This window comes from Megalobrama amblycephala, linkage group LG5 (assembly GCF_018812025.1).
Source record: "Megalobrama amblycephala isolate DHTTF-2021 linkage group LG5, ASM1881202v1, whole genome shotgun sequence".
Classification (NCBI taxonomy): Eukaryota; Metazoa; Chordata; class Actinopteri; order Cypriniformes; family Xenocyprididae; genus Megalobrama; species Megalobrama amblycephala.
In genome coordinates, this window is record NC_063048.1 from 24,142,579 (window position 1) to 24,214,267 (window position 71,689).

At 37.6% G+C, this 71,689-nt stretch overlaps 5 protein-coding genes and 1 long non-coding RNA gene across 14 annotated transcripts in view; 4 read left to right on the forward strand and 2 right to left on the reverse strand.

Moving 5' to 3' along the window:
• Positions 1–3,877: 3,877 nt before the first annotated feature.
• Positions 3,878–9,057, reverse strand: LOC125268840. Of its 5 annotated transcripts, XR_007184979.1 has the most exons (5): positions 8,875–9,055; positions 8,414–8,738; positions 6,109–6,202; positions 5,231–6,026; positions 4,296–5,115 (listed from the first exon to the last, which is right to left on the reverse strand). It is a non-coding gene; the product is annotated as an uncharacterized LOC125268840 (long non-coding RNA). The 5 variants fall into 5 exon arrangements; XR_007184978.1 differs by having other exon boundaries at positions 3,878–5,115; positions 5,231–6,202; positions 8,875–9,057; XR_007184977.1 differs by lacking the exon at positions 8,414–8,738 and having other exon boundaries at positions 4,464–5,115; positions 8,875–9,052.
• Positions 9,058–11,563: 2,506 nt separating this feature from the next.
• Positions 11,564–41,508, forward strand: LOC125268834 (chitin biosynthesis protein CHS5-like). The gene is made up of 5 exons (XM_048191370.1): positions 11,564–11,632; positions 13,544–13,640; positions 17,018–17,120; positions 40,376–40,510; positions 40,717–41,508. The coding sequence occupies exons 1-5, from the start codon at positions 11,630–11,632 to the stop codon at positions 41,405–41,407; spliced, it is 1,029 nt and encodes a 342-aa protein (XP_048047327.1). The 5' UTR covers positions 11,564–11,629; the 3' UTR covers positions 41,408–41,508.
• On the forward strand, positions 17,612–27,333 carry LOC125268833. 2 transcript variants are annotated; one of them, XM_048191368.1, is made up of 15 exons: positions 17,612–18,338; positions 19,238–19,682; positions 19,972–20,067; positions 20,229–20,609; positions 21,258–21,359; positions 22,323–22,555; positions 23,171–23,349; positions 23,441–23,534; positions 23,635–23,979; positions 24,063–24,180; positions 24,303–24,394; positions 24,500–24,614; positions 25,125–25,397; positions 25,534–25,710; positions 25,795–27,333. In XM_048191368.1, the coding sequence occupies exons 2-15, from the start codon at positions 19,421–19,423 to the stop codon at positions 25,983–25,985; spliced, it is 2,658 nt and encodes an 885-aa protein (XP_048047325.1). In that variant the 5' UTR covers positions 17,612–18,338; positions 19,238–19,420; the 3' UTR covers positions 25,986–27,333. The 2 variants fall into 2 exon arrangements, with proteins under 2 accessions (XP_048047325.1, XP_048047326.1); XM_048191369.1 differs by lacking the exon at positions 17,612–18,338 and having other exon boundaries at positions 18,362–19,682; positions 25,795–26,003; positions 26,507–27,333.
• Positions 29,783–39,719, reverse strand: LOC125268836 (proteoglycan 4-like). Of its 3 annotated transcripts, none has more exons than XM_048191375.1 (11): positions 39,110–39,719; positions 38,346–38,404; positions 37,756–37,905; positions 35,698–35,869; positions 35,106–35,602; positions 34,321–34,388; positions 34,079–34,122; positions 31,118–32,903; positions 30,776–30,961; positions 30,507–30,685; positions 29,783–30,271 (listed from the first exon to the last, which is right to left on the reverse strand). In XM_048191375.1, the coding sequence occupies exons 1-5, from the start codon at positions 39,144–39,146 to the stop codon at positions 35,208–35,210; spliced, it is 813 nt and encodes a 270-aa protein (XP_048047332.1). In that variant the 5' UTR covers positions 39,147–39,719; the 3' UTR covers positions 29,783–30,271; positions 30,507–30,685; positions 30,776–30,961; positions 31,118–32,903; positions 34,079–34,122; positions 34,321–34,388; positions 35,106–35,207. The 3 variants fall into 3 exon arrangements, with proteins under 3 accessions (XP_048047332.1, XP_048047331.1, XP_048047333.1); XM_048191374.1 differs by having other exon boundaries at positions 31,075–32,903; XM_048191376.1 differs by lacking the exons at positions 29,783–30,271; positions 30,507–30,685; positions 30,776–30,961; positions 31,118–32,903 and adding an exon at positions 32,913–33,183.
• An 18,241-nt stretch (positions 41,509–59,749) lies between the features above and the next one.
• LOC125268835 (chitin biosynthesis protein CHS5-like) lies at positions 59,750–65,674 on the forward strand. 2 transcript variants are annotated; one of them, XM_048191371.1, is made up of 5 exons: positions 59,750–59,897; positions 60,274–60,370; positions 62,532–62,634; positions 64,728–64,835; positions 65,037–65,674. In XM_048191371.1, the coding sequence occupies exons 1-5, from the start codon at positions 59,895–59,897 to the stop codon at positions 65,569–65,571; spliced, it is 846 nt and encodes a 281-aa protein (XP_048047328.1). In that variant the 5' UTR covers positions 59,750–59,894; the 3' UTR covers positions 65,572–65,674. The 2 variants fall into 2 exon arrangements, with proteins under 2 accessions (XP_048047328.1, XP_048047330.1); XM_048191373.1 differs by having other exon boundaries at positions 65,040–65,674.
• A 3,621-nt stretch (positions 65,675–69,295) lies between these two features.
• Positions 69,296–71,689, forward strand: part of LOC125268839 (beta-microseminoprotein-like) — a 9,232-nt gene continuing 6,838 nt past the window's right edge. The window contains exon 1 of the transcript XR_007184974.1: positions 69,296–69,349. The gene's annotated coding sequence lies outside the window, so the exon portion shown is untranslated. The remainder of the gene's footprint in view (positions 69,350–71,689) is intronic.

Genomic DNA, 71,689 nt, shown 5'->3' on the forward strand with positions numbered 1-71,689 from the left:
CTAGCGCAGCTCTGGACTACAACGACTACAACGCTCACCAGCGCAGTAGTTTTGCAAATACAGTACAAGAAAGAGGAGGTGGGTAATTTGCAAATACACTACACTCGATGGAGGTGGGTAATTTTCGAAATTGTCTTATAAAGTCATAATATATACATTGTTTTTGAATTACCGTAAAGCATTTTGTCACTCTCGCGTGAACGTGAACATGACGCGAGATTGTTTCGGGTCGGTGCAGCTCAACTTGCAAGTGCTGTATTAATTTCTGGCGTAGACGTGCCAGAGGGGGTTAGTGCTCGCTTCAAATTCACCACTACAAGTCAATTAACCATCGTAAGGACTTAGAAAACTATCTATGAAGGTAAAAAAAAGTTACTTAGTTCTGCTTTAACAACGTTTAGCTCACGAGTTATTAATCCGGGAAGCTCGAATCTGTGAATATACTGCCAACTTTACTGAACTGCTTGACATAAGCACTGACTGCATTTCTTTATATTTGAGTCCAACAAATTCAAACTCTAAGAGCTGCGCATTATTTGTGTGCATTATTAACGTATGTTAGCTACTAACTGAAACACTACTGCCAGCTAGCGGGACATTAAAGAGGAAGTGTTTGTCCGAGCTCACAGAAAGGGAACGATTACAAATTTGCGAGGGAACGCAAAGTTTCTCGGGGGGACACAAAAGTTTTGTGAGGGAACGCAAAAGATTTAAAAAAATAAAAATAAAAAATTCCTCCCATCTCAATTTTTTTTCCACCAGCACTTAAAATTTACTTCCCTCCTAATTGTTTTTCCACCACCACGTCCCTTTAGGGGCTTCGTACCTAAACACCCCCCATCATTATCTTACTACACACATATGATCTATCTAACTATCTTCGTTGCCGGACAAACCCTAATTTGGTCTCGAGCAACACAAAGTCTCCCCATATTCCCCTGACCCTGAGCGCAAAAAGCCAGTCACGTTCACTTTGCCGCCCGTGCTTCTCTCACCTGTTGTCCCTTAAATGTCCTCCAGGTGAGTTCAATTATCCATGCATCCCGTCAGTCAAAGGAAAGGGAACGTGCTGCAGAAAAATTCAAATAGGCGGGGCCAAAGCCAAACAAAAAACAGAAATCCCCAGCATTCATCACAGTATTTTAGTAGTGAGTAGTGGGCTATTTTACAGTTTGGTCAGTGTGACATGTAAACTGTCCTCCAATCTATTTTCAAATTATTTCCAATCAAACTGTTTTTAACCAAATTATGCTAAAAGTAACATATTTAATTGTTTGTGGTGGAAACACCCACACATTTGACCATAACAAACTGATTTTTTACTCATTTCAGCTCTGTGTTTGCCAAGTTGCAGATATGTTTGGTGATGAGAGAATTCTAATATTATAATATAATTAAACGAGGCACACTGATTACAACAGGAAGTCCAAAGTTATCCCATTATCTCTATCCTCTGAATGAGAGAGCTAGATAGAGAGAGACTGACAAAGAGAGATAAAGAAGACAGAGCCACAACTACAGCCAAGCATGAAAATGTAATTTGTTGTACAAATAAAGGATGGTTATGGTCATTGTTACACATCTATTCAAAAGCTATGAATGCCTCTTTACCTTAGACCTACCTATTCTGAGTTTAGCTGGTATATAGTGAGCTAATGGCTTTTTCACATGATTTACATCTGGGCAACACAATCAGTCTCTCTGTCATCTTGTTTTGATTTTCACGCCAGCACCCACGTAATGATACGTCATGCAAATTGTAATGATTGACTGTGCCGCTTTCATCAGTTACTCACCCTCATGTTGTTCCAAATCTGTATTATTTTCAGTCTTTCGTGGAAGAAGAATGTGATGCTGCTCTTTTCAGTATAATTAATAATGACTTCTAGTTTTTTTTTTTCATTTTTGGAGCTTGACAACCTATGGTCACCATTCACTTTCGGTGTGTGGAAAAGAACAGTGTGAACATCCTGCCTAATGCTGCTGAAATGACCATAAATTTATGAATTATCATAAAAACGATCATTTTGATACCTGAGTTTCCAAGTTGGGATGGGCCGTAAATTTTAACCATTGCTGTAGTGATAGTTAAGTCTTTTCCGCAACATCTATATTGCTTTCTCTTGCAATACAGATCCAAGAGAATGGGACAATGGGACACTACATTTTATTCAAAATCTGTTGGATTTTATATTGACTAAGTATCTTCTACACTTTGCATAAAATTTCCTCAAGAAATAGGCAAGAATAAACCTGCTGTCCTCTGTGATTCCTTTTCTCATAAGGGTGAGTTAAAGGGGACCTATAATGTCCAGATACATATATCTGTTTGTCTCAAATTTATGTGTAAAATCTACATAAAATACTTTCATGAACAAATCATGATTCATCAGTACCTTTTTCATTCAAAAAAAGTATTCTAAACTTACAAAATAAATGTAGGGACAAATCACAATCTGGATAGCATTGTAAATGTGTTATAAGATTAAATTATATTCATAGATATATTTTGTTATATAAATCATCTGTATGAAAAAATGAAGTTCTTATTCTTTATTCAGCATTTTAATGGTTACAATTACCATGTGACTGAGACGTGAGACTGAGTTACATTCTCAGAATCCCTAATCTGATTAATGAGAACTTCAAATAAATGTGCACAGTTCTTCTAGTTTTATATTTACTTAGTAAACATTTAAATATATAAAGATACATATCATTTACAACAAATACTTCACTTATATTCAAATTCTTCTGCAAACAGACAGCACAACTATACAGACAAACACACCAGCATACAGTATATGCAAAAAACATTGGATGTCAACAGACCTTTGGTGGGAAAAAGGGGCAGATTCATTTGTTCTCATTTAACCACCAAAAAATGTGTCAGCCACATCTGTGATTTTTAATGTTTATTTAAAGCTATTAAAAAGAGTTTAAAGAATACTTGTTGGCGTTTCATTAAACATTTTGATTGGTCTTCTTATTGCTCACCATATCTCATCACAACATGGTACTTATCTTAAAGGGGGGCTTTATTGGGTCTCTTCCACAATATGCTCCAATGCTGTCTCGAGGTCTCTTCAGGAAGACTGGCCAGTGCTTTTTACCCCCTGCAATATGATATAAGAGTTATAAGATATAAGAGTTAGTTCACCCAAAAATGAAAATTCTGTCATTTATTTCTCACCCTCGTGCCGTTTTACACCCCTAAGACCTTCGTTGATCTTCGGAAGACAAATTAAGATATTTTTGTTGAAATCCGATGACTCAGTGAGGCCTCCATAGCCAGCAATGACATTTCCTCTCTCAAGATCCATTAATGTACTAAAAACATATATTAATCAGTTCATGTGAGTACAGTGGTTCAATATTAATATTATAAAGCGACGAGAATATTTTTGGTGGGCCAAAAAAAATAAATAAATAACGACTTACTTAGTGATGGCCAATTTCATAACACTGCTTTAGGAAGCTTTCAGGAGCGTTATGAATCTTTTGTGTCGAATCATGATTCAGATCGCGTGTCAAACCTCCAAACTGCTAAAATCACATGACTTTGGCGCTCCGAACCGCTGATTCGACACGCTGGCTGCGTCCGAAACCGCCTACTCAATGAGTAGGTACTTAATTTCAATAAGTAGGGCCTACTTACTTAACGAGCGCCAAAAGAGTAGGTACTTAACAGCCAAATCTCGTTGAGTATGCGAGATCCGAAAATAATCCGCCATGTTGACGTTATCATGTGACCTACGACGTTATCACAAGTGCAACAACTTAAAAGATATGAGTGACAGGTTTAATTCTTCTATCTGTTAATATCTTGATATTGATTAAACTGCTTATTTTGTGGTCTTGTTGAAGGAACAGCTGCCAGTAATTTTGTAATTGTAATACAACTAATATAGTTTGAGTTAATTTAAAGTTCTTATATTTTTATAATGTGAGTTTATTTTTTGTTACAAAAACCCAAATTCGTGTGAATATGTTATTAATTTCTTCATTTAATATGCAAAAATGTCCATCCACAAGCATAAATCTAAATTTTTCCCCTTTTTCTTGTTGAATTAGCTCTAGTTTCATCCCTCGGGCTTACAAATAATAAATAAAATAAATACTTTTATGCATTATGATGTATTCAAAATATTTAACCTTGTCATCATGCTTTATGTGTATAATTTCAAACGATGATGTATACAAACACATTTTTATGTTTTTTTTTTCATTATTATTGTTCATTGTTAAAGATACAACTGGTATTTTCCCTGATCTTGTATGTTATTATAGGTCCTGCAATAAAATAAAGATGAGTGACAAGTACACTAACACCTCACAGTACCAGTAACTCCACAACCCTACCTAGTGCGGTTTCCCTCAGTGTTAGCAATGTCTGCACAAAGAAGACATCAGCAGCTGCTCGAAGATCTCACCTTTGAAGAAGACTGTTGATTTTATACTCAAAAAAATGTAAGTAAAATCTACTTGAAATTAAGATTACCTCAGAATGAATTGCTTTGCTAGCACACCCCAACATTAACCATAAACCAAAACTTAATTATATTACTTTTCATATTACTTCTTTAGTAAAACAAGCAAAATGTAATGTTTTGTTATATGACAGCTGTGCATGAACACACACTAGACAAATACAGCTGATGTGAATACATCTCCATTTACAGTCAATGAAAGCATGAAGTAATACAATATATACATTTACTGATAATAGCATAATTAATAAGTAAAGAATTAATAAAAGTAATAATGACAATAATTAAATAAATGCATGTACAAGTCAACAACACACGAAACAAAGCTTTATTCAAATTTATTGATCTAACAATCACATATTTACAGTCCTGCTTCCATCTCAACACAGCTGTGCCAATTCTGCAGCTTTATTCTGATGAAGCAGCTGATGAACACATGATCCATCATGTCCCTCACCACTGCTCTTCTCAATGGGGACATCGTTGATCCTGTGGATGAGGAAGACCATAATGATGATGGACCCCTGAACCCCACAAGCTTGAAGCAAGAGTGGGAGAAGATGTGCGGGACAATCTGGCTCTGCTGTGTCTGCTGCAAACATTCATCTGCTCTCCATCAGCATGACTGAATAAACAGATTAAAACTTTTTACACTTCATTCATGTCAGCATTCAGTTTCTTGCCATACTTCATTTCATATTTTTACAATTACATGATGATTTCTTTTGTAGCTTCATTACTTTTGTGGTGTGGTGGCCTAAACCACTGAGCTGGTCAGCAGAAGGTTGCTGGTTTGATCTGTGCAGCATCTCCACCAGTGTGTGCTTGATCCAGACACTTTACTCCAGGTTGCTCCAACGGGATCATCCCTGTAATAAGAGCACTGTTAGTCACTTTGGATAACAGCATCTGCCAAATGTAAATTAGATATTTTTAAAATCCTTTTTTGTTAGTGTTTCGAGCACAAATGTTAATTCAAGCTGTTTATTTCTTAAAGTTTACTTTTTCAAGGTACTACTATAATATAAATTCATACATACATTTCATACATATTTCTATTTGGGGGCATAAAGGGTTAGTTCACCCAAACAAATAAATTCAGTCATTATTCACTTGCCTTCACGCTGTTCAATCCCTGTGTTCATTTTTTTGTTTTGTTTTCTTTTTTTTTCTGAACACAAAAGTTGATTTTGATCAAGTTTGTCCAGCTAGTTTCTACAATATCAGTCAATGGAGCCTGACTTCCAGAAGCTTCATGACATTATTTGATGATGCTTTTGAAGCTTCAGTGTATGAACTGAAACCAGCAGAACAAACTTGACCAAAATCACATCCTCACTGTTTGGTCTTTGTCTAGATGCTCTCGCTGGCTCTGGACTCACTGAGGATGAAGAAATCACATCAACATCAGGTCAGATGAGGCAGTAAGGGCAGGAGGAGTGATGGAGGGTCTCATCCATGACACTGAACCATTCCTAGGATCTGCTGTGTCTCTCCATCCTCAGTGCTCACACCAGTCTGAGGACATTTCACATCCTACAAACATAATACAAAAGCAGTCATTTTAGCAGCACAATGTCATCTGATTTCTGTATTAGAAGTAACAAAATGATCTTACTTTATATTTTTGTTTCAGGTTTTCCTTTTTTTTCTCTTTTTTTCACAAATGCCACTGTCATCTTTCCTTGTAGGTCCTGCTCCAACACAAAGCTCTGCAACAAATGCACAGATATCAAGAATCAGAAAAGTACTGTAATAACTCTGTTTGAAATTACAATAATTAAAATAAACTACAACTTAAGATTTAAATAGACTTTGTATTAATTTCTGTCCCTGTAACATCAGACAAGATTCAAGTTTCCTCTGAGATTTATGTGCTCAAATCTACAAATCCTTAATTTTGAGGTAGTTGAAGATTTGTTTTAACTCACTTTTTATCCAACACAAATGTTCCTTGTTTTATTAAAAGTACTAACGGACAAATAAAATAGATAACTTATGTCTGTCTAGTTAAGTGTACATTTGTTTATTTACATTACTTGCATTCATGTAATGTAAACAGTGTTGACAACAGTGAATTCTACATAATAGCACATACACACATCACTCATGGAACATAATCCATCATGCAAAAGTCATAATACTTTATATATTCTTAATATTTTCCTGTCAGATGTTAAATAAACATTTAGTAAGCATCTTTAAGATGTATCCTCTTCGGAGAATTAAGTTATGTGTGTTTACTAGAGCTCCGTGTTATCTATAATAAACATAGGTGTGATTGGCAAAGGACAAAAAAGCAGGAAAATATACGGTGCACTTACCATGGGGCTTTGTTATGGGGAGGGGCTTACGGAGGGGCGTGGCTTGCTTTTGTACTGTTTTTTTATGATAAAGTTATAAAAAATAACTGCTCAGTGCTGCAAAACAGACAACTTAATTCTATATAAACTATTAGGGGTGTGACGAGACAGGTATCTCACGAGACGAGACTCGAGATTGAGTTCACGAGACGAGACAAGATGGCGAAATACACGACTAGAAAAAATAGTCTGCAGGTGTATTTGAAATGTTTTAACGAATCATCTTGTAATGAATGTCATTTCAGTTCTACTTTCTGAGTATGAATTATCATATGCAGTAAAAGACAACAATACTCAAGTAGTAATGTAAAAGGTTTTGCCACTAACTCAACTGACTGACTTCTCTTCTGTATGATTTCAGTCTCTTCAGACCTTACTGTACATGATTTATGAGCTTCTACAACTTTTGACCTCCTAACTGAACTCCTTTCCACAAACTGATCATAGAAATAAAAACAGTATAAATAAAAATGTTAACACTTTACAATAAGGTCTCATTTATTAACATTAATGTACTACCAACATCAACTAACAATGAGCAATATATGTGCTACAGTATTTATTAATCTTTGTTTATGTTAGTTAATAAAAATAGTCATTCATTGTTAGTTCATGATAGTTCACAGTGCATTAACTAATGTTAACAAATGAAACCTTATTGTTTGTGCTTAATAAGATTAAGAGAAAACTGTTATTCATTTTTTATGGTAACACTTTACAGAGCTAAGAGATGGTTACAACTACACTGCCCAGCCTAAAATAGCTTGCATATTGAGAGATATTTGTATTCATAAGGGAGCCGCTTTCAAATGCGGGGTATTGAAATCGCGTTTGAATGAGCGCTCGCGTTTACTTTCACTTTCGTGATCGCGCGTAACTCTGTAAATATGGAGCGGCGGCGACCGTTATCCAACTGAATTAAATGTTTTTTATTTAAATACAAAGCAAAATGACTGTGGAGGCATAATGTAAACGTAGAGGTGGCATATTCTTTCCTAATCATCCTAACACTCTGTCATGGCAACATCACGAGACTACTTTTCGCCTCGACGAGAAATCTCGTCACAATTTAGTCTCGCTCGTCACACCACTATAAACTATATAACAGCATAGATATTACTAGCCTAAACTGGACGGAGACACGGAGCGCCCTGTAACTCACTGACCTGCCTGCGTTCACAATTCACACACGGTGCAGATGGGAGGGAGAACGGCTGACTACACAGTTTATAAATTGTGTATTTCCCTCACAATTGTCACAAAAACTCATAGTCGGTACACTGTCTGTCTGGTCTCTTTGCGCGTTGCTTTGCGAGATCATGCGGCGCGATTTTTTTTCCTCACTCTGCACGAGTCTGCGTGAGAATATGGGGGTGTGGCGTGAGAGCGTGAGAATTGGGTCAATGAATGCGTGAGAGTTGGCAGCCTTGCCGTTACTTTGCTAAATTAGCCCAGAATCGTTTAACATTCATGTTATCATGACAAAAATGATCAATAGATTGGTTAAATTTTACTAGACCTGCATATAAAAATGAAAGACAATATATTGGATTTACTTACCTGAATCATCCCGTGTTCACTGAAGCTGTTCACGTGAGTAGATGGTTGGGCGCGGTTGGGTGTGTGCGCATTCATAACGGTGCGCGTACACTTTGAACTTCAATCGTGACAAATGATTGGACTACTTGCGGAGTGACATGACGACATGAATCAGAGGCACAAAAAACGTTGACAGCGGTGAGCGGTCATTATGTTTACCAATACTCGACCCATCGCAGCCGCCGCGTCCGGGCGCGGAAAGTGAAGTATACCCGGGGCTTTAGGAGAGCATCATTTTCAGGTCGGAAAAGCCGGATTTCCAGATTTTTCCGGAAGAATCACACCCCTGAATAAAACATGTTTTTACAGTAAAATCACAACTATAGTGTCTAGCATCTTTACACATTCAGCAGTTTACTCTACAGTAGTTCAACAAATGTGACTTTAACACAAGAACCGTGTTTTTGGTTTTCAATACTCACATTTGACAGCATCCGCGTCGCTTTTCTCCTCCGTGTTTGATATGACGTATCCTCTCCCATGGCCTCCTGGGATAGAAAAGTATCCATCGAGGAACACTTCAGAATCTGGGCGGAAGCAGTAGGCCATCCGGGAACTTCTCGACTACTTATTTATGATTACTTTGGTTTCTGGCATACTTATTCGCTCGCCTACTGCTTTTTCCCTATTATATATTAGGTAAGTAGGCGGTTTCGGACGCACTTTAAGTAGGCGCACGGCCGAATCTCGCGAGAATTAGTACGTCACCCAGGTAATTTTCGCCTACTCTTTTTGCTTCTGACATAAGGTGTGTTCGACATCGGCTGCGGCTGGATGTAACCGATCGGCGAGATTAGCCGCGTGCAGGCGGGGAGGAGCTGAAAACGGAGACGTGAAGTCGGACACGCTGTGGTTCCCGTAGTTTGCTGCATTTACGTCAGTCATGGCTGATCATGTGGTGTTTGCTTGCTTTATCGCAGCTTAAGTGAAATAAATGCAATATTTGACTAATACACTGCATGTTTCAGAGACCTTTTCATTCAATACTTTATGTATTGCTTACAGCGTCTGTTTTTACAAGAATAAAGTTCAACATAAGCATATGTTATTAATAACAATGTAGTTGGGTCTTTGTTTTTTATCCGTTTTATTTTGATAAACATGACACAATACAACATCGCGACTACATGAAAAGAGCTTTAACTGTTATAAAAACACAGATTTTTGAGCATTAGTGGAGCTGAAGGCGTGACAATAAACAGGAAACACACGTGATCGTTGTCATGCGGTGAATCCGGCCAATCATGAAACAGCTGTGTCGTCATCAGCGCTCGTGCAGCTCCTCTTGAGAAACTGCGCTGGCTAACTCAGGCGGCTGATCTCGAATCGCTCTCGTGGTACTTTGAAGCTATACGTCACAGTCACATGGTGTCGGCGCTGTCTCAAGTCGGACAACATTTCTTACCGGCATGCACTGCTTCAAGTCAGCCGCCGATCGGTCTGTGCGGCGCTGCATGAGCTCGAACACACCTATACTTATTCGCTCGCCTACTGCTTTTCCCCTACTAAATAGTAGGGAAGTAGGCGGTTTCGGACGCAGCCGCTGACTCATAACACTCCAAAGCTTCCTGAAGCAGTGTTTTGAAATCAGCCATCACTAAATAATTCCTTTTTTTTTTTTTTTTTTGGCACACCAAAAATATTCTCGTCACTTTATAATATTAATATTGAACCACTGTACTCACATGAAATGAAGCTCTAGCGCAAGTTCTGCCGGGAAGACTCAAATGTTACGTCACTTATTAGCTCAGATCTAACCAATCATTATCTAACACTTGAAGTATAAAAGATTGGTACTTACACTTGTCTGAGTTCGCAGATGCTGACGCAAACTTTCACCTCCATCCTCCCCACCACCACCAGGATAGTCCCCGTCCATACTCCCAGGGGTCAGCTATGCCCCTGCCTTCAGCTTCAGGCAGAAAACGCAAAGTCTGCAACCCTCAGGACGTGAGCTACGGACGGGGCCTACGCCAAAGAACTTCAACCTTTATATTTTGCTTGCTGTTTGGTAATAAATATCAGTGTTACGTTATCTTGCCTCCCGGGTCTTTCTGGTAGAACTGATTTAAATATGTTTTTAGTACATTAATGGATCTTGAGAGAGGAAATGTCATTGCTCCCTATGCAGGCCTCATGGAGCCATCGGATTTCAACAAAAATATCTCAATTTTCGTCAAGATTAACGAAGGTCTTATGGGTGTGTAACGGCATGAGGGTGAGTAATAAATTACAGAATTTTCATTTTTAGAAGAAATTTAACACTCTTCTAATGATGAGAATTGTTCTTTATTGCTTTTAGACAACACAACAACAATAATAATAGTAATTATAATAATCAAATATGGTTTGTCTATGGGTTCATTTTGGGGAAATTAGTCTGGTGATGCTCAGAGAGGAGAACAATATTTATTCCACTTCAAGCTAGGAAGTAATTATGTATATAGCATTCAACCAGAAGCTTCTAAAGGCTAATGCATGATTACAAAAAGAAAATAATTATATTTATAACTACATTTCTGTTAAATTAAACAAATTTTATTATATATACAGCATTTGATTATTTGACCTAAGCCACGTGTGTGCATCGCGTGAATGGGTGAGGTCTTGTGTGCTCAGGCCACCTCAAAACAAGAAACTGCTCTGAACATACTGTACAGAAGAGAGTTGATTTGAGAGTTCAGTCAGAGGATGTGATCCGTACAAAGCAAAATAATTATAGTTACAATGAATTGGCTTCTAATTTGTTGATGGAAGTTTGTAGATTTGTGGAGTGATATTTAAGGTTTTTAAAATATGTTTGTAAAGCCACCAAAAATTTAAATTAATTAATTACTTAGCATTCATGCACTCCACCAGTTCTTAAGTATATTTACCATAGAGCAATTTAGTTCAACAATGACCCCGCCAATGCAAATTATTTGGTTTTGGATAAGTGCTGTATTTTGCAATAATCGCAGATGCAAAATAATTAAGTAGACCAGTTGAAGCAGAAAAGAGGGGTGGGGGTTAACCAATCATGCAACGATACAGCTGCTTTTGGTTGGAGGAAAAGTCTGTCAGAGTCATGCATGTGAATTTAGAGGTAGTATTTATTGCAGAATTTCAAGAGAGTTTCTAAAGTGCCTTTTGATGTTTGATTGAACAGTCTTCTCATATTGCTCACCACATCTCACCATGGTACTGTAAGATCAACAGATCCTCAGATACTTTGATCTCCTGAGATATGGACAGCACAAACGCATACAGCCATTTGTCTCCACACCCTACAGCGTGAAGTTGCGGGAAGGCTTCTTTCTATCCTTTCCTTCCTTCGCATTTGCTCCTTCTCCACCAATTCCTTCCCTTTACACATTCTTCCCATCACTCAGTTCACTTAAAAAGATTATATACAAATTATAATGTTCTGTCAATGCAAATGAATTAACATTCATGTTTGGTATCATTTGAAATGTCTCAATGCAACTGGTACAATGGTCTTGTCTACATAAAAGTAAACCAAAGGTATTAAAGGTTTTAAGAGTTTTAGAGATACTTTGGTTGCAACCATGGGTGTGCCTCTTTCCCAGGGTCTTTCATCTAAATTACCTCCTGTTCCACAGCAAGGTGCGAACCCCTGAGGTCTGTGACCCTAGTCAATGCAAATTCTGATTGTAAGTTCATGCCCCACATTGGGGGATGTTTTGTCTTGGTCTGAGTATTTAAAGAAATGTTGCAAAAGGCTCAGGGCGCTTCTGTATTCAGACGTGCCCTCATTGCTGGGTGTCTAGGACACTCAGCAGTGTGTATTTTCCTAATGTCAGGTATGCATCTTACTCTATTTCTGAGCATTTGATGTTTGGTATTGATCACCTTTGAATTGATTATGTAATTGGCAGGATACATTTACCTGACTAATAAATTGTCACATTTGATTTATTCTGACTTACTCTGAAATTATTGACTTCAGTAGATTACGATGTATCCATTGTTACCGCAAATCTGCGTCAGGTTAGTAACGGACTAAAGTCCAGTTGAGTGGAGCATAAGGGCACACTAACTGTGATTTTAGAGCTCCGACTAACACTTGGCACTAGTTCAAGTGTACTTAGACTGTAAAGGCTAAAAAGGGAATTCCGTTTAGGACAACTAATCGACCAACCTAAATAGAGTGAGCCTTACCTCTGTTTATTGTAATGTTACTCTAGCTAAGTGTACATGAGAAATCATGGCATAACCAAACCAAAGCTACTATAAGAGAAGTAATATTGGTCAGCTTACCTGTAGTAGTGGTTATGACCTCTGACTAGAGTTAGTGTTACTTTAATTCAAGTGTATACAGATCTATGGGGACTACACAAATACTTTTAGAGAAAGCAAGCATGAGAGCGGCACTCTATTAGTATGGTCAATTACCTCTGTCTAGTGACCAAGACTGACGAGTTTGTGATCGTGGGCCCGCATATTAATGAATGGCCAGTGCGAGGACACTGTGCAACACTGAGAACCGAATGAACGAGTATAATAAGAGTAAAGAGTTAAATAGAATATTCAAATGTAAAGCTAAATTATTATACAAATGACCAATAATCAATTGACATTCTAAACTAAATTCGAGGTCATAATAACATGGAGTCAGATAAAAGATTATTTGGAATTAAACTACTTTGCCACGCTGAAAAGACGGAACGCGCAAGAAACCTTCCCCGCCCAGTGGGAAACCGCCATTGGGCCGATTGGGCAGGCCTTACAGTACTGTATCATTTTCATCCTAAACAGCAGGTTTATGGGGTCTCTTTCACAATATGCTGTTTTGGGGTCTCTTCTGGTACTGAGTATTTTGTATAGTATGCATTTTCTTCTGTAATATGATTTATAATGTTTTTGCAACATACAAGGAAACTATATGGGGAAGGGTCTTATGTGCAGTATGTTGTAGATGTATTTGGTAGTCTCCAGTTAAGCAATTCTTTAAAATGCAACTATATATTTTTAGATTGCCTTTGTTATGTTGATTTTTTTTGTATATTCTTTGCAGCAGATATTTACATCAAATCTAATGTCAAATAAGTTAATGTGAATCTCTCAGTCTCTATTTTCTCTCTCTTTCAGTTGAGACTCTTTGTGTTGCTTACAGCAGTGGTCTGCTGCAATGCCTGCAGACTCGAAAAGATGAACAATCAAGATTCCACTGAGAGTGAAGAATCAGGTGATGTTACTACCTGGGCAGCATTTCCCAAAAGCATCATGAGCCTAAGTTGATCATAGCTCCATTGGTGGCAATGGTTCTAGGATCAGTTTAGGCTTACAGTGCTTTTGGGAAATGCAGCCCTGGTCTGCTGTGAAAAACATAACTATTCCCACATTTTTGCAAAATGTTAAATATGTGGCCGCAGGTATGAACTGCTGCAATTTCCAGTTAAAAATGTCCACCAACTGGTGCTATATAACATGACTATGCATATTTTGGCAGATGAAAATTATAAATTACTTTATTGTTGGTCGCTGTGTATCTCCATTATGCTCTACTATTGATTGATTGATTGATTGATTGATTCAGAATTTGTCACTGCACCTCTCATATACGGCACTGTGAGATGACGTTGTTGTGGGTGCTTAAATGCCGGTTGGGTTCAGAGACCGCGCATGGCTATACCAGTGGTTTGAAGATGTATCCCTGTTTAAGCATTAAATTCACTAAAGAAATACCTGTTTTGGCGCCATACTACGGAGTCCCTAAAGGGATGTGGTGGTGAAAAAAAATTGGGATGGGAGGAATTTTTTTTTTTTTTAATATTTTGCGTTCCCTCGCAAAGATATCGTTCCCTTGGACTCGGACAAAATATCACGCAATTGCGACTTTATATCTCAGAATTCTGACTTTATAACTCGCAATTGCGACTTTATATCTCGCAATTCTGACTTTATATCACGCAATTGCGACTTTATATCTCAGAATTCTGACTTTATAACTCGCAATTGCGACTTTATATCTCAGAATTCTGACTTTATAACTCGCAATTGCGACTTTATTTCTCAGAATTCTGACTTTATAACTCGCATTTTTTTTTTTTTTTTAGTGGCGGAAACGGGCTTCCATACAATTGCGAGTTATAAAGTCAGAATTCTGAGATATAAAGTCGCAATTGCGTGATAAAAAGTCAGAATTCTGAGATATAAAGTCGCAATTGCGAGTTATAAAGTCAGAATTCTAAGATATAAAATCGCAATTGCGAGTTATAAAGTCAGAATTCTGAGATATAAAGTCGCAATTTCCATACAATTGCGAGTTATAAAGTCAGAATTCTGAGATATAAAGTCGCAATTGCGTGATAAAAAGTCAGAATTCTGAGATATAAAGTCGCAATTGCGAGTTATAAAGTCAGAATTCTGAGATATAAAATCGCAATTGCGAGTTATAAAGTCAGAATTCTGAGATATAAAGTCGCAATTTCCATACAATTGCGAGTTATAAAGTCAGAATTCTGAGATATAAAGTCGCAATTGCGAGTAATAAAGTCAGAGTTCTGAGATATAAAGTCGCAATTGCGAGCTATAAAGTCAGAATTCTGAGATATAAAGTCGCAATTGCATGATAAAAGTCAGAATTCTGAGATATAAAGTCGCAATTGCGTGATAAAAAGTCAGAATTCTGAGATATAAAGTCGCAATTGCGTGATAAAAAGTCAGAATTCTGAGATATAAAGTCGCAATTGCGTGATAAAAAGTCAGAATTCTGAGATATAAAGTCGCAATTGCGTGATATAAAGTCAGAATTCTGAGATATAAAGTCGCAATTGCGTGATATAAAGTCAGAATTCTGAGATATAAAGTCGCAACTGCGTGATAAAAAGTCAGAATTCTGAGATAAAAAGTCGCAACTGCATGATAAAAAGTCAGAATTCTGAGATAAAAAGTCGCAATTGCGTGATAAAAAGTCAGAATTCTGACTTTTTTTTCTCGCAATTAACTAATGGTCAGTATCTCTGTCTGTAACAGTGCATCCAACGATAGCCGTGCTGCCGTGAAGTCTGAAGCTGTTGGTGTATAAAATGTGCCACTTCAGCTTTGTCTGATTTATTGCGCCTCCGCCACAGCTGATTCTTCTTCTTATTATGATTATTATTATATTGTTATTATTGTGTAAAATTCATTAGTGTATCCATTCTGTTAAAAACTACTTTTATTGCCCAAATACCTCGACTGTAATTTGCAGAATTGCATGATTCTACCCTTGAGTTGCAAAGTTAATGAAACATGATAGGTATTGGTTGTTTTAGTATTAAGCCCACTAGATGGCAGTAAAAGCTGTTTTTTTTTTCTCCTTGAAACGCTGTGTACAAGGTTACCGTGGAAACATTCTATATGCATATTCCTGCATAATGCATATGTCCGGAGACTAATCTTTATGTGTCTCCTCCAGTAAAATCAATATTTCTTTATTCTTTATTGGTAAATCGGCGCTAAAAATAATCCTTTATGATGTCCTCTATTTTATGTATAATAATAACAAAGCAGCAATCCTGATGGTCTATTTAATGTATAATAATAACAAAGCAGTAATCCTGATGGTCAGTCGCAATGAAAGGAAACGCAAGCAAAGTATTCTGAATTCAGAATTCTGACTTTTTATCACGCAATTGCGACTTTATATCTCGCAATTCTGACTTTATAACTCGCAATTGCGACTTTATATCTCAGAATTCTGACTTTATAACTCGCAATTGCGACTTTATATCTCAGAATTCTGACTTTATAACTCGCAATTGCGACTTTATATCTCAGAATTCTGACTTTATAACTCGCAATTGTGAGATATAAACACACAATTGCAAGTTAAAAAGTCAGAATTCTGAGATAAAAAGTCGCAATTCATCTTTTTTTTATTGGCTTTTTTTTTTTTTTTTTTTTTTTTTTTAGTGGCGGAAACGGGCTTCCATATTCCATAGACCAGTTTATATATTATAAAGCATTTGAGGAAAATTGGGTTGTTGTAGCTCGTTGTCTAGGTTACTATGATTGGAAATGGCTGCATTTGTGTTTTAACAACGTTTAGCTCCAGAGTTATTGATCTGGGAAGCTCGAATCTGTGAATATAGCCTACCAACTTTACTGAACTGCTTGACATAAGCACTGACTGCATTTCTTTAAATTTGATTCAAACAAGTTTAAACTTTATGAGTCGCGCATTACTTGTGTGCATTATTAACGTGCATTATTAATTATTAGCTGACTGAAACACTAGCCTACTGCCAGCCAGCGGGACACTGAAGTGTTTGTCCGAGCTCACATCTTTGCGAGGGAACGCAAAGTTTCTCGAGGGAATTAACGCAAAGTTTCTCAGGGGAACGCAAAAGATTTGAAAAAAATAAAAATAAATAAATCCTCCCATCCCAATTTCTTTCCACCACCACGTCCCTTTAGGGACTCCATATTATCCAGTGGACATTTCATCTGTAATTTGCAGTTATGAAGTTAAATCCGTGATATAAGTATATCCGTAAAAAGTGTATCCGTGTTTGTTTGTGTGTTTATTATGGATAACAAAGTAATAATATTTGAAGCACGTTTCTATTATTTGTTCAGGTTGTTCTGACACTGATGGAAATTACCATGAATTTTCCTCTGAATGGGAGAATGGACCTGAAACATGTGTCTGTGTGGAATTTGGAATCATCTGTTGTGAAAAGTATTTGCCTACTTGCACACACCTCACTTCCCCTTGTTAATTTTTTGTTTATTATAGAATATTTATATTGTGATGCTCTGATGCATGACTGTGTTCTATTATCTTTTTCTTATTTGTTTTCATAAAATGGCATAAGTGCATGAAAGGCAGCATATTAAATTATCTTTATTTAAATATAGGCCACCTCACTTTCACATTTATAGAGAAAATGTGGTAACACGTTACAATAAGGTTCATTAGTTAAACATTAGTTAATGTATTAATTAACATGAATAACCATGAGAAATACATTTGTTACTGTATTTACTAATTTTTGTTAACGTTAATGAAAATACAGTTGTTCATTGTTTGTGCATATTACTTCACAGCGCATTAACTAATGTTAACAAGATTTCAATGATGTATTAGTAAATGTTGAAATTAACATTAACAAAGATTAATAATTGCTGTATAAGTGCAGTTCATTATTAGTTCATGTTAACTAATGTAGTTAACTAATAAACCTTATTGTAGCTTAAAGTGTTACTGAAAATGTAATTCCAACTTTCTCTTAGAAATCTGGGGCCGTATTCACAAAACATTTTATCTTACCACTAAGAGTTCTCCTAAATAGCAGTAAAAGTTCTTAGCTAAGAGTTTTACTAGACTGAAGTCTTAAGCTAAGAGTAAGAGCAGGGTTGACCTCATTGCTATGGAGTATAGACACAGTGATTGGCTGATGGGGCAACACAGTCTCACCCCCTACTCGTCAAATGTCTGACGCATGGTCAGTAGACCCTGGCGTCACTTTTTAACGCACTGGGTATACCTTTGGCGTTATTTTTCGACGTGCAGGGTAGTCCGATAGACTTCTATAGAACTCAACAGCGTTGAAATTTGACGTCTTGGGTCAGCACACCGCAACCCGTTGTCTGCCTTATGGGTCGACACTACAATAAATAAAAATAAAAAAGGAATAGGCTACAAAAAATGATTTAGTAAGCATTTTAAGTAAGCATTTTAAGAGTTTTCTTGTCATAGGTAGGACACTGCTGTAATTATAGCAGGCTGGATAACGTTTTTATCGGAGGTTTGTTGATTTTAATAAATATATATAATATGCTACGATTGAGTTCAATTAATCTTTTTTTGTTGTTGTTGTTTTATTAAATCCTCTAAATTAATAACGCTGACGTGAACGTATGGGCGATCCCAAGGTCCATTGCGATTTTACACTCGGTAAGTAGAAGGGTTAACGTTAATTAATAGAGATGGATTACACATCAAAAACTGTTGAATCAGGACAAGAAGTTGTGTTTAGAAACTTTAGATTTGTAAGGTGGCCATTTCTGATGACTGTTGATATTTCTGATGATATTTCTGATAAAAATATAGCTTTCTGCACCACATGTGCGGGCTAGCAAAGTTAGCTAATTGAATTCAAGTTCATTTTTGTCGCATATAATCATGTAAGGTACAATTATTGGGGAATGTAAGATTTTCATAATGAGACATACTGTAAGTGTTAGCTGTAATGTATGTCTGCGTTGGGATTCTTCTTGTGGTTGTGTGTCGTTGCTCTTTGCCCAGTGTTTTGTGCCCATTTATACACATGCTAGTCAGTGTAACTTATAACTGTACTAATGAAAGCATAGACATGAAAATAAAGCACATTAACAAATTAAATCAGTGTTAACTAAAAGCTTGTATTCTAAACTACTATGAATGCTGAGGGAGGTTTTTGATTAAAATCATCACAGGGAAAAGGAAATAATCCAGTTAAAGAAATGTGTTTCCTTGTTAATACAAAAGTATAATTAATAACATAAACAGATTTAAAAATGGCACTGATTATCAACCAAACTGGCATTGTGAATGGTTGGTATCAATATCAGCCATGAGTGTCAAGATCAGTCCATCCATATCTAGTGAGATATTGTATTGTGAGTTTGCAAGGCAACACCCAGCCCTACAGTATTCTGGCCTAATATTTATATAAGCACCCACAGACCTCCTCCACCACATACCAAAGCATGGGCAAACTAGACCAACGTTTTCTCAAGTTCTTAAGTATTTTTGTAGTTGTATGTAGCATGATCTTCAAATCTGAATTTATATTCTTTCCCTTCTCTCAACAGGTCCCCTAGTCCCTTCATCATTTACTTTAAAACTTCAGCTTCGTTACAAAGCAAAAACAAAGGCACTTTTTAGAGCCACGTTTGTCTAGTTAATTGTTGTCAGTCCATCTGGTTCTCTGTTGTTCTTGCTCTTTTGCTCTTCCCCCTATCCCTTTAGTGTTGTCTTGTTTGTCCTTGTTCATCATGAGTGACCATTCCAATTTCGAACAGGTCCTTAATGAGCTTGATGAGCTTGTTGAACATTCTAAATTAAATTATGAACTCAAGACCTTGGAAGATTTCATCAATAAGATGCCGGGAGAACAGGAGGCAGCACCATCCACCAGCCATCAACCAGTCCAGAAGGCTCCACCATCCACCAGCCATCAACCTGTCAGGTGGCTGAAGAGAGACAGTGATGGAAATGTTGTCTATGACAGACCAAGATCATCCCGAAACCAAACAGGTCAGTTTTCTTTTTTCAGTCATATTACTTAAAGGAGAACTCCTGTGATTTTTCACATATATCTAAAACGGAGATATAGATTGTTTTACCACTTGGGATTGAATACACGAATCAGTAACGTGTCTGGTATGAGATATGAGGTTTTTATTACATACTCATCCAAAGTGGTATAGACAACGAAATTGGGCCAATAGAAGTTTGTATCATTGTGTGGAATAAAATGAGCTTGTCAAAATCTATGGAATTGTAATGCTTTAAAGGTTGATTTGGGTTTTATTTTCTGCTACAGCTACTAGTCACAGCTACAGTCGTAAGACTGGTGCTCATACTAGGATGTTGGACAGCAGCATTGAGATGACCAACTACTGTCCTCCTGACACTGTTGGTATGTTCTTTATTTTGTCTCTATTAGTTCATTATGTTTATAGATTCTAATAATTAGAATGTAAATTACATGTTTTTGCGTCAGAATAGCCGACAACATCCATGTTGCACACTTTGATAGTGTAGAAAATTGTTTTTAAATACGATGTACTATTTTAACAGAGACTTTCCTTGAAGAGCTAAACCACTCACAGGGTGATGACTTGGATGATCAGGAAACGGCACCAGCACCACCACGAGCTTCCTCAGACTGGTCTACTCGAAAAAGTCTCCTCTCAGAGAGGTGGGAGAAAGAGAGACCCTGTCTGGTGAATACCATGGTGGCACAACAAAATGCGACAACTCAGATCTGCCAACAATGTGGCAGCAGTCCAGCTGCTGTCCGTTGTCGTGACTGCCGACCACAACCATTCTTCTGTGCTGATTGTGATGTTAGTATACACCGAAACCACGTGTTCCACAACAGGGATGCAACAATAGCTGGATTCTTTCAGCCATTGCCTCCAACAACCTGTGTCGTGGAGAGGGCTCTTTCCCAGTGTGGTAAGCTGTATTTCTTTCTTTTTTTTTTTTTTTTTGAGTGTCCCATTTAGGGCTGCACAATTATTGCAATCGTAATTGCAAATATGATCCAATGCAACTGCCTAATGGTAAAATCTGCAAATAACCATGAATAGGTGACATTTGACTTTTATATTCACGTCATCCTCCTTGACTGTGCAACTTCTGGTTGGTGGGTGTGCGTAATGCGTGAAGGGTACAAAAATTCTGATTGGTGAACTTCAGTCGGTCAGTGGGTGTTTGTCTTCTTGTACACTGGCTGTGCTTCCCTATAAGAGGTGGCACAAATTAAAGAGACATTTGGAATATTGAACTGAATCAAATCATTCACATTAAAAAATCATTGGAAATGGTAATCGCTTTATCTGTCAGAAAAAGCGCAATTATATATTGTGCAGCCCTAGTCCCATTCTCAGTTTATTTAAATAACTTCACAGTATAATAGGCTTCACAGGAATCTGTTGAGTACTTTCTCTGAAACACACTTAATGACCTTTTATCTTTTAAAGCTTTTCAAATCATTGATTTAAAAAAAAAAAAAAAAAAAAAAAAAAATCATTACAGAATACTTCCCAGTTAGTACATAGGATGATGCATGTCTTTAATCCCTGCATATGATGTGTCTTTCAGTGTGTATTGTGCCGTTGGAGATGCCCGAGAAAATATGTAGTTGTTCTCCAGGATCGTTGAGTGTCAACCCAGGAAAAGTTGTTGCTGTGGTTACAATGAATGGTAAGAATAAAATGAACTTAAGGGAACATTCCCAATCAAGTGGCTGTAGCGTCCATATCACATTGTGGGCAAAGTGCTGATAGGGACCTGGGTTGGACTTTAACCTGATTCCACCCCATAGGGCTCTCCCACTCGCTTCCTGCCACTTTTCATTGTCCTATTTGAATAAAAAAACAAGGCTGTGCTATTGGCTTTGTAAATGTGTCCTGATCTATTTCTATTCAAATGTTCCCTATAGTGGTCTGAGCTGGGCAGGGTTTTCAGTCCTGCATCCCCCCGTTCCCACAATATTCTGTCCCGTTCCGCAATAATGTGACGGTTTAGTCCCGCTCCCGCCCGCATCTATAACCTTATGTGCATCTCCCGCCTGTGAAAGACCGCAGGATAGGCAGGAGGGATGTTCAGTTTTGTGTTCTGTCTCACGAAAGAGGCACTTGACAACTGAGAAAGACTGCCAGATGTCTGATTTTAAGTTTCTTGGTTCTGAATGTACTACATGGGTGATAGTAATGTAGGCTACTTTTCTTTAGAAATTCACAAATATCTGAAGTAGCCCAGTGGTGTCCTCTTCTTCTGTCATGCTTTCAATTTCAAGTTTCAACAACAGAGCAGCAGGAAAGAATTGAAACCACGTAAACAACACTGTCAGTTAGGCTGCTTAAACCCCTTTTTTATCTTTTTTTTTTATTGCTGCCTAATAGATTATCTAGCTGAACTATAATTACATACACTACTTTCTCATTTGTATATGTTGTTTTAAACACATATTTCATTTGCAGAAGTGCAGTGAATCATCTGTTCCTCCCGCACCAGCAAACACACCTGTCTCATCCCGGCCAGTCCCGCATAGAGCTTTCAAAACCTGTCCCGCGCTGCAGTCTTTTGTGTCGGGACATGTGGGAGGTGCCTCTAGTTCCCAATGCATTTGTTGTGCATAATCCAATGTGTTCTTGATTTTTCCAGGACGATATGATCTCAGTATGCCTGAGATGAAATGCGAGGCATGCAAAGCCACTTGGAGCGCTGGAGTGGATGACCTGGTCCGAAATGACTACTGGCCTGCTACCCTTCACTTTTCCACGGTGTACGCTACAGATGTGTTTTGTTCATATGAAGAGTTGAAGATGGCAGCACCAGGACTGTCCTGCCAAGCATTTTTAAGAATGCTTGATCAACGAACTGTCCGATTTGGCCGTGTGAGTATTAGTGGTGGGAATCACTAACAACTAGTACTAGTATTGACGTGTATCGCAGAATGACTATGGTGACATTATCAGCACATTGATTATTATAATTGGAGCATGTTGATGATATCAAAACACAGTGATTCAGCTGTACTTGATACATCTATAGAACATCATCTAAGATTCAAAGTCTTTGTGTAAAAACTACCGCTCAGTAAAAAATCTAAATTCGTACACTACATGTACAAAAGTATTGGAGCAATTTATCAACTCAATCACTCAAAACATTAGACCTGTTGTATAAGATCAAGTAGTGATGTCCTTGTCACATTCTAGTCATGCAGTTTGCATTCAGAAAAAAAAAAAATAGGTCCATAAAGACATGGTTGGTTAAGTTTGCAGTGGGAGTTGAGTTTGCTGTGGAATTTGTCTTTTTTTTTTTTTTTTTTTTTGGAGACTTTGGTCGTGATGTTTTCCAAAAGATTTCCAATGATGCACTGGGCTGCCTGTGATGAGCAGCTGCCTGTGGAGGCTCGATGCTGGAGGATTTGGTGTCACCTTTGACCTTATTAACTTTAGTTAACTTTACTGTGAATTATGTTGACATGTTTTACTGTTCTGAAACAGACTGGGAAGATCACAGCAGACAGCTTCAGAAAAAGCTTTTTGGAGTGGGAGGCTGTTAGATTTGAGGTGGATAAGATCTGCAGGGAGGAGCATTTTGTCTGTCCTGCGTGCACCCCAGACATGCTTGCTGTTTCTGTGGATGGAAATCGCAAGCACTACCGCTTTAAGAATGCAGCAAGGTACTTACAAAATGTGTGTAATTTGCACTGTTGTTAAAGTAACCTTTGCTGTGTCATATTGAAGGTCAATGTGTACCTTTCTTTCATTTAGATCTGAAGAACAAGCCTTATTTGATGGCATCTTCATTGCAAAAGATGATGAAGTAGAGAGATTTGTGGATTACATTCATTCTACCACCAACCATGTAAACTTGTTGTACAATATTTCTAAAAACACCACCAATAACATCTTACAGTTGACATTGTTTGGGTGACTATTTATATTAACCTTTTTCCATGTTGTAGGTCTCTGGAAGAGGTGTCTGTGGAGGGGAGTGGTCAGCTGCCAGGGAAACGTCTCAGAGATCCTCAAGTAAAATTGATGAGGAGGGACTTGAGCTTGCAGTCTGTCGACATGGAGTTTTTCTTGGCGCTCTCAACATGTTCAGGGGAGAAATCTATGCTTATCCCCTCTACCTGCAGAACAAGCTGGCAAATAAGCCAATAAGCTTTTTTGCCATGGATGTAACCTGCAAGTACTGGCCCTACCTCAACAAAGTGGCAAAAAGCTGCCCGGAGCTCCAGCACCTACTTAGCATGAAACCGTTTCTCTCAGTGTTTCATGCCAAAGCCCATGATTTTAAATGTGAGGTAAGAAAACATTACCATGTCATTGACTGTCCCTAAACACCTGCAAAGGTATGTTGGCAGCTTTTAAGTATTTTCTTTAATAGGTTAAATGGAGTGGAGCTTACCAGCAAGGGGCCGGATTGACACTTGGGGAGGAGGTTGAGCAGTGTAACGCCTTCCTCTCTAGGATTGCTGTGACCACGAAGCACATGTCCAAAGCAGGTAAGGTAACCACACACTGGACTACTTAGATTGAAAGTGTTACAAGAAAATTGTAGCCAGTGAGGGACATGTGGTACAACACAGATTAGTGTATTTTTTTTTTTTTTTTTTTTTTTTTGCAGGACGTACAGACATGCTTACACTGATGGCCATGCGCTGGAATCAGCAAAAGTTTAAGAACTTGGCTACTTCACTTGCCTGCCGATATCAGAAGGTAGAGATGAGTATTGTTATTTTCTTATATTGTAAATACCTTCTATTGTATATTTTTGTAGGTATAACATTTTTCTTCTTTCATTTCCTTTTTTTGTTATTTAAGGCCACAAAACGCCTGGAGAGCCAACTTCAGGACCTGGAAAGCATGAGAATCCAGCTGGCAGTGACACAGGTTGAAGTTGAGGGCTGGGTCACTGATATTAAGGAGTGGGCAGAAGGTGAGAGTTATACTATTACTTTAATGTCTCAGTTCTGCAGAATAATGGGAGACATGCTTCTGCAAGTAATTACTGTTTTAAAATGAAATCATACATACAATGTTTTCTTGGTCATGTACTTATGCAATTAAAATGTCAAATTGTAGTATGTAGTGCATGCACACTGGAAATCATGCCGAAACAAAGTGCCCTGAAAGTACCTGAATGGTTCACAGTCCAAAAGTTGGAACATTGGACATTTCTCGCAGTTAGCGGATCCTATCTTGGCTACGTTGTCATTTTCTTTGGTACCCTGTTACATACTTCCTATACACGCTAAGAAATATGAAATGATTATTGAGACTCACCTGTCCTTCCTCCAGGAGCTTTTCTTTTATAAAGAAAAAAAAGGAAGCAAAGAGGGATAATCCTTATGATTTCCCTGTGGCATTCTGTTACATTGAGACTTAGCTCATTTCAGTTACTGTCATGAAAATGTAAGCAAAATGTTTGCATTTCTTTTCTTCTCAGCAACAACATCCCAAAAGAATGCCGATCTTGACGCGGTGACCAGTAGAATGGAGGTGCTGGTGGCCAGCATTAAAAGAAGGTCCCAGCGCCTTTACAAAGACACCGATGGCAGCAAAGGTCGGGCCCGGATTCGGCGCAAAATCAGAGAGGAGAAGGCCATTCTTAGCTCTGTTGTTGAAAAATACAACAGTATGGTTCCAGATACAGAAAGAATCGCCTTTGACATCATTCTCTCTGACGAGACAGTTTGGCCATGGCAACTTTCACATCGTGGTATGTACACAAATCTGTTGACAATTTTGTTTGATTCACATAGTAGCACAAAACCAATTATGCCTTATCACAGATTATTTCAGAAATTCTTTGAAAAATACTTACAATTCACTTATTTTCCACAACTGTATCCCAGACGCTGTAGATTTGAAAACCAAGAGGAAGGCGTTTGATGTTGTGATGGCAATAAGGAGACTTGAGGAGGAGAAGAAGATTGTTCTTTCTGAGATGGCAAAGCATTGGAAATCTCTCTCCACTCGTGCAGACACACTCAAGGAGATGTCATGCCAGCTTTCCAGTGAGGCATTGAAAAGTACGTATTTAAGTAATGTGTTGTAATACTATACTGTACATTGTAATTTTTTTTTCTGATAATTTTTTGTTTTACTCCCATAAGGTGAGCTGTGGGCTCTAAACGAAGAAGGGATCAAGGGTTTCCTCAGCTTAACTTTGAGAAAAAAGCAAGAAGTCACCAGAATGATGAAGCATGCAAGAGACTGTTATGCTCAAGTTTTGACTGGAACAAGTATGGACTTCCAGAATGATTGGGATGGATACGACAGTGATTCTGAACTGTCAGACGACTGAGTATGAGGAGCTCTCAAAGTGAGAAATGAGCATTAACTCACTTTTGTTTTGATTCCTTATATTTGTCAGTGTTTCCTTTTTAGTTTTTTAGGTTTTTTAGCAGTGGGGGCAGGTCCAAAAAAATCACCAGTTAACTTAATTTAAATTTGCAAGACCAGGCTTAAATGAACTGACAACATAAGTTATACGACTTACGGTTCTCAAGAACGTACACACACAATCTCAACTGGCTTATCATCCGTACAGCGTCTCTTTTTCCTTTCTCCCTTTTTCTGCTGAGTGACGCGCATGCCCGCTTTCATACATTCATATATTTCTGATATACAAATCTTTGTAATGTAAACAGTTTAAAAATGTCATTACAAAGTGACAATTATATTTTGGATATAAATATAAATTCTCTTCAGCGTTCTGCTTTCTCCACCCCATTCTATCAGGGAAATCTGTAGAAGCTTAACAGGTTTAACAGAGGCCATCCTTATATTTAACATATTTCAGAAATGAAATGCCATTTCTTTCAGCCTAAAGGCCTGGCCCCCATCTTGGGAACATAGGAATGACTGTGTCATAGAAGAAGGTCTGCTAAAATGACTGTTGTCACATTGCTGGTTCCAAGAAACAAAAAAATGTGGCCATGTGGACAACAATAAAGTTCTACTGTTCTTCTAATGTTGTAAATAAAAATTATTTGTTTATAAATCTCTGCTTCATTATTCAAAATGTTTCCTTAATTTTGGACAATAAACACTGTTTTCGTACAAGCTGCTGTCTAAGTAACATTTTAAAGCCTTGTAGTACTCAAGGTATAGCCAGCTTTGGTGTTATGAATAACCTTACAGTTGACACTAACCATATTCTTGTATCTACACTGTTTTTGGAAAAAAAAAAAAAAAAAGACACGTTTGTAAAATGGAGCTTGCCCTCAATATGTTTTCCATGTGTAAATGAAGTTTACTGCTACACACTATATAAGTTTGTAACAAATAAAAAGGAACATTTAAGTGTATTGACTACAAAACAGCTTTCCCATGAGTTATAGCCATGTTTTCAACCATTGTCAGCACACCTGAGAAGTCAATAAAAAAAGTAATAGTACTTAATAAATTATTAATACAATGATTTTACTGTCATAATCAGCCAGACAGTGTGTCACATACAGTAGGTTCTGACATAACAGTTAACGTTAGGCGTTATTGGCTTGAAATGCTCCAGATCCAGGCCTATGTAACGTTAGATGAGCAACTTTTCTCGTAGTTTTCTCTTCCTTTTCCAATTGGCTGCTTTGTAGTGAGAAATGTGCATTTTATTTTTACAAAACTAAAGATACAGATAATATACATTCATTGAACGAAGATTATCTTTCGTTGCTATGGCGGTTGCTATTGACGCAGCTGAAACCACGTAGCTTGCATTACGTACTTCCGCCCGGAAGTATTTTCTTCACTTTATATATAATTATATTTATAACATTTCTCCACAGAAAAAAACAATATGATAAGTCAACAATACGATATGTTCATGTTAATGCTATCACATTTAATAATTTCTCCTTCGATTCTGAGAAATATGTTTTTTTTTCTTTTTTGTAGCTGAAGGTTATGGAAGTGCCTCGTGTTGTGGGCGGAGTTTGCGCGTTCTACTGTTTGGCTAAAATATCTGAAATAAACCAACATTTTAAATTTTTGTTAACACAGATTATCTAAATGCAGTGTAATTACTAGTTTGACTGCACTAGATATTTGATATATTCAGTAGATATATCTTTTTACAACCCTAGTTTACAACCCTAATTTGCAAACCGAAAGAACTACAACTGTAGTGCTCATTTGTATCAAGCTGCATGGTGTGGCTATTGGGAATTGTAGTTTTTACCAAATTTGTATTTTCCTTAGAATTTGAGGTTGTAAATAGTTAGTTGAAAGTATAGTGAGGGGTTTAGGGGTATGGTAAACACATCTATGTAATCAGATTTTAAATATGTAATTGTTAAGTGGGTTTAAATACATTTTAACCATATTTGACAGCGCCCCTAGTTGTTGCCTATACTGTATATACCTCAGTATGATAGCTGAGGTCAAGAGCTCTCTATACCAGTTTATCCCATATATGTAGCCCCTTTTGTTGCTGAATTATAAGCCTTCAAACATGCACCAAGGTGAAGTTTCAAAGGTCAGTATTTCAAAGTAGGAGCTATATAGAATTTTTATATTAACATATGTTACTCTCCAGGTCAAGACCTTTCCAAAAATGTATTTGGTTTAGCTGTACAACAAAATTTTAATTTTCTCATTTCATGGACATAAGGCCATCTCAGGTCTAGTTTCAGAGAGCACTTTGAGGTGTCAATATATAAAATGAACATGTTTGTTTGTTTGTTTGTTTCTGAATGTGTAAACAGATTAATTAATGACCCCACAACATGAGGAATACCTTGTCCACACACACACACCCCACCAGGCTAGAAAAACACACACACACACACACACACACACACACACACACACACACACACACACACACACACACGTTTTTGTGAATTGTGGGGACTTTCCATAGGCATAATGCATTTTATACTGTACAAACCGTATTTTCTATCCCCCTACACTACCCCTAACCCTAAACCTAACCATCACAGGAAACTGTGCACACTTTTACTTTCTCACAAAAACATCATTTAGTATGTTTATTAATCCATTTACATTGTGGGGACCGCTGGCTGGTCCCCACAATGTAATATAAACAAGTATACACACACACACACACACACACACACACACACGTATTTCTGTTTGGGACACACACATGGCTTATAAGCATAACTATTTATGTTAATGCTGCTATGATGGTACACATACCGTAGGCCTGTTGCATCCTCTGTATTTAACAACAGCGTGGCTTCCCAAACGATTAGAAAGTGTTATAAAAAGGAAAGGTGATGTAACACAATGGTAAACATGCCTCTGTCCCAATTTTTGTTGAGCATGAAATTATAACTTTGTTTATATTTGCAAAATACAATTGTGCTGGTCATTAACTAATTGTTGAGTCATATGTCTTTGTGGTTATGGCTTTTGAATTAATTTTAAATTAGTTAATAGTCATGTGCCTCAACAAGTAAAGTCATAACATGATGCTTTTGCAAATCGTTAGCTAATGATTAATTAAATCAGACAACTGAAAGTTGAAATGCATGGCTTTGACCCATTGTGATAATTAACACATTAATTTACATTATTAGTTAATATAATGTTATTTGAGATTTAACACGATGTCATATTTAATTAACAGCAATTCATATATTATTTAATCTATGAATCATATAGAATGTTCGTTAGTTGCTGATGCAGTGATCATTAATAAATGGTTTAGTTCTTAATGAGTCATACATTAACTCATGATTATCTGTGCATTAGGTATGCATGAATTAATGCATATTAGTGTACCTGTATTGTATTTGTAAGTGTTACCGGTTCATCTTTCCACTTGTCCAGATGGATATGGTCATTACCTTTACTTTGCATGGGCTTGGGTTGTTGCTAAAATGTATATTGCATAACTGATTACTAATATTGTCACGTTGTTTGTATTCAGTGCATTTCAAAGTAATCTGTATGTATGTATGTAATCTGTACAGTAATAAATGATTACTGTATGTAATCAGTATGTAAGTTTCGTACATCTTAATATGGGACCTGCTGTGACCTCTAATGTTCCAAAATGTTGGTAGTTCAGGTTGAATCTGAAAGTTCCCAGTTCTCTCTTATCCTAAGGGTTGATGAGCCAAAGTCAACTCAATAGTCAGATGACAAATCACATTTGTATTTCTGTTTACATATATACAGTTATCAGCAAGTATTTACAGACATTATCAGTTGCATACATAACCATGACTATCACAATTCCAGTAACATAAAAGAGAGTAGAATATGAGAACATATGTAGCAATTGAACTAATTTACAAAATGACAGTCAAGACTTTTGTCAAGACTTTAGAAACCTTTTCAAATCATCAAAGTACAAGTCAAAGCAAAAGTGATTACAACTGTGACCTGAGTCTGATTCGAGTCCCCAACTCTGCATCATCATCATCATAATCATCATAGCTGATGTCACATAGCCAATCCAATTCTTCATCCATTTCCCCTTCCTCCTCTTCCACCAGCCTAGGAGTTGGCCTCTGTATGTGCATGCTACAGTCTGCTGTCTGAGTCTGAGGTCTTGCAGTCTTCTCTTAAGTAGACTGATGAGGCCCTTGGACCCCTCCTCTGTGAATCCATTCGTATAGCCTATAAGTCCACACATGAAGAATAATGGAATTACCGTCACACTAAACATTAAATCAGAGAGAGCTTATTTATGTTAAGACGAATCTTCAATACAAAATCAAATTATCAAATTAAAATAATCTTTGAAGGCTATTTATTCTTAGTTTTTGAGCCAATACTGGCATGATTGCTTTTCACTTGAAAATAGTTTGACCTATGAATGTTAAAATGCATAAAGCAAGATAGTTTGACTTACTTGCTGTTTGTGTGCACACTGAAATGGTGGCCATCAGTGACTGAACCTTTTCTGCTGAGTCCTTAAGGTACTGACAGTGCTGCATCATCTCCTTCACAAGGATCTGTTTTTCTTCTGTCAGTCGTGAGACAAGCATTATTGGTCAAAGAGCTTCTTCTTGGTGATAATGTCGACACCATCTGAAGGAATGAAAACATTATACATTAATTAGCAAATTTGATGATGATACATTTTAAATAAATACTAAAAGTTAAATCTTCATACAACACCTGTGTTCTGTTCCTGCCAAGGCCAGATCATGCTCTCTGCAGCTTTGTTGGAGAGTTTCTGCACAACTGAGATTGTGTCCACAAGATCACCATCAGGTTGTTGGTTGTATCTCTGGATCTCTTCTAGCAAGCGTTTCTTTTCTTGGGCAATCTTCTGACTAATCTTCTGACACCTTTTGTTGCGGTCTGTAATAAGAGCAAAAACAATGCTATTACAAAAGAGCTGCCATGGCATTTAATGAACAGAACCAATATATCTTCAATTTGCATTTGCATTACTTACATTTACTAATACATACCATTCTGTCTGTAAAGGTAGTGCTTCTTCAGACAAATACTCACAAAGAGTGCTTCGATGGAGATCTGCAAACCATGAGCATCAACCGGACTGGATGCTGCATTTCCTAGATTAAAGATAAGAAGAAAGAAAAATGTTTCAAACACACTCTCTACCAACAGAGATGGCAACCTCACGAGTGTCACAGGAGCATATCATTTGAGGAAAGGCTGTTGGCAGCAAACACTCTGCAAGAGCAAAAGACAATCAGGATGAAATTAAAGAATGTTTGGATTGTGAGTAAGTACTTGGAAAACATAATGCATGATTTACTAATGTTGTCTGAAAAAATGCAAATCAATTGAAAAAGAGACACCAACCTTGTTCACAGACAATGTACTTGCCATCATGGAGTTTCACAAACTCGGTTGGAGGAATGTATTTATAAAAGCCATACATGCTGGTTTGCCTACTGTGCAGAGTGTGGTGTTTATGTACCAACTGATCACACTCTGCACAAAACCACTCTGAGGGCAAACATTCCCCACAACGAATGATGGCTTCTCTCACGTGACAGTGATTACATGTCATCTGGAAGATGTTCTCAGCTGACAGCAAGTTGTCAATGTTTTGTGGCCTCGCCTGTTGCCAACATTGTTGGACCTCTTTCTGTCTTTGACACCTGCTGAGCAAAATCCTGCCCATCAATGCTCTCTGAATCCCGAAGAAGATCCTCAAGCCTTTGCATATTACAATCTTCAAAGAGAGTAAGAGAAAAATACAAACATAATAGAAATCCAGAAATCCAACATTGCAATTCCACTACCACTGACTTCTTTTGTGGCAATTCCATTGCTTTTAATACAGGGACAGTCCAGGGATAGCAGAGAAGGCAGAGGGTGAAAGGATAGTTGGAAATGGACAATCAAACCCATGACCCTTAAAGGAACATTCCACCGTTTTTAGAAATAGGGCTTATTCAACTTTTTCATACATTTAGATATGTGGGCAAATACATTTTTGTCTCAGTGCATGCATTGTTTTAGTTTGGCAGGGTCGGCGCTAGCTTAGCTTAGCATAATGAATGGAATCCTATGTTGCCAGCTAGCATGTCCCGAGTAAAAGTGATCCAAAAAAAAAAACACCTAATTACTTAATTACTGGCCTGCGTATTCACAATGAATACAAATAGCGATGCAGAATAAGACTAGGCGATTTCCTAGGCAGATATTGACTTGGGACTATATAATGAGGAAGCACAGGCGAAGCACTGCTACTTGGGCGCAGAGATATCACGCAACAGATGAAATCCACAAATATCTCTGCGCCCAAGTAGCAGTGCTTCGCCTGTGCTTCCCCATAATATATATGGTTTAGCTGGTGGAATCAACTGTCTCTTAATGGTGTCAATTAATATAAATGAAAACATGTCCCACCTTCCTACATACTTTTGTGCATCATATTGCAATATATCATTTGACGCGTTGAAGAAGATTTCAGCTGATTGGCTAACCCACAAGGTGAATGGAAAGACAAACAGAAATATAGGTATACTTTGATTTATTTGAACACAGCTTTTTTTTACAAAAATCAATAATAAAGAAAAAAAACAGCATGACAGCATGTTAGGGTGGAAACCATTGAAAGTGTGTAACGTAACGTGGCTCCTCCTTCTCATCTAAAATAGTCACATCCGCAACCAGGATGGCTGTGCCCGTAACGGGTAACTCGACAACTCATAGCAGGTATTCAACTCATATTGAACTACAGACCAATGGGTGACGTCACACATGGTTGGCACCTGGTGGGAACTGGCAGGCCGGCTCCCATGTCTCCTCCCAGATTTTTCCACTGTATCAGTAAAAAAAAAAAAAAAAAAAAAAAAAAAAAAAAAATTATATATATAGTTTCACAGCATAAATATTTTCAAAAAAATTGTACGGTCTTGTATTTCATTGTTTTTATACAAACCTATACATATATAGTGCTTGATGCAATGTAACAGATAAACATCAGCCACTCTCATCGATAAAGTCATAGAAAGTTAACTAGCCAATAGCCGATATCAGTCAACAAGGATGATCTTGGCCGATACTGATGTTCTGCCAATATATTGGTGAATGTCTACTTCCTAAATATAATCACACAGGGGCAATTATGCATGGTACTGAAAAGAGCAAGTGGCTAAATCCTGTAGGCAATATTTGACACTGCATTTAATCCAACCTATACCAACAGTGTAACCAACAGTGTAATTAATATACAGATGGGTCTCCAAAATTACAATATTGTGCAATATTTCAAGCAATTTTTGTTGTTTTAATCTTGATGATTACAGCTTACAGCTCATGAAAACCATAAATCATCAACTCAAAATATTAGAATAAAGAGGAATACAGAAATGTCGACCTTTTGAAAATAAATTTACAAATCTGACTTATCAAAAATTGTTAATGCATACACTCTATACTTGGTCTGGCTACTTTTGCACAAATTACTGCATCAGTGTGGTGTGGTATGGAGGCCATCAGTGTATGGCATTGCTGAGGTGTTATGGAATCCCAGGTTGCTTTGATAGTGACCTTGAGGTTGTCTGTAATGTTAGGTTTGGTGTCTATCATTGTCCTCTCTATGGGGTTCAGGTGTGATGAGTTAAGCACAGCAATACCATGCTAAGCAAACCAGTTACTAGCAGTTTTGGCACTGTGGCAGGGGCAGAGTCCTGCTGGTAAAGGAAATCAGCATGTACATAAAGCTTGTCAGCAGATGGAACCATGCTCTAAAATCTCCAGGTAGAAGGCTGCATTGACTCTGGACTTAAAACCTAGTGGACATCACAATTCTCTCACCGCTGCTTGTTGGTTGCAAAACTTTGAGACCCACCTGTACATTTAAATTTGTGTGTGCTACAATATACATTCCAACCTTACGTTCCAACCTTTATCCACCACCTATGAGATGGTTAAAAGTGGAAACAGAAAGGACATTTATGAAGGCAATATAAACCAATATAAAGCAGTACTTACCATGCAGAGCAAGGTAACCATTTCACCCTTACTTCTGCTTGCCCCTACAGAAAGACACAAACATATAATCAGGTTTTGAATATCATCATTTTGGGGGCAAGGCCACTTGGCCTTCAGTTGAACTTAAATGGACTCAAATTACCACTTGCTTAAATGGTCAGTATTTTGTGATATGTGAAATGCCAGATGAGCCACAGACAATGGAGAGATGATCAGAGCCTAATGAAAAATATATTTCTTACCTCATTTATCCTTCTTCCTGTTATGGAGTCATATTTGAAAACTTTTTGCCTACTACATTTCCGGCAACCTTAAATGACAAAAATAAATAAATAAATAAATAAATAAATAAATAAATATTAATTAACCATAAATGTCAAAAAACTTGAAATGAACATTAACATTGTCCTCAAACTTTGAAAACATCAGAAAATACAGCTAAATAACTAAAGAATACATATTAAGGGCCATTCACACCAAGAATGATAACTATAAAAAAAATATTGTTCTCGTTAATATGATAAACTATAACGATAACTTCATGGAGAACAATATTGTTGGGGATCACTTTTAAAGCGATTTTGAGAATGATAAAAAGCTAACAGCCAATAAGAACCCATCACATTTTAGCCATTACATTTATTAACACAAGGCGAGACTTTGCTTATTGTTGGTCAGTCTGGATGCTTTTATCGTTATGGTTATAGTTATCATTCCTGGAATGAAGGGGTGGGGGGGGAGTGGGGGTGGAGCTACCTGGGCTGCCTATTGATGTGTGTGTGTGTGCGCGTGTATTCATCTCTCCTCAAGTGTGTATTGCTCATTGCTTTACTCCTAGAGTGTGTGTTCAGTACTGAAAGGTATGTATGCGAGGACAAACTCCTTTGTGTATCAGACTGGCCACTGAAAATTACTCACTATTAACTAATTGACTGTATTTAAATTCACCTGAAATTTAAATTTCATGAATAATGATTACAAAAAGGGGAAATTCATACATAGTGTGCTAAGACCACAGTTCACTTACACTTTCTTTTTTTGGGGGGGGGGTTGTTCTTTCACAGGGAGAGAGACGGGGTATAAATCTAAAAGATAAAATGTCTCTTTTTCCTGGGCCTGAGGCTGGGACTCAGCCAGGGCCAAGAACTGATGCTGTGGCTCGGTCTGGGCCTGAGGCTGTGGCTCTGGTCTGGGCCTGAGGCTGCTGTGGCTCGGTCTGGGCCTGAGGCTGGGGCTCGGTCTGGGCCTGAGGCTGGGGCTCGGTCTGGGCCTGAGGCTGTGGCTCGGTCTGGGCCTGAGGCTGGGGCTCGGTCTGGGCCTGATGCTGTGGCTCGGTCTGGGCCTGAGGCTGGGGCTCGGTCTGGGCCTGAGGCTGGGGCTCGGTCTGGGCCTGATGCTGTGGCTCGGTCTGGGCCTGAGGCTGGGGCTCGGTCTGGGCCTGAGGCTGGGGCTCGGTCTGGGCCTGATGCTGGGGCTCGGTCTGGGCCTGAGGTTGGGGCTCGGGCAATGTCGTCGTGGAGTTCCCTACAATATTGTATGTGTATGTTAATTTTCAATATTTCACCATCATAAAAAAACCCAGTTTAAAACTGTCATGACTTAAATTACACAAATCCTACCTTCTTTGATCAATACAAAATTGTAGGCCTTTCTCATGGTGGCCACAATTTTTAGGTTATCCTCAGTGGGTGGCAGATGAGTCACCACATCGGCCACCCACTTTCCAGAGGCCTTATCCTTCTTGCCGAAAAATAGAATTGGGACATAGCCCAATGCACTTAGTTTTTTTACCTGTAATAAATAAACGCAGACAGCAAACATTAGTTATTCCCACTGCATTATCTTCCATCCTATTGAAAAAAATTGCATTAAATATCCCAAGCTCGGAGCCCTCCCCCAGACAGCACGCCAAATACGCATAATCTTTACTCTGTTTAATCGATGTAAGTGTGAACTCTATGTACTCTATACCAGTGGTTCTCAAAGTGGATTTGCTTTGAATGAGAAAGTTGTGCTTTATCGTTAAGAAATGCTTATCAATGACAATGTAATGATCTAGAATCTACATATAAAATCTTGATTATAAATGCACTAATAAATTAAAACATTAACATTTAACTTTTTTGTGATTATGACTAATCAAGTCAATCTGTTGTGAATCACTTGAATCACTTCACTCAGGTCATGATGAACTGTTCTTCCTGCTGCTTAGCTTGGCTTATTTGCCATTAAGATAGCTGATGAACGTGGATAAATGTTTGAGTCAGTCCACATCATTAAGTGATTCAAAATCCAAAGTTGACTAAAGACCAAGTTAGTACACACCAGCTAGAAAACACGGAATAGTGAACCCGGACACAACTTCAGAGAATAGAAATGGCATCAAAGTATACAAATGGTAGCAAGCAAAAGCTTAATTGTTTTGATTATGAGGGGGTCCTTGGAAATTGTTCTACCACACAAAGGGTCCTTGGCACAAACAGTTTGAGAACCCCTGCTTTATACAAACAATATTCATGTAATGTTGTGCTGGATGCTGGTGGTCTAGTATTTAGCAATCTGGGTTTCTAAAGGGAACACTAAAAGTCCTGACACCCTTCAAAAATAATTATATTGATTGGACACACACAAAACAAAATATGATAACAAAAATACATTTTGACTGGACTCCCTCTTTATGGCCACCTATCCACCTGGTCCAAACACTCCCCCCCCCCCCCCCGGTCGGTCTACCTGTCTCTGCCCACGGCAAATGTAGCTTGGGGGACAAACAGAAACACTAATTTGGGAATGCCACCAACGGACATAAAATAGCCAGCCGCTCTACAGAACCTGGTCTCGGTCTTACTCCAGTAGGTATGGTTGAATCCTTTCCACTTTTAACGCGACATTACTATCTCCCCTGTAGTAATTCAAATGCTTTTTTAAGTTGTGGCTTTGAAACAGGACACCTGGAATATGGCCTTGCTTTTAACAACATATATGTTGCACACAGCATGGCTTTCACGCATGTCCTGAGTTATTTTGCCACGTCGTCATGCACTTTCTCTAAAAATAATGCAGCGCAAGGCACTATAAGTGTAAGATGCAAGTAGGAGCATGTTATCTACTTACATAATCATGCAAGACTGTCTTTAATAGTGACTATGGGTCTGAATTCTGTGATCTGCCTTTAGCAGAGACAGAGACTTCAGTAACACGCATACTGCAGTACCTGTGTGGTACTAAAGCAAGGTTATATTTACAATGTAGCCAGTTGTATATGTAAACAAATGTACATGAGCGCCTGGTCAAAAAGAAAGTCAAGTCAAGTCATCTTCATTTATATAGCGCTTTTAACAATGTAGATTGCTTCAAAGCGGCTTTACAGTGATAAACGGATAATTTAGGTAACAGAGATTGTTTTGGCTTCATAGCGGTTCTTGAATAAAGATATTTTGGCGGTTCTTGAATAAAGACCGATGGCGTTCATGTGCGCATTCTATTCCATGCATGTCAAGCAAATTACAAATTAATTAAAATAATATGTTACACCAATGCCATCTATGACTACCTCAAATTCATTCACTGACAGATTAAACTTATTTTTGTAAAATGAGGCCCTTGCCCTATCACACAATATTAATGAAAGTGAAACAAATCATATTGCTTGATGAAATATGAGCATTTCTACTTACTGCAATATGGGCAGAGTCCACCACTCTTCCCGCATTTCTATTTTTTAGGACCCTTTCCCCCCACTTCCTGTCCAGGGTCATTTTTTTGGCAGCTACTTTGATTTTTTGGGAGATGGGTGAGAAACAAGAGCTGCAGGTTTTGCGGCTCACCTGTGTTGGTAAAAGTATACCAAAGTGAGACATCAGATCCACAGTCACAGATAAGAATTACAAATCAAGATACAGTTTAATTTGGCTGTATACAGGAAAGAGAGGAACACATGAAGCACAATGCAATTCAGAATATGCGTCTCTAGACTGACACAGGATTATTATTATTATAATCATACAGTGAAAGTGGCAGATGTAGGAGACACCCAGGCTACTCTAATCAATGTTGCCTCTGGCGTTTGGTGCAAAACAAGCAATCAAAATTGATATCAACCAGATGCCTTACATTATCACGGTTTTGTAACACAGTACAGATATCATACAGGGTCATTTAGTAGGAGCATACTTTAGTGTCCAATTGACCCAATAATGAGAAATGTAGAACATTAAAACCACATATTTGAATATTGGACATAATGCTCTATTCCACTTTCCCTCACCTGGTTAGGTGCTTGGCAGGAAGGGCAAGGCTTGAACTTCCTTTGAGACATTTTGAAATCTACACCACACACACACACACACACATTTTCTACAGTGCACTTTAGACAGCGTCAACAAACAAAACACAACTTATTGGCATAATCGATCATTTTTCATACATGTCATTGTTATATATTTTCTAATTTACCTATTTTGGAAGCTACTATATATATATATATATATATATATATATATATATATATATATATGAATCAGTCAATAATTTATGACAGCACTACTTATTACATTATACATATGAATTGTTTTATTTCATATTGAAAAATTGTGATGCCACAATGTAGTAGTTATGAATTAATTTGTATTGTTAATTATGGATTTATTTTGGTTGTGCATTATATAATTTTGCGTGGATTTTTAACAATTGGGCTGTAAAACAAACCAATCTGGCAACACCGTTCTTCATTCTGAACATTTATAATGTTGGATAATAGTTGTGGGCTAATGTAATACTGAAAATCTTACATTCCCCAATAATTGTACCTTACATGATTATATGCGACAAAAATGAACTTGAATTCAATTAGCTAACTTTGCTAGCCCGCACATGTGGTGCAGAAAGCTATATTTTTATCAGAAATATCAACAGTCATCAGAAATGGCCACCTTACAAATCTAAAGTTTCTAAACACAACTTCTTGTCCTGATTCAACAGTTTTTGATGTGTAATCCATCTCTATTAATTAACGTTAACCCTTCTACTTACCGAGTGTAAAATCGCAATGGACCTTGGGATCGCCCATACGTTGACGTCAGCGTTATTAATTTAGAGGATTTAATAAAACAACAACAACAAAAAAAGATTAATTGAACTCAATCGTAGCATATTATATATATTTATTAAAATCAACAAACCTCCGATAAAAACGTTATCCAGCATGCTATAATTACAGCAGTGTCCTACCTATGACAAGAAAACTCTTAAAATGCTTACTTAAAATGCTTACTAAATCATTTTTTGTAGCCTATTCCTTTTTTATTTTTATTTATTGTAGTGTCGACCCATAAGGCAGACAACGGGTTGCGGTGTGCTGACCCAAGACGTCAAATTTCAACGCTGTTGAGTTCTATAGAAGTCTATCGGACTACCCTGCACGTCGAAAAATAACGCCAAAGGTATACCCAGTGCGTTAAAAAGTGACGCCAGGGTCTACTGACCATGCGTCAGACATTTGACGAGTAGGGGGTGAGACTGTGTTGGATGGGGGAGGAGTCAGCGATTTAATCATAGAAATATTGTAGAATAAGGTGTCATGTTTCCATATTCAAATAAAGGTTTTAAAATGTAGGCTAAGTGTCACTAATTAAACTAGTATATACAGTTAATTGTGGACCGCCTCTTGGATGTCTTCATCTCAAGAGAATGCAGAATTCAAGCAACAAATTATTTTTTATAAACAAAGTTTGGGAGGAACACATTCAAACGGTCTTTTTAATCAGCTCGAGAGGAGGAATAAATACACAGACGAGAGTCGACTCGCCTATGGTTACTTCTGCATCCTTCCACCACCCCGTCCCTCAGTCTCGGCTGGGGATATGGGAGAACTTTGGGTTTCAGCTAAATTCCAAGCTCGGAGCCCTCGATCCCCTTGGACAGTACACCAAATACGCTTATTATATATTTTATTACTCTATTCAATCATTTATAAGTGTGAACTCATGAAAATCACTGCCACAGGTAATCAGACAATATTTATTTGTTAAAGTTTTTTTTTTGGCAGCGCATCGTAGATTCAAATCTATAAATCAAAATGTATTGCATTTATGAAGAAAAAGTCCATCACCTAAGGCTCTATCGCTATTGCCTCAATGGTGTACTGTGTCTTTGGGTGGATTAGGATTGTTTGTGATTTGGTCTAATTGACTTGTCCTCTTGTGAATGCTTTGTGAATACGGCCCCTGGAATTTATTTCTGCTGAATATGACCAAAATTATGACACTATTAATTTGTCTTTATGTTTTTTTGTGCAAGGTTTGGGGACAACTTTGCCGCACACATCCCTGAGGACAACACTGTCCCACCCATCCCTGAATCCACCCCTGGAATCATCGTCGATTACTTTGGAGCATTCACTGAGAATGACGTCGTAGAGACTGAAGAACTCAGGTAAAATCCCAAACAACCTTTACAGAAGATATGTCTCTTATTATTATGCTAGTTTTTAAAATCAATGAAATGTGTAGCTACAGTGTACATTGCATGCGCCGTTTTCAAGAAGCACTAATGCTTTGTGCAGTAATTTGAGAATTATTTTGACCTATAAAATGTAAACATACAATTTATAGATGACCTTGTGTTTGTGTATGTTTCAGCAGTGATGAAGAGCCTGCTCCTGAAGTCGTTGCTGAAGACTCTCATGAGCCAGCTGAAGACTCTCATGAGCCAGCTGAAGACTCTCACGAGTCAGCTGAAGACTCTCATGAAGACTCTCATGAGTCAGCTGAAGACTCTCATGAGTCAGCTGAAGACTCTCATGAGTCAGCTGAAGACTCTCATGAGCCATCTGAAGACTCTCATGAGTCAGCTGAAGACTCTCATGAGCCAGCTGAAGACTCTCATGAGTCAGCTGAAGACTCTCATGAGTCAGCTGAAGACTCTCATGAGTCAGCTGAAGACTCTCATGAGTCAGCTGAAGACTCTCATGAGTCAGCTGAAGACTCTCATGAGCCAGCTGAAGACTCTCATGAGCCAGCTGAAGACTCTCATGAGTCAGCTGAAGACTCTCATGAGCCAGCTGAAGACTCTCATGAGCCAGCTGAAGACTCTCATGAGCCAGCTGAAGACTCTCATGAGCCAGCTGAAGACTCTCATGAGCCAGCTGAAGACTCTCATGAGTCAGCTGAAGACTCTCATGAGCCAGCTGAAGACTCTCATGAGCCAGCTGAAGACTCTCATGAGCCAGCTGAAGACTCTCATGAGTCAGCTGAAGACTCTCATGAGCCAGCTGAAGACTCTCATGAGCCAGCTGAAGACTCTCATGAGTCAGCTGAAGACAGTGAATAATCCAAACATCCTGAACAGCAAAAATACTCTTGCATATATACTTTTTTTAAAATTTAATGAGGCTTTACACTGATAAATAAACATACCTGAACATCTGTGGTTGTTTGAGCATTAATGAAAACATGTTAGATCTGAAAAGAGAAGCGGAGAAGTGATTTCTTAGCAATTTCCCGATTAAAGAGAAACATTTATATAATAAAAATTAATTAATATCTGTGATTTTTGTATGTAAAGTCACCCAATAGCAATTGCTTTCTTTGCATTTTCCACCAGTTCTCAGAAATCTTTGTCTGCAGCAGCTATAATGACTACTATGTGTAAAAGAAAGTTAAACTATATTTACAGTGTGTTGTAGATGAAGCATTTTGTGTAAAAACATCTGGTTTACACTAAGACAAGTGCAAATAATGATAGATGATATTCACACAATGTGTAAATAAAAGTCATGTCATCTACAAAGGGTGAATTGTCTGAACAACAGTTCACTCATTTCCAAATTATTTACCCATGCACAAACAATTTTAATTTAAGTTACATTTTTATTCGTGCTGTAGCCTATGCCATAAAAGAATTTAACAAGAAAATGAGAAAAGTCCATTTCAGTAAATAATAGGTTACCATTAAATGTGCAATATGTAAGAATTTTGCAGTAAAATATCCAAAAACCACTAGGCCAGTGTTATATATTTTGTTCACTTGAGTACTATCCCAAATGTTTGAAACTATTAGTAAATCGTGAGAAAAATTACAGTTTTAACCAAGGCTCTGGGACATGTGAGGAGTCGCCTGTCAATACGTCATACCCGCGTTACCCTTGGTTTCCCGCATTACCTTTGGTTTTATTTTCTAGAAACCATGGAAACACCAAAGACACTTTAATATTTACATGTTTTAATAGGCAAGGGAACAACTGTTTTGATATATTTATAGACAGAAAACAAATTATTGTTATATACCTCAACATGTTTAGTCTTATTTTTTAAATCTAATTTTCTTGGTTTTTTTGAGGAAAATATGTGTTGAAGGGACCTTAATTTGTTTTATAATTGTATCAAAAAGAACCTGATGCCGTACATCGTTCATGTCACACGTGGGCAGTAAACACAATGCAATCATGTAGGGTTGTGCTTCCAGGGGCGCCGTTGGCACGGGGGACAGGGGGTCAGGACCCCCGCAGTTTTGAAAAGACAGAAATCGACCCCCGCACTTTTGATAAGGGCTGCTTCAATTAGTCACTCTATATCATCTTAGCTTAGAATAATTTCTTTCAAATGAGACCATTTTCACGTTTCTGTGAGCTTTCGTTCGTAAATAATCAGCTGTTTTGTCGCGGATGTGAACAGGAAATGCGCTCTCGAACGGAGAAACACGCGATCTCCAAACAATCGATCACAGCTTGCTAACGTTTTAGGACAGGTCGATGGTATATAAATCATGCCCGAACGTTAGCGTTTGTCAATCAAGCCAAACCGTCCATCCAGAAACCGAGAAATTTGACACTTTAAGGTAAGGAGGCTGATCTCTCAGGTTGACGCGCGAGCTGGCTTGACTTAAGTTTTCGTGAGGATTTATAGTTTATGGACTGTTTTGATTTCGGTAATTACATCTTGAAAGGCAAAAGCATTGATGACATCTATAAAAGAGATATCTGAAATAGAAACGAAAGTGATATTGCCTCATCCAGTGGTGGACGCACGAGAGGAGATCTGTGCATTTAATTGGTATGTGTATATTGTAATACTTAATTTACAATGCTTATCAGTGGCGTGCACTTTTGATCAGTGGCGTGCACTTTGAAAGTGAAAGTGCCTTTTGCGGTCGCATGCTCCCGTGTTCCCGATGTGAACATACCCCCCCCCCCCCCCCCAACAATAATTTATAAGTGTAACTGTTTCTTTTATCTACTTATTTCAAAGATGAGAGAACGTACTGTAATTCAATTTATGAATGTATCAGGGTCACAGTTTAATTTATTCTGTAGAGCATCTTCATGTGTTTTAAGTTTGATTCACTGTAAAGAGAGGATATTAAGCATCTGTGGCTGATTTTGTCTCTGTAACTAAAGGTTGTGTTCCAATTAATATTTTATATCTGATCAGTTTCACTTCCATATTGGAGATGTTGATATAGCAGCTTGCTTTAGCCATACATGCACAACATGCAAACAGTTGTTCGGAATAGGTTGTGAAAAGCTTGAAGTAACCCGCTGTCCTCTGTTGGACTTGTTGACATAGACTGCAGCTCTTTGGTGTTGCCATAAAGTGAGGACACACAGGACACAATTTTCTCCCTTGCACACATAAATGCACACACACCTCCTCAGATCAGTAGGTTTGTGCAGGCGGGCAGTATGGCAACAGAATCTAGTGATTTTTACATCTTTATTTGGATCGTATTAGAGTTGGAAAAGCTATGTCTATGTCTCAGTACTCCAAGTAAAGTTTAATAATAATATTTATATCAGTAAGTCTCAAGCGATGTCAGTAAATATGTTAATGCATTTGTAGTATATACTTGAAATAAATGTATTTTAAATTCATTGTGATATAGGTTTTTTTTCACTGGGGTAAGGAGGATTTTCTGACTGAAATTTACAATTACCCTCGACCAAAAGGAGGTCAGTCACATAATAGTAATATACATGCCATTCTACATGCAATATAATTCTCAGGGTTTGAACTGCACTACCTAAATTGAAGCCCATCTATCAGGGATAGCGAATTCGAGGCTACGTCATAGGTGTAATTTGCGGGTGGGACATGTCAGAATAAACCAAAAAAGAACTGCACACTGCTATTGCTGCTCTCAGAATTTAATAAAAGGACAACGTTTCGACCAAAGAGGTCTTCGTCAGGTCAGGCAAACAGTAGATAGTGACAAAATGGCAATTTACATGTTCTCAACATAGTCAATGACACCTGATACAATTAATTTTATCAACATGATCAATCACACCTGTTACAAATCATCATATTCATCACCCAATAATTAAATCAACACTAGTAACAAATGAAAGCATATACAATCAAATTAATAAAAGGGGGGGAAAAAAAGAAGATCATTCCCAAATTCACAAAAAAGGTTTCAAATCAAAATCCAAATTTAAACCTTTTGGAGAAAGAGTATTCAATGTATAAATATAAAAAGCTTCCCTCTGTAGTAAGATTTTATCAATATCACCACCCCTTCTAGGTAGCTACTTTAATTTGTTCAATGCCTAAGTAACGAAGAGTCGATAAATTATGTTTAAAAGAATCAAAATGAACAGCAATGGGATTTTTTTGGTCCTTCAATCGTATATTACTTCTGTGTTCGGCTATAACGTTACGTGTTTTTAAACACCGTTTTGTTTTGCCTATACATATCCCCACCACTTTTTGAAATGGTCGATATTGTCCCCATCACTTTTTGAAATATATCACGGCATCTCGCGGATATCTAATACAAAAGAAACACCTCTAGTTGATTATCAATTTGTGTTAATAATAGGCGATCTGGCGCTGGGATGTGTTGTTTTTGAAATCATGTTGAGTGCTCGTTGTCGCTGTTATCAGAGGCGCAACAGTGTTCTCTTGGCGCTCGTTCACACGGACGAGCGCTTCAATCTAACTGTTGCAGAGACTCTCTACGTTCGTTACGTTGAATCACAAAACAAAATACACATAAACGTGTCCCTGCTCTTGATATACAATCACTGAACATCTTTGGTTTTAATGAGAAAAAAAATCATACATGGTTGGATTCGTACCAAGCGCCAACCTCCCCGTTTCTCGTGAAGCCAATACGGAAGTGAATTAAACTGCAATTCATTGACTGGCCGCTAGGGACAGGCTGCAGAAGTGAGCAGAATCTCATTGACCATCATGTTAAATTAGCCAAGTTTACAGCAGAAAAAAACATGTTTACAGTCTGGTTCATATTGTGGTTTTGGTCTATACTGCGAATTTGCCCTTCATGACAACTCTGAGGGGGGTGAATTTTTTTATAGCTCATCCGTTTAAATTATATTAAGCCTTAAAGTTCTGCATAATTAAGGGCGTGGTCACTTGAGTGACAGGTATGCCGCTGCTGTCTGTGAGCCGTCATGTTACCTCAGCAGCTCATTTCAGCCGCTGAATTTGGCATCTCAGTCGTATTTGTGCTTTTTTCTGTATTATTTTATACAATATATGGCTTGCTGCATACTCGAGACAGATGTCAGTCTGTGTACATGTGCTCGCATGCGGAACACACGTTGTTGGATCGTCGTGGCATTGGCTAAAAGTTTTGTTCCTGAGATTTACTACAATGACAATACCAGGAGGATATACAACTCCGACAGCACTGCTTGGATATATAACTAAAACTGCTGCACTATTTTGAAAAATTATACTTTGGATACGTGCTCATTAGTTTGAGAGAACATTTGAGAGATATACATCTGGTACATATATATATATTTTACCCAAGTGCCACGGATTGGATTCATCTCGCGATCTCTATTTCATTATAAAGGTATGAAATCCCATTTGATTTGTGTTATTTGCACACCCCACACAAATTAATTAGCCTACTGGTGTTGGAGCATCTATAACGTTATCGTAAAAAAAATCACCGTAGATTGACAGTAATCCTTTAGTACTTTCTAATGATATTGCTATCTTTCTTAATATTTTAGATAGTATCTAAGAGAGATAGCTAGGGCGGGCGTGGTTTCAGCAACAAGTCGCATGGGCTCCAACTTCGTCCCGCCTCTTTGCCCATTTTCAGTTATCCGTGAGTGACGTGCGGTCACGTGCAGCTAAGATGGCCGCGGCCTCATTTGCGCGTCAAAACTGCTATTCAGAACTCTATGGGTGACGTCACGGACACTACGTCCATATTTTTTACAGTCTATGATTCGTACCCAGAATCTCTTGCATGCTAAACGAAAATAATGCCTCCAGTCCATCAGGACAATCTTTTTTCAATAGCGGAACCACGTATTTATTAACTAATATACATACTCTCGAGACATATTGTATTATAGCAGATGTAAGGAAGAAACTATCATATTAATTTTAATATCATATTATTATTATTGTAATAATACAATTATTTTTCACATGATTTACATCTGGGCAACACAATCAGCCTCTTTGTCATCTTGTTTTGATTTTCACGCCAGCGCCCACGTAATGATACGTCACACAAATTGTAATGATCGACTGTGCCGCTTTCATCAGTTACTCACCCTCATGTTGTTCCAAACCTGTATGATTTTCAGTCTTTCGTGGAACACTAAAGAAGAATGCTGATGCTGCTCTTTTCAGTATAATGAATTTTTCTAGTTTTATGGTGGTTTTTTTTCTCCCTTTTTGGCGCTTGATAACCTATGGTCACCATTCACTTTCAGTGTGTGGAAAAGAACAGTGTGAACATCCTGCCTAATTCTGCTGAAATGACCATAAATTTATGAATTATCATAAAAAAGATCATTTTGATACCTGAGTTTCCAAGTTGGGATGGGCCGTAAATTTTAACCATTGCTGTAGTGATAGTTAAGTTTTAATCGTCTTTTCCGCAACATCTATATTGCTTTCTCTTGCAATACAGATACAAGAGAATGGGACAGTGGGACACTACATTTTATTCAAAATCCGTTGGATTTTATATTGACTAAGTATCTTCTACACTTTGCATAAAATTTCCTCAAGAAATAGGCAAGAATAAACCTGCTGTCCTCTGTGATTCCTTTTCTCATAAGGGTGAGTTAAAGGGGACCTATTATGCCCCCTTTTACAAGATGTAAAATAAGTCTCTGATGTCCCCAGAGTGTGTATGTGATGTTTTAGCTCAAAATAACCCACAGATAATTTTTTATAGCATGTTAAAATTGCCACTTTTTGGGGGTGAGCAAAATCGCGCCAGTGTGTGCCCTTTAAATGCAAATGAGCTGCCGCGCTCAGCCTAAGAGAGCTGATTCTCTGGTGTCAGGGTCAGGAGTCAGTCAGGACACACTATAATGTCAGAAACTGCGAATATATGCTGCATGGAGATAGAACAGGTATAGTTTAGTTCAATTACGGTTATAACTTATATTGTCTTCTTGTTTTTATCCACTATATTAGTAGGCAAGCCTGTTTACCGATGAGTTTTATAACGTTTATTGTACTTAACACAAAATGAAGCGTCTGTTTTCACACTAGAAAATCACTGTAAGAGCTGTAAGAACAGTGCAAGTGTGCTTTAAAATATTATCCATAAACTCTCTCTCTCTCCCTTCTCCCATTATACACAGAGAAGTACAAACCCGATTCCAAAAAAGTTGGGACACTGTACAAATTGTGAATAAAAAAGGAATGCAATAATTCACAAATCTCATAAACATATATTTTATTCACAATAGAATATAGATGACATATCAAATGTTGAAAGTGAGACATTTAGAAATGTCATGCCAAATATTGGCTCATTTTGGATTTCATGAGAGCTTGAAGTTATCATCATCTACAGTGCATAATATAATCCAAAGATTCAGAGAATCTGGAACAATCTCTGTGCGTAAGGGTCAAGGCCGGAAAACCATACTGGATGCCTGTGATTTTCAGGCCCTTAGACGGCACTGCATCACATACAGGAATGCTACTGTAATGGAAATCACAACATGGGCTCAGGAATACTTCCAGAAAACATTTTCGGTGAACACAATCCACCATGCCATTCGCCGTTGCTGGCTAAATCTCTATAGGTCAAAAAAGAAGCCATATCTAAACATGATCCAGAAGCGCAGGCATTTTCTCTGGGCCAAGGCTCATTTAAAATGTACTGTGGCAAAGTGGAAAACTGTTCTGTGGTCAGACGGATCAAAATTTGAAGTTCTTTTTGGAAAACTGGGACGCCATGTCATCCGGACTAAAGAGGACAAGGACAACCCAAGTTGTTATCAGCGCTCAGTTCAGAAACCTGCATCTCTGATGGAATGGGGTTGCATGTTTTCTCCATTCAGATTTCAATAATCAAAAACAATCAAATACATTTAATAAAATATTATGGATTAGAAATTGAACAACTTTTATTAATAATTAAAATTCAGAAATTCTGCTTTGACAATTCTTCTGGCTTTTATTTTTTTAATACAAATATTATCAAAAATGATGGAAATGAAATTAACTTTTTTTATAATTATTTTGAGAAGTACATTCTATTTAACAATCATAATAAATTTGTCAAATTTGGATGTAGTGAGCTTTGAGTTTCAGTGTATTTGACAATGGTTTTTCTCAAATAAAATGATTAAATGCTCATTAAGCGCTATCTCAGAGCAACCGTGGATATGTTTGTGTTCATGTTCTCTGATAACGAGATAGCAAACACTTAAAAAAACAATAAGAGCGCAGTACTCCCATACTGCAAATTGTAACTTATTTTTCAACGGGGCAGAGAATAGAGATAGAAACTTTTGTCTCTGACATTGTCTGCTGTATGTGTGGGTGTGGAGCAAGTTTAGTGAAGTGGAAAGTTGTTGTCTATGCTTAAGTGAAATTCTGCGTCTTGATTTTTTTTTTTTAACCATACCATAAGTAAGCAAATGTACACGATATGATAATCGTGTTCATATATCGTCACACCGGTATATCGTTACAACCCTACTCCCATCCAGACGTCGTCTCTTTCAGGGAAGACCTTGCATTTTCCAACAGACAGTTGGAGTAAGACAGTTGAGTAACTAGAAGCCTGTATTAGACAAGAATGGGACAACATTCCTATTCCTAAACTTGAGCAACTTGTCTCCTCAGTTCCCAGACGTTTGCAGACTGTTATAAAAAGAAGAGGGGAAGCCACACAGTGGTAAACATGGCCTTGTCCCAACTTTTTTGCGATGTGTTGATGCTATGAAATTTAAAATCAACTTATTTTTCCCTTAAAATTATACATTTTCTCAGTTTAAACATTTGATATGTCATCTATGTTGTATTCTGAATAAAATATTGAAATTTGAAACTTCCACATCATTGCATTCTGTTTTTATTCACAACTTGTACAGTGTCCCAACTTTTTTGGAATTGGATTTGTACACAGAAACACTCATTACAACTAACAGTAAACAAATATATAAAGACCTTATGCCTTTTCGGGTGGTGCTTAATAAACTGCTAAACTTTATATCTGTAAATCAACTCTGATGAACTGTAATAAAGCTCCATGAGCTCCTCTTCTTTCACCCTAGCGCTTGTTTTAGACCACAGAAAACTGGGCACAATCACACTAACACAAAAGAATTCTTAAAAATTAGGTGAATGTGAATGAACAGCGCTCTCTTCCATTCTCATTACCCACAACTGAGGTGCCCTTGAGCAAAACACCAAACCCCCAGTCGCTTCCCCGGCGCCGCAGCAAAAAAATAACTGCCCACTGCTTTGGGGGTGTGTGTGCACTTGGATGGGTGAAATGCAGAGCACAAATTCCGAGTATGAGACACCATACTTTGCAACACGTCACTACACACTACATGAAATGATTATATGATTATACAATAAAATGATGTATCTGGATATATCCATGTCTGTTTGTCTCAAATTTATGTGTAAAATCTTTCATGAACAAATCATGATTCATCAGTACCTTTCATACAAAAAAACAAGTATTCTAAACGTACAAAATAAACGTAGGGACAACTAAAACCATATTTACGCAAAAATCACAATCTGGATAGCATTGTAAATGTGTTAAGATTAAATTATATTCATAGATTTTTGTTATATAAATCATCTGTATGAAAAAATGAAGTTCTTATTCTTTCTTCAGCATTTGAATGGTTACAATTACCATGTGACTGAGACGTGAGACTGAGTTACATTCTCAGAATCCCTAATCTGATTAACGAGAACTTCAAATAAATGTGCACAGTTCTTCTAGTTTTATATTTACCTAGTAAACATTTAAATATATAAAGATACATATCATTTACAACAAATACTTCACTTATATTCAAAATCTTCTGCAAACAGACAGCACAACTATACAGACAAACACACCAGCATACAGTATATGCAAAAAACATTCCATGTCAACAGACCTTTGGTGGGAAAAAGGGGCAGATTCATTTGTTCTCATTTAACCACCAAAAAGAAAGCAGTAAAGTGATTGGATGAAAAATGTGTCAGCCACATCTGTGAATTTGAATGTTTATTTAAAGCTATTAAAAAGAGTTTAAAGAATACTTGTTGGCGTTTCATTAAACATTTTGATTGGTCTTCTTATTGCTCACCATATCTCATCACAACATGGATCTTGTTATCTTAAAGGGGGGCTTTATTGAGTCTCTTCCACAATATGCTCCAATGCTGTCTCGAGGTCTCTTCAGGAAGACTGGCCAGTGCTTTTTTTCCCCTGCAATATGATACAGTGTAATTTTCAGTAAAATTTAAAGAGTTAGTTCACCCAAAAATGAAAATTCTGTCATTTATTACTCACCCTCGTGCTGTTTTACACACGTAAGACCTTCGTTGATCTTTGGAAGACAAATTAAGATATAGCCAGCAATGACATTTCCTCTCTCAAGATCCATTAATGTACTAAAAACATATTTTAATCAGTTCGTGTGAGTACAGTGGTTCAATATTAATATTATAAAGCGACGAGAATATTTTTGGTGCGCCAAAAAAATAAAAATAAATAACGACTTACTTAGTGATGGCCAATTTCATAACACTGCTTTAGGAAGCTTTCAGGAGCGTTATGAATCTTTTGTGTCGAATCACAATTCAGATCGCATGTAAAGGCACGAACACACCAAGCCGACAGTCGGTCTTCGGGCAGTTTTTCTTCGTCGGCCGACTAAGTTTTCTCAGTGTGTTCTGCACCATCGGCTGAAGTTGGTCCTCGTCGGCTTTTTTTTGGGCCGATTCGACATGTTGAATCGGCGTTGGAGCTCGTCGGTCCGTCGGGCCATCTGATCATTCTGATTGGCTGTTCAGCTACTGCCATCTGCTGTTCGGAAAGGCATTTCATCTCACGAGGCTGTTTAAGCCGAGTTCAGACTGCACGATTTTCAAAGCAGTCGGGTCACTGTTCTTTTCACACTGCATGACTATCTTGGCCAGCATTCAGTCGCTGCTGTGTTCAAACTGCACGATGGATCGGCGACAGAAGGTTTCACACTGCATGATAGGAAGAATCGCCGACAACTCTGTCTGTCACGAAAACTACGTTTCACAACCAAAAACACGCGAGATGTGACAAGGAAACAACGAGATATCACGCGTGCAAGACCGGAGTTATTATTATTATTATTAAAAACGGTAGCCCGCAAGAAGCTTGCAATACGAATTGCCTGTGCGCTGATTTGCAGCGAAAACAAGAAAAGGAAAAGAAGAATATGGAGGAGGAAATGGTTGAGGAGACTGTGGATTGTGTGTTCTGCAATGAGAGTTGGAGGTAAATAAATAACTTTTCAATGTGCTGCTGTTGGATGGTCAAGCAAATGTTTGTGCTTTGGTTCTGTTTGATATAATTGTAATGTTTATGTGTACAAAGCCATGCTTGCTGATGTTGTGGTCTATAACTCCTCCCCGAACTCTCCGCTGCTCTGCATCTTACTCTCTCATTGGCTGTCGGTCATCGCCGATGTAGTTTCCAGTCAGAACACTTTTCACACTGCAGGATTTTGAATCGCCGACAGGTCCAGATATTTAGCATGCCAAATATCTCACGGGTGTCGGCGACTCGTCGGCGATTCTCTCAGATCGCGTCTTTGCTCATTCACACTGCGTGATTGTCATTTACGTGAAAGAGCACCGATTTGCCTGTGATTTCGGGCATTTGTCGGCGATTTCTCAAAACCTGTCGGCGAGCCAAAATCGGGGCTAAAATCGTGCAGTCTGAACTCGGCTTTAGCATCGGTTTGGTGTGTCAGGGCAACTTTGGACACAGACGCTGCCGACGTGAGCCAACCCCGCAGTTTGCTTTCGTCGCCACTAGTTCGTCGGCGTTGGCTTGGTGTGTTCTGGCCTTAAAACCTCCAAAGTGCTGAAATCACGTGACTTTGGTGCTCCGAACCGCTGATTCGACACGTTGATTCATAACACTCCGAAGCTTCCTGAAGCAGTGTTTTGAAATCGGCCATTACCAAGTAATTCCTTATTTTGTTTTTTTTGACGCACCAAAAATATTCTCATCACTTTATAATATTAATATTGAACCACTGTACTCACATGAAATGAAGCTCTAGCGCAAGTTCTGCTGGGAAGACTCAAATGTTACGTCACTTATTAGCTCAGATCTAACCAATCATTATCTAACACTTGGAGTATAAAAGATTGGTATTTACTCTTGTCTGAGTTCGCAGATGCTGACGCAAACTTTCACGTCGGTGCGGGATATAGCTCATTTAAAATCCAGCCTGTCTCGTCGTTATCCATTAAATCACTGATATTTCAATCTAAAACCCAAGCTTCAGTGAACCACTGTAAAACAATATTCCTCTCTCGTTGCATGCACAGACTATTATCGTGATTATCTAAATAATCAAACAGATCACAAAATGTTTGCGTATATTGATTTACTACTCCATGTAAAAATGTTAATTTTAGACGGGGTAGCTACAGTGTCATTTGAGTTCATGTCAGCCTATTATTTCGAATGTTTGAGCTGTTACAGCAATAGGAGAAAGATTCCCGTTTAATTTCAGAAGCATGCAGGTTCTCCCTTCACGGATTTCTTTTGTTTTCGAATTTCGTCTCAGCAATATCATCAAAGGGTTAGACACGGTTGCAATCTTCACCATCCTCGCCTCTTCACTACGGATTAGCCATTTCATCTCAGTGATAAGTATTTTCATCGTGTTATGCACCTTGGTGTCTATTGGGCGAAGAATCGTCTTCTGCTCTCTTTTCACATTCATAATCAGTATTATGCAAGCAAACTCATTTGTTAGTCAGAGCGCTCATTAAATGTTGCTTGTAGTGCTTGTTCGTATTGTATAGCCTATAGCACGTTGTTATTGTCTGGCTATCACCAGACCAAGCTCAATTTAAAATTGAACATTGGTCTGGGGAGTTTGCTATGTACAGGTGCAAACTTGTGAACTTCAAAAAGTGAAACTTGTATATTTATATTCATTCATTACACACAGACTGATATATTTCAAATGTTTATTTCTTTTAATTTTGATGATTATAACTGACAACTAAGGAAAATCCCAAATTCAGTATCTCAGAAAATTAGAATATCGTGAAAAGGTTCAATATTGAAGACACCTGGTGCTACACTCTAATCAGCTAATTAACTCAAAACACCTGCAAAGGCCTTTAAATGGTCTCTCAGTCTAGTTCTGTAGGCTACACAATCATGGGGAAGACTGCTGACTTGACAGATGTCCAAAAGACGACCATTGACACAAGGAGGGCAAGATACAAAAGGTAATTGCAAAAGAGGCTGGCTGTTCACAGAGCTCTGTGTCCAAGCACATTGATAGAGAGGCGAAGGGAAGCAAAAGATGTGGTAGAAATAAGTGTACAAGCAATAGGGATAACCGCACCCTGGAGAGGATTGTGAAACAAAACCCATTCAAAAATGTGGGGGAGATTCATAAAGAGTGAACTGCAGCTGGAGTCAGTGCTTCAAGAACCACTACGCACAGACGTATGCAAGACATGGGTTTCAGCTGTCGCATTCCTTGTGTCAAGCCACTCTTGAACAACAGACAGCGTCTGTCTTTGCCTGGGCCAAAGACAAAAAAGACTGGACTGCTGCTGAGTGGTCCAAAGTTATGTTCTCTGATGAAAGTAAATTTTGCATTTCCTTTGGAAATCAGGGTCCCAGAGTCTGGAGGAAGAGAGGAGAGGCACACAATCCACGTTGCTTGAGGTCCAGTGTAAAGTTTCCACAGTCAGTGATGGTTTGGGGTGTCATCTGCTGGTGTTGGTCCACTGTGTTTTCTGAGGTCCAAGGTCAATGCAGCCGTATACCAAAAAGTTTTAGAGCACTTCATGCTTCCTGCTGCTGACCAACTTTATGGAGATGCAGATTTCATTTTCCAACAGGACTTGGCACCTGCACACAGTGCCAAAGCTACCAGTACCTGGTTTAAGGACCATGGTATCCCTGTTCTAGCCTGACCTTAACACCATATAAAATCTATGGGGTATTGTGAAGAGGAAGATGCAATATGCCAGACCCAATAATGCAGAAGAGCTGAAGGCCACTATCAGAGCAACTTGGGCACTTATAACACCTGAGCAGTGCCACAGACTGATCGACTCCATGCCACGCCGCATTGCTGCAGTAATTCAGGCAAAAAGAGCCCCAACTAAGTATTGAGTGCTGTACATGCTCATACTTTTCATGTTCATACTTTTCAGTTGGCCAAGATTTCTAAAAATCCTTTCTTTGTATTGGTCTTAAGTAATATTCTAATTTTCTGAGATACTGAATTTGTGATTTTCCTTAGTTGTCAGTTATAATCATCAAAATTAAAAGAAATAAACATTTGAAATATATCAGTCTGTGTGTAATGAATGAATATAATATACAAGTTTCACTTTTTGAATGGAATTAGTGAAATAAATCAACTTATTGATGATATTCTAATTATGTGACCAGCACCTGTATTTCCTACTGCACAAGAGGCGTGATCAATGAGCATTAGTCACGCAATTGGACACTCCTTCAACCAATCAGATCAACGATCCGGGTGACATACTTTGCAGAGCGATGCGAAAACTCCAGACAGGTTTACTGTGTGTCTCAATCAGCTCCCTAGTTCAGTAGTCAGGGCACTGATCAGGGAATCAGCCACATTCACTTTCATGATGTACTGATTCACGACCTAGGGAGCTGATTGAGACGCAGGTTTAGTTTGTATTGGTTTGTAGCATTGATCCGCGGTTTGCAGAAGCAGCAATGGCATCGAGCGATTTTTGCAGGTTGTGCAAAAAAACATGAAAGTGATCGGTATATTTGTTTGCTAACTAAAGAAGTCATTCAGCATCGTCAAGAGGTTAAAAGGCGACTCTGATACTGTTCTGGTTCAGTGTAAATGAACGCGGAATATAGCCGCCCTAAACTACGTCATTGTCATAACAAACAAAAAGAATTCCAGTCAGCTCAGGTGGCACAAGATTCAAGAAGCAGGGAGATGAAACATATAGAGCAAATAATAAAAATATTGTCTATCAAGGGGCATTGAAGTAAAAGAGTCCTGTACTCACATCGTGAAGCAAACCACCAAAATAACAGCAGAGAATCATTGTTTGTCATTAATCGCTGTTTGTAATCTTCCTATGAAGAGACTGTCGGATCAACGCTCTGCTACATTTCTCTCAGATAAGGTAAATGCTTAACACAATCGGCGTCACTGTGATTGTGCATTGTTATTTTGGAGTGACGGTCGTGCGAGAGACGGGTAGATCAGATAGAGCTTGAAAGCTGCTTGCCGTCGCTTCTCTATCGTCATCGTGTTATACCAATAGCGGGCAAGGTGGATAAGCCAGTCTGTGATTGGTTCCCGCAAAAGTGTAACAGCGCAGCAGAAATGAATGTACGGGTTTCCAGACTGAGTTGCCGAGCGAAATCAAATCGCCGGCAGATCAGGCTGGGTTTACCCAGATTAACGTTAATGATCATCCACATATTTCAAGTACCATTTGTTTAGGACAAAACAAAGAATGGCATACCATATCCGGATATCGTTGCAAGGCTCGGAAAACCCCATTGTGGTTTAAACCTTAAAGCAACACACCCACATCATTACATTGTAAAGTAGTCTAGATCTTTCTAACGAGACATTGTATTATCGAATATTGCAATTCGTCATAAAATAATCAGTTTACTCAAATAATTCTTTGGAATTTAATAGTAATTCTAGAACGACTGGGCTGATGTATAGCATGTAAGAATCTTGGGACATGTGGTCTCCACCTTAACGGTCGGTGCAAAAGAATAGGGATAGGACTCAGGAAGAATTATGTTCATGGATGTGAATATTAACGTTATTGTAGTATTAAGCAGAGCAGGACCGAGTGTTGTAGGAACTGAATGAGGCCGCTGGAGCGATTGCTCAACACACGCCTCACGAGCAGCGGGACTTTTATTATGACAGAGTCGCCGGCGCTGCTTCCGCTTTTCCGGTCATGAGTATGAGGTAACACAGCTCTGTTAATTATAATTTTAGTGTGTTGAAAATGATGTTATAACGTTACTCTGTGCGTTCACTCGGCGGCTGCTATGAGACACTTGTTACACACTGCAGTAAGATAGATCGATTTTATTGAATATCATTGCTGGATGTTTCGTGTTGATAAATGGCATGCATGATAAATTCATTTTAAAACGTATTGTATGATGGAGAAAATGCTGTATTACTGTTAATAAAAATAAAGCTGCATCTGATTATGCTATGTTAGCTACTTGACAAAAATAGTGTTTTTCTCTGAGGCATAGTACTCGCCAAAATCAAGGATATTAGATTTAAACAATGACTAATCATGTTGAGCTATTTAACATCAAATGTTTTTTTGTCTATAGATATATCAAAACAGTTGTTCCCTTGTCTATTAAAATGTGTAATATTTTAAAGCGTCTTGGTGTTTCCATGGTTACTACAAATTAAAACCAGAAATCGAGGTTAACGCGGGTATGACGCCATTGACAGGCGACTCCTCACACGTCCCGGAGCCTTGGTTAAAATTATTTTTTTCACAATTTAAATATAGTTGGAAACATTGGGATATTGTAAGTACTCAAGTAAACAAAAATATAACACTGGACTAGTGGTTTTCCGATATTTACTGCAAAAAATATTACTTATTGCACCTTTAAATGCAATAATAGTGTTTATATTTTCAGGTAAGTATTTAAGCTCAAGAAATGAATAAATTAAATGTAAATAACACTGCATTGTCTTCACCGCATAAAACTAAAATCTATTTCAGTCTGAAATTGTGGGTGTGATCGTAATGAGAGACAGATATCAGTGCCAAGCGAATCCCAGGGTATAGCTATAAAGGATAAGATGATTCATTCTACCAAAATACTTCCAGTGCTGAAATATTACTCATACTTGTCAGTTTATTTGTCAAATTAAAATCGTGAGATAAAGCAGATATGTTTTACTTGGTCTAGCATCATACTATCATACTAATCTGCATTTGAGCGTTTAAAGTAGTCTAGATCTTTCTAACGAGACATTGTACTATATATCGAGACATTGTATTATCGAATATTGCAATTCGTCATAAAATAATCAGTTTACTCAAATAATTCTTTGGAATTTAATAGTAATTCTAGAACGACTGGGCTGATGTATGGCATGTAAGAAGGTGGAGACCACATGTCCCAAGATTAACGGTCAGTGCAAAAGAATAGGGATAGTACTCAGGAAGAATTATGTTCATGGATGTGAATATTAACATTATTGAAGTATGAAGCAGAGCAGGACTGAGTGTTGTGGGAACTGAATGAGGCCGCTGGAGCGACAAGGTTTTCTCAGTCTTCATCTGTAGCTATGTAATTTAGTATTCTCATACCTATCTGTTATGCTATCTAGTTAACTTTCTTTTGGGGGTTCACTTGGCAGGTTCTGACTGCTAGATGGAGTCCTGTTGGCTAAGCAAGCCACTAGCATGGTTTAGAAATTTTCCTAACAGCAGATGAAGAGGACTGCTGTGTGCTAAATGCTCATCATTACAATCAGTAATTTTCTGCAAATACTGGTGGTGGTGGTATGTTTCTCGTTTTCATCATTGCTTCCGTATTTTTAGCTTCTATAGCTTAACGTATTTTCTAACGCGGCCTTGTCTCCATGTGGCCGATCACGGCCTTGCCTTTGTGTGGCCTTGTCTCCATGTGGCCTTGTGGCTTATCGTGGCCTTGTCTCCATGTGGCCTATCATGGTCTTGTCTTTATGTGGCCTATTGTGGCCTTGTCTCTATGTTGCTTGTTATCTTCCTTTTTTTGTTCTTTATCCTTCTCTCATCATGTGTTAAGTAATTTCATGCAAATACTGGTGGTGGTGGTATGTTTTCGTATTTTCATCATGCCATTTTCAGCTTCTATAGCCTTATGATTTTCTGGGGCTCATCACAGCCTTGTCTCCATGTCATCTCCCTTTCTTGTTCTTCTCCTTCTCTTAATAATTTCACGCAAATACTGGTGGTGGTGTATGTTTGCTTTATTTCTTCATACTATTTTCAGCTTCTATAACCTTATGAATTTTCTGAGGCTTATTGCAGCCTTGTCTCCATGCGGCCTGGCGGGTCACGTCTCATCACCATTTTTGGGGGTCAGCTACGCCCCTGCCTTCAGCTTCAGGCAGGAAACGCAAAGTCTGCAACCCTCAGGACATGAGCTACGGACGGGGCCTACGCCAAAGAACTTTAACCTTTATATTTTGCGAGTCTTTCTGGTAGAACTGATTTAAATATGTTTTTAGTACATTAATGGATCTTGAGAGAGGAAATGTCATTGCTCCCTATGCAGACCTCATGGAGCCATTGGATTTCAACAAAAATATCTCAATTTTCATCAAGATTAACGAAGGTCTTATGGGTGTGGAACGGCATGAGGGTGAGTAATAAATGAAAGAATTTTCATTTTTAGAAGAAATTTAACACTCTTCTTATGATGAGAATGGTTCTTTATTGCTTTTAGACAACACAACAACAATAATAATTGTAATTATAATAATCAAATATGGTTTGTCTATGGGTTCATTTGGGGAAATTAGTCTGGTGATGCTCAGAGAGGAGAACAATATTTATTCCACTTCAAGCTAGGAAGTAATTATGTATATAGCGTTCAACCAGAAGTTTCTAAAGGCTAATGCATGATTACAAAAAGAAAATAATTATATTTATAACTACATTTCTGTTAAATTAAACAAATTTTATTATATATACAGCATTTGATCATTTGACCTAAGCCACGTGTGTGCATCGCGTGCACGGGTGAGGTCTTGTGTGTTCAGGCCACGTCAAAACAAGAAACTGCTCTGAACATACTGTACAGAAGAGTGAAGATGATTTGAGAGTTCAGTCAGAGGATGTGATCCGTACGAAGCAAAATAATTATAGTTACAATGAATTGGCTTCTAATTTGTTGATGGAAGTTTGTAGATTCGTGGAGTGATATTTAAGGTTTTTAAAATATGTTTGTAAAGCCACCAAAAATTTAAATTAATTAATTACTTAGCATTCATGCACTCCACCAGTTCTTAAGTATATTTACCATAGAGCAATTTAGTTCAACAATGACCCCGCCAATGCAAATTATTTGGTTTTGGATAAGTGCTGTATTTTGCAATAATCGCAGATGCAAAATAATTAAGTAGACCAGTTGAAGCAGAAAAGAGGGGTGGGGGTTAACCAATCATGCAACGATACAGCTGCTTTTGGTTGGAGGAAAAGTCTGTCAGAGTCATGCATGTGAATTTAGAGGTAGTATTTATTGCAGAATTTCAAGAGAGTTTCTAAAGTGCCTTTTGGTGTTTGATTGAACAGTCTTCTCATATTGCTCACCACATCTCACCATGGTACTGTATCATTTTCATCCTAAACAGCAGGTTTATGGGGTCTCTTTCACAATATGCTTTTTTGGGGTCTCTTCTGGTACTGAGAATTTTGTATAGTATGCATTTTCTTCTGTAATATGATTTATAATGTTTTTGTAACATACAAGGAACCTATATGGGGAAGGGTCTTATGTGCAGTATGTTGTAGATGTATTTGGTAGTCTCCAGTTAAAGCAATTCTTTAAAATGCAACTATATATTTTTAGATTGCCTTTGTTATGTTGATTTTTTTTTTTTTTTTTTTTTTTGTATATTCTTTGCAGCAGATATTTACATCAAATCTAATGTCAAATAAGTTAATGTGAATCTCTCAGTCTCTGTTTTCTCTCTCTTTCAGTTGAGACTCTTTGTGTTGCTTACAGCAGTGGTCTGCTGCAATGCCTGCAAATTCATAAAGTTGAACAATCAAGATACCACTGGCAGTGAAGAATCAGGTGATGTTACTACCTGGGCAGCATTTCCCAAAAGCATCACGAGCCTAAGTTGATCATAGCTCCATTGGTGGCAATGGTTCTAGGATCAATTTAGGCTTACAGTGCTTTTGGAAAATGCAGCCCTGGTCTGCTGTGAAAAACATAACTATTCCCACATTTTTGCAAAATGTTAAATATGTGGCTGCAGGTATGAACTGCTGCAATTTCCAGTTAAAAATGTCCACCAACTGGTGCTATAGGCCTATAACATGACTATGCATGTTTTGGCAGATGAACATTATAAATAACTTTATTGTTGGTCGCTGTGTATCTCCATTATGCTCTACTATTGATTGATTGATTGATTGATTGATTGATTCAGAATTTGTCACTGCACCTCTCATATACGGCACTGTGAGATGACGTTGTTGTGGGTGCTTAAATGCCCATTGGGTTCAGAGACCGCGCATGGCTATACCAGTGGTTTGAAGATGTATCCCTGTTTAAGCATTAAATTCACTAAAGAAATACCTGTTTTGGCGCCATACTACGGAGTCCCTAAAGGGATGTGGTGGTGGAAAAAAATTGGGATATTTGCGTTTCCTTGCAAAACTTTTGCGTTCCCTCGCAAAGATATCGTTCCCTTGCTTCAAACTCGGACAAACACTTACCCTTTAATGTCCCGCTGGCTGGCAGTAGTGTTTCAGTTAGCCTTATACGTCAACAATGCACACAAATAATGCGCAGCTCTTAGAGTTTGAACTTGTTGGACTCAAATATAAAGAAATGCAGTCAGTGCTTATGTCAAGCAGTTCAGTAAAGTTGGCAGTATATTCACAGATTTGAGATTTCCGGATCAATAACTCGTGAGCTAAACGTTGTTAAAACACAAATGCAGCTACTTCCAATTAAGCCTAATTGTAATATAACCTAGACAACGAGCTACAACAACACAATTTTCTTCAAATGTTCTTTATAATAAATTGGTCTCTATGCGCAAGCGGCGGAGATACACGTCTGAAGGGACCGTCTGAAAAGTGCAAAACCCCAAATCCTTTTTCTCATTTTATATTATGAAAAATACTCAATAACTTCACTGTAACACACTGTACTGTCACCAAATTCAGTTTATACATCACTGCTCTCCTGCTGGTTGTACTGGAACACTTCGTTTGATAAAAAAAATCCATAACTTTTATGATTATTAATTATTAAATAAAATCAATAATTTCACTGTTATTAATAAAAATATTAAATAAATTGTAATGCCATCAAATTCAGTAAGCAATTATCATGTAAAAGCTGTTGTATGTAAGCTGTATACCAACATTATTGTGTAAAGAAGGCCTTTATGTGATACTTGCCAAACTAATTGTTGTAGTACCTATAACCAGCAGGAGAGCAGTGGTGTATAAGCTGAATTTGGTGACAGTACAGTGTGTTACAGTGAAGTTATTGAGTATTTTTCATAATATAAAAGGAGCAAAAGGGTTTTGGGTTTTGCACTTTTCAGACGTGTATCTCCGCCGCCTGCTCATAGAGACCAACTTATATATTATAAAGCATTTGAGGAAAATTGGGTTGTTGTAGCTCATTGTCTAGGTTACTATGATTGGAAATAGCTGCATTTGTGTTTTAACAACGTTTAGCTCCAGAGTTATTGATCTGGGAAGCTCGAATCTGTGAATACACTGCCAACTTTACTGAACTGCTTGACAGCACTGACTGCATTTTCTTTATATTTGATTCAAACAAGTTCAAACTTTATGAGTCGCGCATTATTTGTGTGCATTATTAACATATGGAGCTGACTGAAACACTACTGCCAGCCAGCGGGACATTGAAGTGTTTGTCCGAGCTCACAGCAAGGGAACGATAATCTTTGCGAGGGAACGCAAAGTTTCCTGAGGGAATTAACGCAAAGTTTCTCAGGGGAACGCAAAAGATTTTAAAAAATAAAAAAATAAAAAATAAAAAAATCCTCCCATCCCAATTTTTTTCCACCACCACGTCCCTTTAGGGGCTCCATATTATCCAGTGAACATTTCATCTGTAATTTGCAGTTTTAAAGTTAAATCCGTGATACAAGTATATCCGTAAAAAGTGTATCCGTGTTTGTTTGTGTGTTTATTATGGATAACAAAGTAATAATATTTGAAGCACGTTTCTATTATTTGTTCAGGTTGTTCTGACTCTGATGGAAATTTCCATGAATTTTACTCTGATTGGGAGAATGGACCTGAAACATGTGTCTGTGTGGAATTTGGAATCATCTGTTGTAAAAAGTATTTGCCTACTTGCACACACCTCACTTCCCCTTGTTAATTTTTGTTTATTATAAAATATTTATATTGTGATGCTCTGATGCATGACTGTGTTCTATTATCTTTTTCTTATTTGTTTTCATGAAATGGCATAAGTGCATGAAAGGCAGCATATTAAATTATCTTTATTTAAATATAGGCCACCTCACTTTCACATTTATAGAGAAAATGTGGCAACGCGTTACAATAAGGTTCATTAGTTAAACATTAGTTAATGTATTAATTAACATGAACTAACCATGAGAAATACATTTGTTACTGTATTTACTAATCTTTGTTAACGTTAGTTAATGAAAATACAGTTGTTCATTGTTTGTTCATATTAGTTCACAGCGCATTAACTAATGTCGCAGCCCTTTGGCTTCTTGAATACGAGGCAGAGAGTCTCTAATGGGTGCAATTGTTTTTTATTCTTCTAGAACCAGCATAAGCACCGTGAAAACTAAAAGTAAACATGCAAATAGCTGGTTAACAGCATAACATATAAACAATAATTGGCTCAATTAACATGTGAAACTTAAAACATTTTCCGGTAACAGTCAATGTAGACATTTACATCCTTAAATAATTTGTACACATTAACAACATTAACTAAAAATACACACCTCGCTCCGCTCACCAAGGGTGCAAACTTTAGGCTTGCTGCTTCTTGGGTTAGTTGCTAGCTTTATGATCTCTGGGCTAAACAGCACACAAAGTGTGAACATAAGACAAAGCAACTTAACAAAATGTAAAAAAGAGATCATATAACTACTTAAAGTTACAGAGAGCAGAGAGAACAGCACCAGGATTACTCAAACTGTGTTAACTTACATACACGAGACGAGAGAAATCTGATGAGTGTTCCTGGGCTCAAAGCCTCAAACCCAGTCACATGAATGACCTATATGACCTGTGAATTAATTACCTATAGCGATCTCTAGTGGCCAATTACAACTAATGTTAAAAAGATTTCAGTAATGTATTAGTAAATGTTGAAATTAACATTAACAAAGATTAATAATTGCTGTATAAGTGCAGTTCATTATTAGTTCATGTTAACTAATGTAGTTAACTAATGAACCTTATTGTAGCCTAAAGTGTTACTGAAAATGTAATTCCAACTTTCTCTTAGAAATCTGGGGCCGTATTCACAAAACATTTTATCTTACCACTAAGAGTTCTCCTAAATAGCAGTAAAAGTTCTTAGCTAAGAGTTTTACTAGACTGAAGTCTTAAGCTAAGAGTAAGAGCAGGGTTGACCTCATTGCTATGGAGTATAGACACAGTGATTGGCTGATGGGGGAGGAGTCAGCGATTTAATCATAGAAATATTGTAGAATAAGGTGTCATGTTTCCATATTCAAATAAAGGTTTTAAAATGTAGGCTAAGTGTCACTAATTAAACTAGTATATACAGTTAATTGTGGACCGCCTCTTGGATGTCTTCATCTCAAGAGAGCAGAATTCAAGCGACAAATTATGTTTTATAAACAAAGTTTGGGAGGAACACATTCAAACGGTCTTTCTAATCAGCTCGAGAGGAGGAATAAATACACAGACGAGAGTCGACTCGCCTATAGTTACTTCTGCATCCTTCCACTACCCGTCCCTCAGTCTCGGCTGGGGATATGGGAGTACTTTGGGTTTCAGCTAAATTCCAAGCTCGGAGCCCTCGATCCCCTTGGACAGTACACCAAATACGCTTATTATATATTTTATTACTCTATTCAATCATTTATAAGTGTGAACTCATGAAAATCACTGCCACAGGTAATCAGACAATATTTATTTATTTGTTAAAGTTTTATTTTTGGCAGCGCATCGTAGATTCAAATCTATAAATCAAAATGTATTGCATTTATGAAGAAAAAGTCCAGCACCTAAGGCTCTATTGCTATTGCCTCAATGGTGTACTGTGTCTTTGGGTGGATTAGGATTGTTTGTGATTTGGTCTAATTGACTTGTCCTCTTGTGAATGCTTTGTGAATACGGCCCCTGGAATTTATTTCTGCTGAATATGACCAAAATTATGACACTATTAATTTGTCTTTATGTTTGTTTTTTTGTGCAAGGTTTGGGGACGGCACTGTCCCACCCATCCCTGAATCCACCCCTGGAATCATCATCGATTACTTTGGAGCATTCACTGAGAATGACGTCGTAGAGACTGAAGAACTCAGGTAAAATCCCAAACAACCTTTACAGAAGATATGTCTCTTATTATTATGCCGGTTTTTTGAAAATCAATGAAATGTGTAGCTACAGTGCATGCGCCATTTTCAAGAAGCACTAATGCTTTGTGCAGTAATTTGAGAATTATTTTGACCTATAAAATGTAAACATACAATTTATAGATGATCTTGTGTTTGTGTATGTTTCAGCAGTGATGAATTGCTTGCTGCTCCTGAAGTCGTTGCTGAAGACTCTCATGAGCCAGCTGAAGACTCTCATGAGTCAGCTGAAGACTCTCATGAGCCAGCTGAAGACTCTCATGAGTCAGCTGAAGACTCTCATGAGTCAGCTGAAGACTCTCATGAGTCAGCTGAAGACTCTCATGAGCCAGCTGAAGACTCTCATGAGTCAGCTGAAGACTCTCATGAGTCAGCTGAAGACTCTCATGAGCCATCTGAAGACTCTCATGAGTCAGCTGAAGACTCTCATGAGCCATCTGAAGACTCTCATGAGTCAGCTGAAGACTCTCATGAGCCAGCTGAAGACTCTCATGAGCCAGCTGAAGACTCTCATGAGTCAGCTGAAGACTCTCATGAGCCAGCTGAAGACTCTCATGAGCCAGCTGAAGACTCTCATGAGTCAGCTGAAGACTCTCATGAGCCAGCTGAAGACTCTCATGAGTCAGCTGAAGACTCTCATGAGTCAGCTGAAGACTCTCATGAGTCAGCTGAAGACAGTGAATAATCCAAACATCCTGAACAGCAAAAAATACTTCTGCATATATACTTTTTTTTATTTTTTTTATTTAATGAGGCTTTACACTGATAAATAAACATACCTGAGCATCTGTGGTTGTTTGAGCATTTATGAAAACATGTTAGATCTGAACAAAATAGCAGTATACTGCAGAGGTACAGACAAAGTAAATTGACAGTTGAGGGAAATTTGTTTGAATGTGTTAGGTCTACTGATAATCAGGTTTAGCGGAGAAGTGATTTCTTAGCAATTTCCCGATTAAAGAGAAACATTTATATAATAAAAATTAATTAATATCTGTGATTTTTGTATGTAAAGTCACCCAATAGCAATTGCTTTCTTTGCATTTTCCACCAGTTCTCAGAAATCTTTGTCTGCAGCAGCTATAATGACTACTATGTGTAAAAGAAAGTTAAACTATATTTACACTGTGTTGTAGATGAAGCATTTTGTGTAAAAACATCTGGTTTACACTAAGACAAGTGCAAATAGTGATACATGATATTCACACAATGTGTAAATAAAAGTCATGTCATCTACAAAGGGTGAAATTGTCTGAACAACAGTTTACTCATTTCCAAATTATTTACCCATGCACAAACAATTTTAATTTAAGTTAAATTTTTATTCGTGCTGTAGCCTATGCCATAAAAGAATTTAACAAGAAAATGAGAAAAGTCCATTTCAGTGGGGGGGGGGGGGGATGAGGTAGAACACCTGGAGTTGACTGAATCAGAGTCTTTATTCCCCCGACTGCCTGACAGCAATCTGCTGTAGAAGACAGGTGAGTTCTACGCTACACACAGAGAGATGCATGTTTCTACACTATACAGCTTTCAGAAATAAAAAATGATAATATGTTAACAATAATTTATAAGTGTAACTGTTTCTTTTATCTACTTATTTCAAAGATGAGAGAACGTACTGTAATTCAATTTATGAATGTATCAGGGTCACAGTTTAATTTATTCTGTAGAGCATCTTCATGTGTTTTAAGTTTGATTCATGTAAAGAGAGGATATTAAGCATCTGTGGCTGCTTTTGTCTCTGTAACTAAAGGTTGTGTTCCAATTAATATTTTATATCTGATCAGTTTCACTTCCATATTGGAGATGTTGATATAGCAGCTTGCTTTAGCCATACATGCACAACATGCAAACAGTTGTTTGGAATAGGTTGTGAAAAGCTTTAAGTAACCCGCTGTCCTCTGTTGGACTTGTTGACATAGACTGCAGCTCTTTAGTGTTGCCATGAAGTGAGGACACACAGGACACAATTTTCTCCCTTGCACACATAAATGCACACACACCTCCTCAGATCAGTAGGTTTGTGCAGGCGGGCAGTATGGCAACAGAATCTAGTGATTTTTAAATCTTTATTTGGATCGTAGAGTTGGACTGAAAAGCTATGTCTCAGGGTTCAATTTTTTTTCTTTTTAAGGATGTTCTGCTTCTGATTAGTCACCACTGATGACCACAATGTTATGTGTACCCTAGTGAAAAATAAATAAACTAAAATGTATTTGAAATACATTTATTTTATGCTAAATATACATTGACATATTTATGTAATTAATGTAAATACACTGCAATTGTACTTTTGGTATACTAAATTGATATACTTAAAGTCTGCTAAATTGGAACAACTAATTTTGTTCTTAATGTACTTTTGTTATCCAGAATAAATAAGGTCCAACTAAAGATATACTTAAGTATATTTGATTGTGGAACTATTGCAAGTATACTTTAGGTACACTTCAAATATCTTGCATTTAAAGACTGATATTATAAAGTCATCATACTATCCTTACTAATAGTGATATTAAAACACATTTTAAGCATAATATTAAGAAATGTGCACTGTGCACTAGAGAAGTACTCCAAGTAAAGTTGAATTATAATATTTATATCAGTAAGTCTCAAGCGATGTCAGTAAATATGTTAATGCATTTGTAGTATATACTTAGAATGAAATAAATGTATTTTAAATTCATTGTGATATAGGTTTTTTTTTTTTCACTGGGGTAAGGAGGATTTTCTGACTGAAATTTACAATTACCCTCGACCAAAAGGAAGTCAGAGGTCAGCACAATAGCATCTGTGTTTGTTCTGAAATGAAAATCATGTAGGCTACAAAGTATTTTAGTAAATAGCTAAAACCACATAGAATCCCAGAATGCCCCAGGCTTTAATATCAACTACATAATCTACAGCTCAGGTTTTGTATTATAGTTCAGTCAGTATGTGTGTGTGCATTGTAGTAGTATTTTAGTAGTGAGTAGTATTTTACGGTTTGGTCAGTGTGACATGTAAACTGTCTAGATGAAAATCCACGCCTGTAGAAGAAGAATGGAGAGAGGATGTGAGATTAGGATGATTATGAAAGGGAGCGAAAAGAATTAAACTGACAGAGAAAGAGTGCAGGAGGATAATGTGATCTTCTCACCCTCTGAGTCCTATCACAGGTGAAAAATAACATTTGATGATATTAAAGAAAAGGATATCGGTTGTAAAGCAGGGTATCACTCTTCCTTTTTTCCTCTCTTCATCACACAAAAACACATGTGCAGGTGTTACAGGTACTTTTATGCCATGGAGAGGGATTGTAATTTAACCTAACATTTTTGGATGGTCACACATTAAAATAATCTGGAAACTTTTTTAGGCCTTCATTTTTTCTTTTTCTATTTTTCAAAGACCTGTTGTATTCAAACTTAAACTGTGAAAATCCATTAGAATATATTTCATTTCAAAAACTGATAATCCATCCAAAAAGTAAAATAATCACTGTAGAGGAGTTTGAAGCTACTGTATGTGCTGATCAGAAAATTGTGCTCGCCCCAGAGTGTCAGTAAAAACACATCACAGGATTCAGAATTTTCATCTTTACTTTGTATTTGTTTGTGTGGTCTGCAATAAACAGATGAATAACATCACAATTAATATTTACAATATACATACATAATAGTAATATACATGCCATTCTACATGCAATAAAATTCTCAGGGTTTGAACTGCACTACCTAAATTAACCGCTAGAGCGCATGAAGCCCATCTATCAGGGATAGCGAATTTGAGGCTACGTCGTCATATATTGGCAGAGCCACGGGAAAATACGACAAATACTATTAACTTGAAACTGATTAAAGGTGTTAACATTGCACAAAGTAACCACAAGCAAGGAATAAATACTAACTTAAGTAACGTAACTAACTTGTATCTCTGTTATATTTATGGCTGTGAGTACAGCGCGAATGCTGATAACACGAAGGTGATAAACAACTCGATAATTTACAATTACCAAAGCTGTAAAGAGCACAAAGATGTAAACAAACTTAAATTTTATCATGAACGCACACATATGAGGTAAACTTTGAAGGTTAAGGTAGGACGATATGCTGCGTGTTCTGTGTGCTGCGCTGGCTGTTCAGGAAGTTTCCTAGCTCGCCACCTAGTGTCCTTTCCAACATCACCAATAGAGGGTATGCATCGACGTCACTTTCCCGCCGAAAACGCGTTCCCTCAATTGGACTGAGTGGGAAAAGAACCTGCTGCGTGACTGGATTTAATAGGGGAAACTGCGAAAACGCGAGTAAAACTAACGAATTACACTAAAGGTTGGGCTCAAAAGTGTTCCTTACAACTTGTCAAATAAACCTAATCCATGGATATTGACATGCAGCCAGGAGTCGTGTTTCCTGATATTGACGGTGGGGAAATACATAAAGCAAATCTGCCTGTGAACACTTTATATAACTACAATATAGGTAGGTTTAAATCCGCGTAATCACTTATATCAATGTCATATCGTCATATTGTCCAGCCCTAAAACATATATAGTTTTATAGTATAGTTTTTGTCAGTGTTTATTTAAAAACGCCCAATTATGCAGAATATAAGATGGTAAATATTTAATTAATGAGTTGTCAACATAATATATAACAATACAATATATACGGTATGACTTTACCTCAAAATCCAACAATTTGACACAAAATGATAACTGCAAATCCATGTTTCTCTGCTGGAGTCGAGCTATTTCTGTGAATTGCAGTAATCATTTGCTTTTTTTTTCTGTAGCTTTCGCAAGTTTTTAAATATATACCTCAGGATTTGTGTCAAAGCTATTTGTACAGTCAATCACAAAGCTGTTTTCCGTTTTGGATGTGTTTTGTGTGTTTTTCGCGACATTCACGCTGAAAACCAATGCTGCCGCTCAGTCTTTTGCCACTCAGCGGCGTGACCGCAGTCGTAACGGTCGACGGTGACGTCACGTGCATACCCTCTATAAGCTCGTCACTGATTGGTTAAATCTCCTTAACAATCACTCAATAATCAAAGCATTTCAATGTTTACTGAGTGAAATGATAGTATCAACCAAGGTAAACTCAGCATATTATATAGCATTATTTCCAATCAAACAGCTTTTAACCAAATTATGCTAAAAGTGTGAACATATTTAATTGTTTGTGGTGGAAACACCCACACATTTGACCATAACAAACTGATTTTTGACTCATTTCAGCTCTGTGTTTGCCAAGTTGCAGATATGTTTGGTGATGAGAGAATTCTAATATTAGCCTATATAATTAAAGCTGCAAGCAGCATTTACCGGGGTTCAAGCCTTTAAGCACATAAAAAGGTATTATATTTTATTTAGCAAGCATGTAAGCACTTAGATAATAGATGGAAAACACCATTTACAGCCAATACAAGCAATTTACTAAGGAAAGATATGCACAGTTATAGCGCCACCTATTGCCCGATCTCCACCACTTTTTTGGGATGTCCTCAGAGTGTGCCCATACATGTTAATTTTGGTGAAAATATCTAAAATAAATTACCAATGAGCAACTTTGATTGGATTTTTTTGCCACTTCCTATCAATTTTAACATTTGGGCTTTGACATATAATTAATCATCTTAGGTTTCGTCTCGATCGGACTAATGGTTTCCAAGATATTCGCAAAAGTTTTTTAAGCGCTAAATCACAACGTTGCACAAACCATAAGCCGAAACCTGGCAAGTCTGGTATCGTTGGACTCGGCAAGGTTTCAGGAGTCTAAAGACATGACTCCTGTGAAAATAAGTCAACCACATCCAAAGTTATATACATTTTCAGCCAAAACCATTAAAAATTATGTTTTTTAAAGCTTTTTTTAACAGTTATAGTGCCACCTATGGTCCGATCTCCTAAAAGTTGGCATGCTTCCATGCTGCATATGCTCACTTAATTCCATGGTTGAGTTTTCTTTTAGGATTTATAGGCTTTTGGGTATGTTTAGCCACGCCCATTTTCTAAATGACTGTTATAGCTATACGCGCTTGAACCCCTAATTAAATGAGGCACACTGATTACAACAGGAAGTCCAAAATTATCTCATTATCTCTATTCTCTGAATGAGAGAGCTAGATAGAGAGAGACTGACAAAGAGAGATAAAGAAGACAGAGCCACAACTACAGCCAAGCATGGAAATGTAATTTGTTGCGCAAATAAAGGATGGTTATGCTCATTGTTACACATTTATTCAAAAGCTATGAATGCCTCTCTACCTTAGACTAATCTATTCTGAGTTTAGATGGTATATAGTGAGGTAATGGCTTTTTCACATGATTTACATCTGGGCAACACAATCAGTCTCTCTGTCATCTTGTTTTGATTTTCACGCCAGCGCCCATGTAATGATACGTCATGCAAATTGTAATGACAACTGTGCCGCTTTCATCAGTTACTCACCCTCATGTTGTTCCAAACCTGTATGATTTTCAGTCTTTCGTGGAAGAAGAATGTGATGCTGCTCTTTTCAGTATAATGAATAATGACTTCTAGTTTTATTAAATTTTTATGGTGTTTTTCTCCCTTTTTGGAGACAACCTATGGTCACCATTCACTTTCAGTGTGTGGAAAAGAACAGTGTGAACATCCTGCCTAATTCTGCTGAAATGATCATAAATGTATGAATTATCATAAAAAAAGATCATTTTGATACCTGAGTTTCCAAGTTGGGATGGGCCATAAATTTTTACCTTTGCTGTAGTGATAGTTAAGTTTTAATTGTCTTTTCCGCAACATCTATATTGCTTTCTCTTGCAATACAGATACAAG

Coding starts and splice junctions, on each gene's coding strand:
- LOC125268834 (XM_048191370.1), top strand. Junction 17,121..40,375: donor GGAATCATCTGTTGTGAAAA/GTATTTGCCTAC, acceptor TTTTTGTGCAAG/GTTTGGGGACAACTTTGCCG. Junction 40,511..40,716: donor GTAGAGACTGAAGAACTCAG/GTAAAATCCCAA, acceptor TGTATGTTTCAG/CAGTGATGAAGAGCCTGCTC.
- LOC125268833 (XM_048191368.1), top strand. CDS start 19,421: ATGAGTGACCATTCCAATTTCGAACAGGTCCTTAATGAGCTTGATGAG. Junction 20,068..20,228: donor CTGTCCTCCTGACACTGTTG/GTATGTTCTTTA, acceptor CTATTTTAACAG/AGACTTTCCTTGAAGAGCTA. Junction 23,980..24,062: donor CCCATGATTTTAAATGTGAG/GTAAGAAAACAT, acceptor TTTCTTTAATAG/GTTAAATGGAGTGGAGCTTA.
- LOC125268836 (XM_048191375.1), bottom strand. CDS start 39,146: ATGGGCGATCCCAAGGTCCATTGCGATTTTACACTCG. Junction 35,870..37,755: donor TGGACTCTGCCCATATTGCA/GTAAGTAGAAAT, acceptor TATTTATTACAG/GTAAAAAAACTAAGTGCATT. Junction 35,603..35,697: donor TTTTGTATTGATCAAAGAAG/GTAGGATTTGTG, acceptor ACAATATTGTAG/GGAACTCCACGACGACATTG.
- LOC125268835 (XM_048191371.1), top strand. Junction 62,635..64,727: donor GGAATCATCTGTTGTAAAAA/GTATTTGCCTAC, acceptor TTTTTGTGCAAG/GTTTGGGGACGGCACTGTCC. Junction 64,836..65,036: donor GTAGAGACTGAAGAACTCAG/GTAAAATCCCAA, acceptor TGTATGTTTCAG/CAGTGATGAATTGCTTGCTG.